The sequence below is a fragment of the Sus scrofa genome, chromosome 6 (genome assembly GCF_000003025.6).
Source record: "Sus scrofa isolate TJ Tabasco breed Duroc chromosome 6, Sscrofa11.1, whole genome shotgun sequence".
Classification (NCBI taxonomy): Eukaryota; Metazoa; Chordata; class Mammalia; order Artiodactyla; family Suidae; genus Sus; species Sus scrofa.
The window spans coordinates 95,737,289-95,798,318 of record NC_010448.4 but is presented as its reverse complement, the minus strand read 5'-3'; the positions used below and the strand labels follow the sequence as shown (position 1 = coordinate 95,798,318).

General features: G+C 47.4%; 1 protein-coding gene across 2 annotated transcripts; it reads right to left on the bottom strand.

Moving 5' to 3' along the window:
• On the bottom strand, positions 45,074-59,358 carry MFSD2A (major facilitator superfamily domain containing 2A). 2 transcript variants are annotated; one of them, XM_005656087.3, is made up of 14 exons: positions 59,075-59,358; positions 57,467-57,598; positions 55,879-56,003; positions 50,456-50,579; positions 50,242-50,320; positions 49,730-49,887; positions 48,917-49,007; positions 48,676-48,797; positions 48,385-48,468; positions 47,793-47,876; positions 47,582-47,694; positions 46,998-47,141; positions 46,732-46,908; positions 45,074-45,528 (listed from the first exon to the last, which is right to left on the bottom strand). In XM_005656087.3, exons 1-14 carry the CDS (start codon positions 59,159-59,161, stop codon positions 45,465-45,467), a joined length of 1,584 nt encoding a protein of 527 aa, XP_005656144.1. In that variant the 5' UTR covers positions 59,162-59,358; the 3' UTR covers positions 45,074-45,464. The 2 variants fall into 2 exon arrangements, with proteins under 2 accessions (XP_005656144.1, XP_003127876.2); XM_003127828.5 differs by having other exon boundaries at positions 59,069-59,355.

Sequence of the window (61,030 nt, the reverse complement as noted above, 5' to 3'; positions counted from 1 at the left end):
GACACCTGTAGAGTGATTGGATAAAAAGAGGATGGCAAACTGTCCACTGGATTTAGAAATATGGTGGCCATTGGTGATACTATCAACATCAATTTTGCAGAGTGGTAGCAGATAGAGATTAGCTAGGAGTGGATGACAAGTGGGAGGTGAGAAAATGGAGACAGCAGTGTGGGTCACTCTGGAAAATTCTGCTCTGAAAGGAGGCAGACGAAAGGGATTGGAAGGGGACATTCATTCATCCAGTTCTTACAGCTAAAGATTGTGGAGTCATGTTCAATTCTTCTTTTTCCCACATATCCTGCTTCCAATACATCAACAAAGCTTGCTGGCTCTAACTTCAAAATACATTCTGGGAATTCCCTTTGTGGCTCAGCGGTAACAAACCCAACTAGTATCCATGAGGATGTAGGTTCAATCCCTGGCCCTGCTCAGTTAGTTAAGGATTTAGTGTTGCCGTGAGCTGCGGTATAGGTTGCAGATGTGGCTTGGACTTGGCGTTGCTGTGGTGCGGGCTGGAGGCTACAGCTCTGATTTGACCCCTAGCCTGGAAACTTCCATGTGCTCGGTGCGGCCCTAAATAAAATGTGTATATGTGTATTCTGAATCTCCCCAATTACCATTTTTTCCACTGCTACCTACTCAAAACCACCATTCTCTCTTGCCTGGGCTATCTTAAGAGCCTCTTAATTTATCTCCTAACTGGCCTCTCCCTCACACCCCTTCCCTATATAGCAGATCTGTAAATTAAAGAGGCAAGTTGTTTCTCCCCCCGCCCCCCACATCACACATACCATAGTGGGAAAGGCACAGCAAAACCTCTATAGCCATCCCTCCTTCAAAAGGAGGAAAAGCAGGAGGTACACAACAAAGCCAGTTCCGAAAAGCTTGTTGGATTAGAGCTTAGCCCGACTGCCTGAGAGTCATTTTTGTTCACTGTGGTTTTTGGCCCCAGTGTCTGGGCTCTTGGTTCCACCCTGTGAATCAGCCTTCCTTTTCCAAAAGAAAATTGAGTTTGCAACTGAGTAGCCTTCTCAGTTGGCTATAAAAGGGATGCAAAATCCTCTTTTCATTTTGTTCTATGTGCCTGTTAGTCTGAGCTGACGATGCTTCTGCCAGAATAAGTCCCTTAAAGGTTTTGTGGGGTTTTTAATGCACCAATTTTTGACTCACTCCATTCAACAAAAGCCACGCCCACCACTCTGAGATAAGCTCTTTACCTTGGACTCCCCGAGACACTGATGTGGCCAAACATCCTTAAAATCTTTGGAGAAACTCCTTTTTTTTTTTTTTTGTCTTTTGTCCTTTTAGGGCCATACTCACAGCATATGGAGGTTCCCAGGCTAGGGGTCTACTCAGAGCTGTAGCCACCGGCCTATACCACAGCCACAGCAATGCCAGACCCGAGCTGCATCTGCCACCTACACAACAGCTCACAGCAATGCCAGATCCTTGACCCACTGAGCGAGGCCAGGGATCGAACCCGAAAACTCATGGGTCCTAGTTGGATTAATTTCCACTGCACCACAATGGGAACTCCTGGAGAAACTTTTATCTGACAAGGTTCTATGAGATTCCTCAGATCTCTTTGAAATCTAAACTCCTAACTTCATTTTTATTTATTTATTCATTTAATTTTTTTTTTTTTTTTTTTTTTTGCTTTTTAGGGCTGCACCTGAGGCATATGGAGGTTCCCAGGCTAGGGGTCGAATTGGAGCTACAGCTGCTGGCCTACAAAACAGCCACAGCAATGCCAGATCCCCGACCCACTGAGCGAAGCCAGGGATGGAACCCTATAACCTCATGGTTCCTAGTCAGATTCATTTCTGCTGCGCCACAATGGGAACTCCCCATTTTTACTTTTTTTAAATTAAAAAAAGTCATATGGACTGCACTTGTGTCATATGGAAATTCCTAGTCCAGGGGTCCAATCAGAGCTGCTGCTTTAGTCTAAGCCACAGCCACAGCAACACTGGATCTGAGCTGCATCTGTGACCTATGCTACAGTTTGTAGCAATACTGGAGGCTTAACCCACCGAGTGAAGCCAAGGATCAAACTTACATCCTCACAGAGACAATGTGGGTCCTTTACCTGTTGAGCCACAAAAAGAGCTCCCTTAACTTCATTTTTAGACAATATTTTCCTGAATGTTTTGGATTTTATTTTTGCCAAGAGACACTTCTAAATTTTAGAATCATTTACTGTGTGGAGAGGCTGACACTGAAAACCAGTTTCACATCCAAGCCCAGTAAGTCCTGGTTCTGGATATATAGAGAGGTTTTATTGAGATGTAGTTCACATACCATATAATTCAACCCATTTAAAACACATAGCTCAGGAGTTCCCGTGTGGCTCAGCGGAAACGAACCTGACTAATATCCATGAGGAGGTGGGTTCAACCCCTGGCCTTGCTCAGTGGGTTAAGGATCTGGTGTTGCCGCAAGCTATGGTGTATTGGATCTGACATTGCTGTAGTCGTGGCTGAGGTTGGTAGCTGAAGCTCCGATACAACCCTAGCCTGGGAACTTACATATGCCACGGGTTCGGCCCTAAAAAAGGGAAAGAAACCTTATAGCTCAATGTTTTTAGTATATTCACAGAGTTGTACAACCATTAGCACCATCAATTTTAGAATATCTTCATCCCCCAAAAGGAACCTGGTACCAATTTCTCCCAATCCTCATTGTGCAGCCCTAGCAAACGCTGGCCTGCTTTCTGTTTCTATAGATTTGCCTCTTCTGGGCATTTCATATAAATTGAATCGTACAAGAGGTTTATTTTTCAGTTTATCTCTCTCTTTTCACGTTTTATCACAGGCAGCACGTAGAAGGCAGGTAGCACCTTCAGTATTCTGCCTACAGATCTTCTTGGTTGGCTCCTTGATTTCAAGAGGGACATTGCTTATTTTCTGTATTCCTTCTTGTGACAGTGTTGCCCAAGTTTCTGGGAAAGGACCCCCCTTTCCTCCAGCTTTCAGTAACCTGTCCTTCTCTTTCCTTCGGGTCCCCCAGCAACCCCCCTCCAGGGCCTCTTATTTTCAGCTCAACTCTCACTGAGGCTCTTTAAAAACCTCAAGGCTCTTCCAGCCTCTCTGCTGGGCAGTTCCAAAGCCAATGTCACGTTTTAGGCATGTGCTATGGCAGCACCCATACCAAACTGTGTCCTTATCTGTCATTGCACAATGAATCCCTCCAAGTTAGACCTGAGTCCCCAGGAAAGCAGATGGGATGGAATCAGAAGTTCAAGGGTAAATGTCTGTAAAAGAGAAACATGAAAGAAGCAGGAGTTGACAGGGAGAAACTTCAGACTGTGGTGCAAGACTGGCACCAGTGAAAGGAGGAGTGGGAAGGAAGAGGCTTAGAGGGCAGTGAAGATACTTCTGAGGAAGCCTGGGCCAAGCTGATTTCCCTGAGGCAGTAATAGCACAGCTCTAGCATGGCCGCGGGCCTCAGTCATGGACTGGGGTTAATTCAGGGAGAATGTGCCCCGGCATGAATATTGGGGCAAATCCAGCAGTATGGCAGTTGGAAGCTGTCCCCTACCTACACAGTCCTCACAAGGTTCTCTCTCTTTTTTTTTTTCTTTCTGGCTTTGGCATGCAGTGGCTTGATGTGGGATCTCAGTTCCCAGACCAGGCCACAGTGGTGAAAGCACCAAATCCTAACCACTAGACCACAAGGGAACTCTATTTTTGAATGTAGATCTAAGAAGTCTTGTAGAGAGTCCGCCTCTTGCTGACATAGCCCTTTGCTTGCACGGCTCAGGAATCTACTCTTCCACACAGCTTTGGAGAGCAGCTCCTCCTCGATGGTTCTCCCAGGCCCCTCTTCCTGAGAGCAAATTTAGAAGAGGGACATTAATGGGGCAAACTGTAGCCCCATTGCTGCAGATGGTTGAGCTGTCTTTTTAAATAAATTAACTTATAGACTCTCATCGTATGTTGCAGGTATTAATCCCTTTCGATTTCATGCATTGCAAACATTTTTCCAAATTTTGGACTTTGTTATCTTTTCTTTTTTGAAAAAAAAAAAAAGGATTTTTACGAAGTCAAATAAACCCAAATTTCCTTGATTTCTTTACTTTTCTCATGTTAAAAGGTCTTTCTAGGAGTTCTTGCTGTGAAGCAATGGGATTGATGGGGTCTTTGCAGTGCCAAGATGCAGATTCGATCTCTGGCCTACCACGGCATAGGTCTCAACTGTGGCTTGGATCTGACTGCTGGCCTGGGAACCCCATAGACCATGGGGCTGCCAAAAAAAGTTTTTTTAAATTTTAAATTATATGTTTAGACTCCAAAATATATATATTTTTCTTTTTGTCCGCACCCGTGGCAAATGAAAGTTCCTGGGCCAGGGATTAAATCCAAGCTGCAGCTGCAACCTAGCCGCAGCTTAGACAAGACCAGATCCTTAACCCACTGTACCACAGTGGGAACTCCTAGATTCCAAAATATTACTAAAAATTCTTTTTCTTATTGTTAAGGTTTAATGTATCCGAAGTTGTTTCTGGATGTAATAAGTTCTGGAGTCCAACCTTATTTTCTTTCTGATGGATGGCTAATTATGCCAGTGGCATTTATTAAATAAACTATGCCTTCCTCAAGTTAAAATACCATTTTATTATTCCTAAAATTCCCATGTGCGCTGGGATGTCTGTCTGAACTCAGCCTATTTCTATGAAAACACATAGTTTTTATAACTGATTTTTTATTCTTTTTGTTTGATGATTAGAACACAGACACTACGGAGTTCCCTTCCTGGCTCAGTAGTAACAAACCCAATCAGTATCCCTAAGGACACGGGTTCAATCCCTGGACTTGCTCAGTGGGTTAAGGGTCTGGCATTGCCATTAGCTGTGGTGTAGGTCACAGACTTGGTTCAGATCCCACATTGCTGTGGCTGTGGCCAGCAGCTGTAGCTCCAATTCAACCCCTAGCCTGGAAATTTCCAGGCCCTAAAAAGCAGAAAGAAAAAAAAAAAGAACACAGACACTCTGAACAATTTGCATATATATTTTTTCTATTTCAAATGCTTACAAAGATTTTATTGTGGATTATAGTGCTAATGCAAGGTTTATAGCCTTCTGGAACTGAAAATCAGTTATATAAAACAATGACACAGAAGATGAAGACAAAGAGTATGTTTCATTATTCTTTCTTTCTTTCTTTTTTTTTGGTCTTTTTAGGGCTGCATCCTTGGCATATGGAGGTCCCCAGTCTAGGGGTCCAATCAGAGCTGTAGCCACCAGCCTACGCCACAGCCACAGCAATGCCAGATCTGAGCTGCATCTGCAACCTACACCGCAGCTCACAATGCCGGATCCTTAACCCACTGACAAGGCCAGGGATCGAACTTGATCCTCATTGATACTAGTTGGGTTCGTTAACCACTGACCTATGATGGGAACTCCAAGGGTATGTTTCATAATTCTTAATCTAAGTATTTAAAATTTCTGTAAGTTACATGGTTGTAATAATTTTCTGAACAATTGTGCAGTGACTTTCTAACTTAAAATTTGGAGTCAATTTTTTCATATAAAGAGGATATCAGTGACACAGTGGGTTAAGGATCTGTATTGTCACTGCTTTGGCTTGGGTCACAGCTTTGGCTCAGGTTCAGTCTCTGGGAACTTCCACATGCAGTGGGCATGGCCAAAAAAAAAAAGATAGGCCTTTCTCTACCTTGGTCTGAGATTCATTACACTATAGGAAATACTCAAGACTCTTAAAAGCTCTCACGTCTAGTAAAAAAAAAAGTCTTAAGAGGCTTTCTAGCATTCTTAGAAGCCACTTCACTTGCTTGAGAGGATCTATAAAACATGCACTTAAAAACTTTTTAACGTCTTAGCAAAGAGTCTTTTTTTTTTTTTTGTCTTTTAGGGCTGCACCCGTGGCATATGGAAGTTCCCAGGCTAGGGGTCCATTTGGAGCTCTAGCTGCCGGCCTACACCAGAGCCACAGCAACATGGGATCTGAGCTGCTCCTGCCACCTGCAGCACATCTCACAGCAATGCCAGATCCTCAACACACTGAACAAGGCCAGGGATTGAACCCGCGTCTCATGGATGTTAGTTGGGTTCGTTAACTGCTGAGCCATGATGGGAATGCCCGTAACAAAGAGTCTTACAAAGAGTTCCTGTTGTGGCACAGTGGAGATGGATCAGACTAGTAACCATGAGGTTTCAGGTTAGATCCCTAGCCTTGCTCAGTGGGTCAAGGATCCGGGGTTACCATGAGCTGTGGTGTAGGTCGAAGATGCTGCTTGGATCCTGCGTTGCTATGGCTCTGGCGCAGGCCGGCAGCTCTAGCTCCCATTCGACCCCTAGCCTGGGAACTTCCCTATGCTACAGGTGTGACATTAAAAAGCCAAAAAATAAAAACAAATTGGCACTTTGAACATTCTGCCTAGAAATCTCCTTAGCCGAATTCACCCATGTATTAAATATACTTTCTGTTTTGTGCTTTATGGCCAGGGATATTCTTCTGAACTTTTTTGCTACTACATAACAGGAATTGCCTTTTCTGTAGCCTCCAATGACAATTTCCTTACTCTCCTTCAAACCTTCCCTAGCAGTCGCCCTGAGGCCTTTCCAGCTGCCAAACACTCCCTGGTCCCAAGTCACTGCCACATATTTTAGGCTTTTGTTACAGCAGGATAACACTTCCGGTATCATTTTTGTTCCACTTATCTATTACTACATAACAAGCTACACTAAAATTTGTAGATTAAAACAATAATTTATTCTCTCTCGTGCTCACATGGGTTGCCTGGGCCCAGCTGGGCAGCCTCTCACATGATTACTGTCAGAGAGCGTCTGGGCCTGGAACCATCTGAAGGCTTGACTGGGCTGGATATTCAAGGTGGCTCACTCACCTAGCCAGAAACTAATGCTGAGCCTAGTTGGGGCTGTCAATCAGAGTGCCTACAGGTGACCTGTCTGTGTGGCTTGGGATTCTAATACCGTGGTATCTGGGTTCTGAGAGGGAGTGTCTGAAGACAAAACATTCTAAGAGATCTGGGTGGAAGCTGCCATATTTCCTATGGTCTAACCTTGGAAATGCCAGAATGATACTTTCTCTGCATTCTATTGATTAACAAGTCCATATTCTATTCCATTAATTAAGTGAATCATTAAGTCTAGTCCAGGGTCAAGGGGGAAAGATAACTTCACACCAACAAGGGAAGGAATTAATCACATTCATCTCTGGCGATTATCTGTAAAATCAACTTATTTTTCCCATTTCAAAAAAATTAAGTTTATATTTATAACTGTATTGAATGTATTAGTTTTAATAGACTGGACATTTCAAGTCTTCTCTTTTAAAAACAGATTTTATTCAGAGTTCTCATCGTGGCTCAGCAGTAACGAACCTGACTAGTGTCCATGAGGATGCAGGTTTGTTCCCTGGCCTTGCTCAGTTGTGGTACAGGTTGAAGACGAAGCTTGGATCAACGCACAGCATTGCTATGGCTGTGGCATAGGCTGGCAGCTGCAGCTCCAATTCGATCCCTAGCCTGGAAACTTCCATATGTATTGGGCATGGCCATTAAAAAAAAAAAAGAAAGATGTTTTTCTTTTTTCTTTTTTTCTCTTTTTTTTCTTTTTTGGCATATGGAGTTTTGGGACCAGGGATCAGATCCTAGCCGCAGCTGCAACCTAGTAACCCTGGATCCTTAACCCACTCTGGATGCCAGGTGACGATCAAACCTGAATCCCAGTGATGCAGAGACACTGCTGATCCTAGGAGATGTTTTTCTATTTGTTTAGATTTTGTTTTAAAACTCAGTTGTATTTAATTGGTGAGAGAAACTTCCTTTTTGGAACAAAAATGTAAAAGAGGAGTTCCTGCTGTGGTGCAGTTGCTTAAGGATCCAGCATTGCTGCAGCTGTGGTGTAGGCTAAAAAAAAAAAAAAAAAAAAGAATATAAAAGAAACAAAGCATTATGTATACTTGGAACATTCACCTGAGTTCCTTTATGAGGCTGTATTGTACATATTTATGATTATTATGTCTAAGAATTTTTAAAATTATAGAATAGGCTTATCAGTATCTTTGTGGGAATGAATTCACCATGAATGTAAATTAGGATGATGGCTATAGCAGTGGCTTTTTATTTTTTTATTTTTTTGGCTGCATCCACAGCATATGGAAATTCCTGGCACAGGAACTGAACTTATGCCACGATAGTGATAATGCTGATCTTTTTTTTTTTTTTTTTTTTTTTTTGCCTTTTTAGGGCTGCACCTGCAGCATATTGAACGTTTCCAGGCTAGGGGTTGAATTGGAGCTGCAGCTGCCAGCCTATGCCATGGCCATAGCAATGCTGTGCATTGATCTGAGCTTCGTCTTCAACCTGTACCACAACTCACAACAACGCTAGATCCTTAACCCACTGAGTGAGGCCAGGGATCGAACTTGCATCCTCATGGATACTAGTCGGGCATGTGACCTGCTCCACCACCATGGGAACTCCTGACAATGCTGAATCTTTAACTGCTAGGCCACCAGAGAAGTCCAGTAGTGGCTTAAAGTCAGAAAAACCCAGTGATTTCTGGATTTTCATTCATTCGTTAAGTTGATTGAACTGAGAAAAAACTCACTCTCCTCTATTGTACCTGACTCCCCTTTCCAGTCCATAAAATTAAGCCAAAGCCAGATTATTGGTTTTTAGGTGGGTACACTGTGAGGGCAAAATCTCTACCATAATTTGTATCATTTAATGAGTGATAAGTAATGGCACTTATCACTTATAATATAAGTAATGGCTCGGCACTCTGTACCTGTTATTTCACTTAAGATTAAATTATACCAACAGACCAAATAGAACAAAAGAGAGATCTCAGAAATAGACCTATGTATAAACATGGGAACTTAATATATGATAAAAGTATAGAACAAGTCAATATATATAAACATCTCATTCAGCTCAATACTAAAAAAAAACCTGGAGTTCCCTTCATGGCTCAGTGGTTAACAAATCTGACTAGGAACCATGAGGTTGCGGGTTCCATCCCTGGCCTTGCTCAATGGGTTAAGGATCCGGTGTTGCCGTGAGCTGTGGTGTAGTTTGCAGATGTGGCTCAGATCCCGCGTTGCTGTGGCTCTGGCATAGGCTGGCGGCTACAGTTCCAATTAGACCCCTAGCCTGTGAAACTCCACATGCTGCAGGTGCAGCCCTAGAAAATACTAATAGAAAAAAAACACCCTATCAAAAAAAATGGGCAGAATATCTACATAGGCATTTCTGCAAAGAAAGACATACAGATGGCAAAAAGGCACATGAAAAGATGCTCAGCATTACTACTTATTAGAGAAATGCAAATTAAAACTACAATGAGGTTATCACTTTATACCAGTCAGAATGGCCATCATTAGTAAGTCTACAAATAAATGCTGGAGACAGTGTGGAGAAAAGGGAACCTTGCTACACTGTTCATGGGAATGTAAATTGGTACAACCACTATGGAGAACAGTATGGAGGTTCCTTAAAAAACTAAAAATAGAGCTACCATATGATCGTGCAATTCCACTCATAGGCATATATATCTGGAGAAAACCGCAATTCAAAAAGATACATGCACCCCATCCCCATTGTGCATAGCAGCACTCTTTACAATAGCCAAGAAATGGAAGCAACCTAAGTGTCCATTGACCGATGAAGGGATAAAGAAGATGTGGCATATATATAAACAATAGAATATAACTCAGCCATAAAAAAGAATGAAATAATGCCATTTACAGCAACATGGATGAACCTAGAGATTATCATACTCAGTGAAGCAAGCCAGACAAAGACAAATATCATATAATATTTCTTATATGCGTACAGCATTTTTTTTTTTTTGTCTTTTTAGGGCCACACCCATGGCATATGGAAGTTCCCAGGCTAGGGGTTGAATCGGAGCTGCAGCTGTTGGCCTGCACCATAGCCGCAGCAATGTTGGATCCAAGCCACTTCTGTGACCTATACCACAGCTCAGGGAAACACCAGATCCTTTTATTTTTTTATTTTTTATTTTTATTTTTTTGCTTTTTAGGGCTACTCCCTCTGTATACGGAGGTTCCCAGGCTAGGGGTCGAACTGAACCTGCAGCTGCTGGCCTACACCACAGCCCCAGCAACACCAGATCTGAGCCGTGTCTGCGACCTACACCACAGCTCATGGCAACCTGGATCCTTAACCCACTGAGCAAGGCCAGGGATCAAACCCGCAAACCTCATGGTTCATAGTCGGATTTGTTCCTCTGTGCCATGACAGGAACTCTCACCAGATCTTTTTTTTGTTGTTGTTGTTTTTTGTCTTTTTGCCTTTTCTAGGGCCGCTTCCTGTAGGGCCCTAGAAAAGTCAAAAGACAAAATAAATAAAAATAAAAAAATAAAGGGAGTTCCCATTGTGGCTCAGCAGTAATGAATCTGACTAGTATTGATGAGGATGCAGGTTCCATCCCTGGCCTTGCTTAGTGGGTTGTTGCCGTGAGCTGTGGTATAGGTTGTAGATGTGGCTCTGATCCGGTGTTGCTGTGGCTGTGGTATAGGCCAGCAGCTGTAGCTCCGATACAACTCCTAGCCTGGGAACCTCCATATGCCATGGGTTCCACCCTAAAAAGCAAAACCAAACCAACCAAACAAACAAAGAGCACTAGAGAATACAAGAATCTTAGGTGTAAGAAATATCTACTACTATTGGAGTTCCCGTCGTGGCACAGTGGTTAACGAATCCGACTAGGAACCATGAGGTTGCTGGTTCGATCCCTGCCCTTGCTCAGTGGGTTAACGATCCGGCGTTGCCGTGAGCTGTGGTGTAGGTTGCAGACGCGGCTCGGATCCCGTGTTGCTGTGGCTCTGGCGTAGGCTGGTGGCTACAGCTCTGATTCAACCCCTAGCCTGGGAACTGCCGCGGGAGCGGCCCAAGAAATAGCAACAATAACAACAACAAAAAGACAAAAGACAAAAAAAAAAAAAAAAGAAATATCTACTACTCTAGGGCAATGCCTACAGAAGAGTATTCCTTGCCCTCCAGGCTGAGGCTCAGAATGGGTTCATGAGGGAGTGTCCTCTTCACTGGATGGTGAAGTTGAATCAGTGAAATTTGCTGGAAATCTCACTGAGAGGGTGCTGGGGAAGCTGCTGAATACCGAGCACTGTAGGCTACTGCGTGATATAGGAATCAGGTGCTGGACAAACTATGGGCTGCAAGCCCAGTGCCACTAAAATGCATACTGCAAGAGCCTGGAGAGGAGAAAACAGGAAAAATCTCTTTTCCCTCCAGTGTTACTCTAGCATTATGCCACAAATATTTAAAGGGATCATCTTAATTTTTGCTGAGCAGGCAATGAAGGATAGATCTTGAATTGTGAATCTGCACAATTGAAAACTGGCACAAAGGCTAACTGGATTGTTTCATAGATAGTGTTTGATAAATTGGCTCACTCTATGGAGAAAAGTACTAGGCCTCGATCTAATATATACAAAGGTGAGTTCCAAATGGGTTTAAGCCTAAACATAAAAGGTAAAATTACTAATTTAACAGGAAAAATGTAGGAAGATATTTTCGTAACCTAGAGGCGAAATAGAAATTGTTTTTAAACTTCAAAAAAGTGTAATGAGGTTAAAACAAACAAACAAACAAACAAACAAAAAAAGGAGTTCCCATCGTGGCGCAGTGGTTAACAAATCCGACTAGGAACCATGAGGTTGTGGGTTTGGTCCCTGCCCTTGCTCAGTGGGTTAAGGATCTGGCGTTGCCGTGAGCTGTGGTGTGGGTTGCAGACGCGGCTCGGATCCCGCGTTGCTGTGGCTCTTGCATAGGCTGGCGGCTACAGTTCTGATTCAACCCCTGGCCTGGGAAGTTCCATATGCCGAGGGAGCGGCCCAAGAAATAGCAAAAAGACAAAAAAAAAAAAAAAAAAAAAAAAGTCAATGGATTTGATTGTATTAAATCAAGTTTTTCCTTTTTTTTTTTTTTTTTTTTTGTCTTTTTAGGGCCCCACCTGAGGCATATGGAGGTTCCCAGGCTAGGCCCAAGACTAGCACCACAGCCACAACAACACAGGATCTGACCCACATCTGTGACCTATACCAGAGCTCACGGCAACACCGGATCCTTAACCCACTGGGCAGGGGCGGGGGCCAGGGATTGAACCTGTGTCCTCATGAATATTGGTTGGGTTCATTTACCGCTGAGCCATGACAGAAACTCCAAGTTGTTGTTGTTGTTGTTTTTTCTTTTTCGGTTCAGTAAAGGAAAAGATAAGTGCCACGTCTAATTCCAGTAAGAGACATTAACTAGAGCAGGATGTGGCACACTCTGTAAAGGACCAACAGTGAAGATTTAAGCTGGCCTTGTGGTCCTGATGGTTTTTGACACAATTATTCAACTCTATTGTAGTAGGAAAGCAGCCTTAGAAAAAGAAGTGAATGGGCATAGTTCCCATAGGGACAGAGCTGAAACAAATCTGACTACGAACCATGAGGTTTCGGGTTCGATCCATGGCCTTGCTTGGTGGGTCAAAGATCCAGCGTTGTCATGAGCTATGGTGTAGGCCGCAGTCAAAGCTCGGATCCTGTGCTGCTGTGGCTCCGGTATAGTCCAGCAGCCGTGGATATGATTCGACCCCTAGCCTGGGAACTTCCATATACTGCAGGTGCAAAAAAAAAAAAAGGGGGGGGAAATGGATATGAGTAGGCAATACACAAAAGAGGGAACAGAAAGGTAGTAAGCATATGAAGATATGAAGAGATGTTTAATTTATACTTAGAAAAAAGGAAATTAACCATGAGATATTGTCTAATCAAACAGCAAAAATTACAGAGATAATGAGTTTTTTGGGGGAAATTGGAACTCTTCATGGTGGGAATAAAGACTGGTGCAGCCATTCTTTTTCTTTTTTTTTTTTTTTAACATGATTTATTATTTATTTATTTATTTATTTGTCCCTTTAGGGCTATACTCGAGGCATGTAGCGGTTCCCAGGCTAGGGGTCTAATCGGAGCTCTTGCTGCCAGCCTACGCCAGAGCCACAGCAACGCCAGATCCGAGCCGAGTCTGAGATCTACACCACACAGCTCAGGCAACACTGGATCCTTAACCCTGAGCGATGCCAGGGATCAAACCTGCAACCTCATGGTTCCTAGTCGGATTTGTTTCTGATGCGCCACGACGGGAACTCTGTCATTCTTGAGTGCAATGTGGTGGCACATAGTCCAATAGTGTGTATGTATACCTAATGCCCCAGCAAGATTCTTCTGAGTCTATAACTCAATGAAATTCCCACAGAAGCCAATGAGGGGTCATGAGATAGAAGTTCACCCCAGCATTATTGGTGGTATAGAGAGTAGGGACGATCTGAGTTTCTGTCACTTGGAAAGTAATTATGTAAAATGTAGTAAATGCATTCCATGGAGTATGACATAAGGTAGCTGGGAGAGATGGATTAGATGTACATGTAACGGCATGGATGGAGCTTGATCTTAAAAACAGTACCGGGGGGGGGGGGGGGGGGGGGGGGGGGGGGGGGGGGGGGGGGGGGGGGGGGGGGTAGCTCGATTAATACAACCATATGTCAAAAAAAAAAAAAAAAAAAAAAAAAAAAAAAAAAAAAAAAAGTGCTGATTTTAAAAAGTCAAAATAAGTTATAAACACAAACCACTTATGCAAATTAAAATTCATGGTCTACAAGCGATATACTTTTTGCGAGAACACAAACACAAAGGTATGTATTAAACATGCTGCAGTGGATTGTTTATGGGGTGTGAAAGGAAGTGAATTATGGAGTGAAAGGGAATACAAGTATATATGAGAAGTACATGAACCAATGATTAAAATAGCAGATAAAACAGCAGATAAAAATCCAAAGAATATACAATTTTTTTTCAAGTAGCCAGGAATGTAACTCTATAGGACGATGAACCTCAGCAGAGCTGTTTACCCCCTCATTCAATTCTCACTCAGGATTAGCCATCCACACAGGCTAGCCTGGGAGACGCTAGCACAGATTAGCTGGATAGCAAATGAGTCAGCATGAAAACCATCTGATTAACAGTGCGTAATGCCTGCTTGAAGCTATCAAGGTTTGAAGTGTGTGTTCTAAATTCTGAATGTATATGGTTTACAACTAGGTGTAGTTATATCTGAATCAGCCTGCCCATACATAATATCTAATTGCATAGTATTATTCAAATTTTCAATTTAAAAGAGTTGTTATATATTTATATATGCATATAAAGAAAGTTGCAGGACTTTGCTCTCAAATGTTGACAGTAGGGGTAGGTGCGGCAGAGGCTGGTCAAGTCAACAAATCTCTTTCCTCTTCCCCCGGGCACTCATTTGCTTACAGTCCTCAGCCTCCCTTGCGGGAGAGGTATGGCCAGGTGCCTGGAATCTGGCCAATGGAATTGTGGACAATTCTCCATGCTCTTTCTCCTTTTGTGGCAGATTTGGAAGCTCTGTATTCAAGATGAGACACAAGATGAAAGGAGCCTGGGTCCCTGAATCATTATCTAGGGGAGTACAGTTTATTGATAGGCGATGAAATCCTATTTTGGAATTCCAAAGTGAAAAATAAACTTTTTTTTTTTTTTTTTTGTCTTTTCTAGAGCCATCCCCGTGGCACATGGACGTTCCCAGGCTAGGGGTCGAATCGGAGCTGTAGCCACTGGCCTATGCCAGAGCCACAGCAATGCGGGATCTGAGGCACGTCTGCAACCTACACCACAGCTCATGGCAACACTGGAACCTTAACCCACTGAGCAAGGCCAGGGATCAAACTCGCAACCTCATGGTTCCTAGTCGGATTCGTTAACCACTGCCCCACAAAGGGAACTCAGAAAAATAAACTTTTATTAGGCACTTGAGATGTCAGGACTTGTTAAATTGCTAACATACATTAGCTCATAAATTAGGATTTAGGGAGTTCCTGTCGTGGTGCAGTGAAAATGAATCTGACTAGGAACAATGAGGTTGCAGGTTCAATCCCTGGCCTTGCTCAGTGGGTTAAGGATCTGGCGTTGCTGTCAGCTGTGGTATGGGTCGCAGATTCGGCTTGGATCTGGCGTTGCTGTGGCTGTGGTGTAGGCCATGGCTCCGATTAGACCCCTAGCCTGGGAACCTCCACATGCTGGGGCTGCAGCCCTAAAAAGACAAAAAGACAAAAAAAAAAAAAAAAAATTAGGATTTAGGAGACTTTGACTTCCTACATTATGCATTTAGGTATTGCATTATCGCATTTGGTAAAGTTTTATACTGTATTTGTAGTTAGCCTGGTGTAAATATAGATGTTTTAAAATTAATATTTCATACTTTATAGTCCTTCTTATTCTCTGAGTAATTCCTTCTTGCTTAATATTTTGGTAGAAAATGCAAAGTTGGATGATGTTACCAAAAGGCTGATTGTCCAAGTTCTGTAGGTATAAAAGTCAGCTTGTTATCCTTTCTGGTTTTTTTATTGAGATATAATTCACATACTATAAATTCACCCATATAAGTGTACAATCCAGTTGTTTTAGTAGGTTTTTGAGGTTTTGTAATCATTATTGCAAACTTTACCACTATCTAATTCCAGAACATTTTTATCACCCCAAAAAGAAGACCCATGACCCAGTAGCAATCATCATCCATGTCTCCCACCCAGCATCTGACAACCATTAAACTGCTTTATATCTCTATGAATTTATTTATTCTGAGCATTTCCTGTAAATGGAATCATACAACATAGTGGCCTTTTGCATCTGGCTTCTTTCACTAAGCAGAATGTTTTCCAGGTTTATGCATGTCGCAGCATATATCAGGGCTTCATTTTTTTTTATGGTGAATATTATGTCATCAATGGATAGGCCACATTTTGCTTATTAATTCATCAGTTGATGGACATTTGGGTTGTTTCCAGTTTTTGGCTATCATGACTAGGGCTTCTATGAACATTCGTGTACAATTTTGGTCCTAAACACACTTCACTAAGCAGGGATCGAACCCACACCTCTTCAACAATTCCAAGTCCTTAACCTTCTGTGCCACAGCAGGAACTCCTCCTTTCTGTTCTAATGTGTGTGTGTGGTGGTCATGTTGTGATAATTACTTTGCTATAGTGACAAGTTATTTATGAATTAAATGTTAAAGAAAATATAAAACATGGAAAAGTTGATCTTAGGAGCTCCTGCTATGGACCAGTGGGTTAAGAATCTTGCATTGCCACTGTAGCATAGGTGACAGCTGCAGCTCAGATTTGATCCCTGGCCCAGGAACTTCCATATGCCATGGGTACAGCCAAAAAGAAATTTGTTTTGTTTTGTTTTTGTTTTTTAGGCCACGCTCTTGGCATGTGGAGGTTCCCAGGCTAGGGGTCCAATTGGAGCTACAGCTGCTGGCCTACATCACAGCCACAGCAATGCAGGATCTGAGCTGTGTCTTCGACCTACACCACAGCTCACAGAACACCAGATCCTTAACCCATTGAGTGAGGCCAGGGATTGAACCTGCATCCTCATGGATATTAGTTGGGCTCATTACCACTGAGCCACAATGGGAACTTCACAATTCTAGGGCTGGAAAATCTAAGATCAAGGTGCCAGCCAATTCAGTTTCTGGTGAAGCCTCTTCCTGGCTTGTAGGTAAGCACCTTCTTGCTATATCTTTACATGGCCTTTCCTCAGTGTATGTGTGTGGAGAGAGAGAGAGTAAGAGTTCACAGGTAACTCTTCTTATAAAGATACTAAACCTATCAGGAACCCACCTTCATCATCTCATTTTAATTACTTCTTTACAGATTCCATCACCAAATATAGCCATGCTGAATTGAGGGCTTCAACATATGAATGTGGGGAGGACACAAATATTCAGTGTATCGGATTTCCCACTGTGGCTCCGCTGGTTAAGAACTGGACTAGTATCCTTGAGGATGAGGGCTTGATCCCTGGCCTCACTCAGTGGATTAAGAATCAGGCATTGCTGCGAGCTGTGGCGTAGGTCACAGATGCAGCTTGGATCTGGTGTGTCTGTGGCTGTGGCATAGGCCGGCAGCTGCAGCTCTGATTCTACCCCTAGCCTGGGAACTTCCGCGAGCTGTAAGTGCAGTCCTAAAAAGGTTAAAAAACAAACAAACAAACAACAGTGTATCCATTGATTTCCTAGGAACCTCCTGAGAATCAAAGTCTTGATCCTCATCCACTATTTGATTCATACACATACAAACGCATCTGATGGAGTGGTTCAGGTCTAACTGATTACAGGGAAGTTCAACTGTGCACTTGAGGGAAAATTCAAGAGAAGGAAGAGACTGTACGCAACTGACACAAAAAGCAAAATCCAGCAACAGAGATTTTGAGAGGGAGGTAACAGGTCACTGTACTACACAACACCAAGGGCACCTTTCAAATCATAATCTATATGAATGGCACTCCCAGGAGTTTTTCCTAATGCAAAACCTCTAAGGCCATACCTTAGGTAGTGGTTCTGAATACAATGTATCAGCAAGTACTGGTTCCCTTCCTGAAAACTTTTCCAGTCCAGACACTATGGAGATATGCCTGGGGAGAAAAATTGCTATGTGTATGTGTTGAAAAAGCTGGATCACTAGCATATTATTTGGGGGTCCTCTTTGCTACAAAGCCCCTCCAACAGAATTTAGTGTTTTTGTTTCTGTGGGATGCTTATGAGTTTAATGCTGAGGAATCAATGACCAAATAAAATTCCTTGGCTACAAGCAGCAGAAATCATCTCTGGCTAACTTAAGTGGGGGATATCAACGACTCTATTGAAAGAAAATATGAAAATTCACAAAATCAAAAGCCAACCTAAACAGTTAAGTATCAAGAGAATCAGGAATCAGGGTAGTTCTGGATATGCGGGTAACAGAAACAAATAGAAAGTCCCTCCAGGATACTTGTCCGAGAATGAATCAATTTGAAGAGTTTCCTGTCTTCCTGCCTCCCACTAAAATATTCGTCCAGAGAAAGCACTTCCAAGTGTCTTCATAGGAATTGGATGCCATCTTCTGACTAGGGAAGAGTAGAGAATCATGATTGACAGCCCCACCAAGCCAGCTTACAGTGGGGGAGGCTTCTCCAAAAGAAGGAGCAAGAATGCTGATAGAGAAAAACAACAGATGTTCTCTGCATTCCAACCATGCGTTGCCAAGCAACGTCCTCCCACTTTTTTTCATACCACATACAATGTTTTAAATGCCTCTGCCTAACATAATGTAATTATTTCACATGCAGACAAAAAAAATACACTTAACTCCTTCCAAAAGGAGGCAACCCATGTCCAGTTATGGCATCCAGTTCTCCCCTGGTTCCATCATGATCCCCCTCCACATTTTGCAACTTGTGGACAACATGACAAATTTAACCATCACAATTTACACCACACACAAGTCCAGGGAAGGGAAAGGGAAATGGAAAGACAAGGATAATTACTGTTAAAATATAGCTGACTTTCTTCATGTTACTCTATGTAGGCTTGAGAAGGAAAAATACAGTCTTCTCCTGTGTTTCTCCTTTACTCTCACATCACTACCACACTCACAGAGTGTGTGACAGCAGATGTGCGGGGTTTATCCCCACAACAAGTGAGTCTCTGTGATGCTAGCTGGGTGTCTTACAATCCAACTCAATTTGGACACTATCTACCTGAAGGTGGCATCAAATCCCACAGATTAAGGGCTCAGTCCTACAAGCTCAAGTCCCTCCCCATTGACTTCAGCTACCAATTGCAAGTCTAAGTTGTCACCTGTGCTTCTGGTCAACTGGCTGTTAATTGGAGGTTCCCCTGACCTCATCAGGTTTGATTACTTTGCTAGAGTGGCTCACAGGACTTGGAAAACTGTTTGCTTACTGCTTACCAGTTTATTATAAAAAGTATGATAAAGGACGCAGATGAACCTCCAAATAGAAGAGGTGCATAGAGCAAGGCATGAGGGAGAGGCATAGAGCTCCCACACCCCATTAGGACATGCCGTTCTTCCCACACCTCCATATGGGAGCCGACCTGGCAGGACTCAGACCCTCATACTAATGGGATTTTTATGGAGGCTTCATCACACAGTCGTGATCAATGATTAAATCCCTTTCCAGTCCTTCTTTCCTCTCTAGAGGATAGAGGGTAGGGCTGAAATTTCCAAGCTTCTAATCATGGCTGGTCTTTCTTGTGACCAGCCCCCATCCGGGAATCCACTAAGAGTCACTTCATTAGAACAAAAGGCACTAATGGTAATGCTATCACCCAGGAAGTTCCAAGGAACTCTGTGTCAGGACCTGTGGTCAAAGACCAAATATTAGAACAAAAGATGTTCCTAGGGCTCTTATTAACTAGGAATTAGTTAATTCTGTGAAATTGGGAAATTTTAAGGGTTTAGGAGCTCTGTGCCAGGAACCAGGAGCAGAGAACAATGCATATTTTTTCTCTTATCTCACAAAGTTATACCTCAGTAAAAGAGAAAAAAATATCCATGACACAGCAAGGAGGGAAATAGAGGCAGAGGCAACCATCCTCGCTTAACACAACTGGTTATGGTATTTATGACTTCTCTCCTATCCCATCAATCCAGATTGTCTTGGCATTGGCCAGTACCTCAGTTGGAGGTACTTTGCCAGGTGGGTTGTGGTAGACAGCCTTCAATGTAGCACCCAGTAGGAGTACCCTGGTGGCTCAGTGGGTTAAGGATCCGGCGTTTGCTACCATTGAGGCTCTGGTTACTGCTGTGGCATGGGTCTGATCCCTGGCCCAGGAACTTCCACATGCCATGGGCGTGGCCTGAAAAGAAAGGTAGCACCCAGAACGTCTCACCACTGGGTTCATTCCCTTGTGTAGTCCCCTCCCACACTGAATAGATTCTAAAATTTTTTGGGGGGGGGTGGGCTGTACCTGCACCATATGGAAATTCCCAGGCTAAAGGGTCGAATAGGAGCTACACCACAGCCACAGCAACATCAGATCAAAGTCGCCTCTTCAGCCTACACCACAGCTTTTGGCAATGCCAGATCCTTAAACCACTGAGCGAGGCCAGGGGTAGAACCTGCATCCTCATGGATACTAGTTGAGTTCATTACTGCTGAGCCACAACGGGAACTTCTGGCATATTTTAGATTATTGGAATTAAGTCCCCCCCTGCCGTGGTAGCTGCATCATCTGCTCTCATGCTTAGCATTCTGGTTTTCAGCTCTCTCTTTACTTTGGACCCTGGCGATTTCTTTCTTCTTACCAGTGAAGTTAAACATTTCCTTACACTTTTTTTTTTTCTTTTAATGGCTGCACCTGGAGCATATGTTAGTTCCCCAGGCCAGGGATTGAATCTGAACCACAGCTGCGACCTGTGCCGTAGCCATGGCGATGCTGGATCCTTTAACCCACTGCAATGGGCCAGGGATCAAACCCAAGCCTCTGCAGTGACCCGAGCTGCTGCAGTCAAATTCTAAACCCACTGCTTCACAGCAGGAACTCCTAGCCAGCATTTCTAAGTATTTATCATATGAACATTTTCAGGTTCTCTAGTGTTCCAGATCGCTGAAGTTGGAAGTTGCCATGTGTTTCCCTTTCCATTTCCTCAACTAGACTGCAAGCTCCACAGAGACAAAGAAGATGATTTGTTCATAATTATGTTCCCATAATTTAGCACTGCACCTGGTACATAATAGACATTTATTACATGTTTGTTAAATGAGCAAATGTAACCAGGGAAGGGATGGATGCCACAGTCGGACATGGTTGTCTCCTTTTGGAAGGAGTTGAGTGTGTTTTTGTTGGCAGGTGAGATTACTAATAATTAATTAAATAATTAATTAATGAGAAAGCACATAAAAGCCTTTCTCCCTTTAACAAAACTCTCTTTCAGAATTGTCCGTTGGTGATCATTAAACCTTGAAACTTGCCTTCTAGATATCAGTATTTGGGCTGCAAACATGGTTGTCATTTGAGTTTTACTTCTTATCCTGCCCCCCTCCCCCGACCTTGAATGTCTCTGGAGGAAGTGGAATTTGGTTATGTTGACCTAGGTATAACACTAGCAGGACATGAACTTCTCCGTATCCGGTAAAAGAAACAAAACTTATTTATATAGCTATATTATTTGCATTGGTATTTCTAGAGCTTGTTCTTTAATGGATGGATAGTTCAGGGGTTGACTTGAAAATGCACTGTAAACAATGGCTATGTTCCAGAGTCTGTGGAGTTTGACTTGATCAACTTCATGATTTATTTTATTATTATTATTATTTTTTTTTGCCACACCTTTGGCCTGCAGAAGGTTCCTGGGCCAGAGAGCAACAGCAGTGGCAATGCCAGGCTAGGGTTCTAAGGCTAGGGTTCCACCGGCCTACGCCACAGCCACAGCAACCGGGATCCGAGATGCGTCTGCAACCTATACCGCAGCTCACGGCAACGGCAACGCCGGATCGTCAACCCACTGAGCAAGGGCAGGGACCGAACCCGCAACCTCATGGTTCCTAGTCGGATTCGTTAACCACTGAGCCACGATGGGAACTCAGAGAATTCTTGATTCTTTTTTTCTACACTTGCCCCCATCTTCGCCTTCTCTGAAATTTTATTTAGTAATTCAGGCCAAAACCCTAGGAAGCAACAGTGAATCCTCTTGTCCTTCCCATCCTACAGCCCTCACTTCATGTCTAATCCATCAACCGTGCTGTTGACTCTCCTTTCAGAAGATATCCAGACTCTTACCTCTTCTCTGATATCCTGCTTACCAAGTCTAACCCCCATAATTTTTTGCTTAGCTTGGTGTAGAACCCTAAAGTCACCTGCCGGCTCATCCATGTCCCCACTCTCAGTTCTCTGCACCGCAGCCAGAGGGAACTTTCCAAAATATAAATTAGATCATATTAGATATATAGCCATGGGCCAATTTAAGAGGCAGCTGGAAAGAATATCCTCCTGTGTCATCTCTGGCTACATGGTAGGAAACCAGGGGCCGTCCCCAAAAATGGCGTGACGGTCCATTCTTTTTTTTTTTGGTGTTTTGTCCTTTTAAGGGCTGCACCGGCGGCATATGGAGGTCCCAGGCTAGGGGTCCAATCAGAGCTGTTGCTGCCGGTCTACTCTAGACGCCAAAGCCATAGCAATGCCAGATCCGAGCTGAGTCTGCGACCTACACCACAGCTCACGGCAACACCAGATCCTTAACCCACTGAGCGAGGCCAGGGATCCAACCTGCAACCTCACGGTTCCTAGTCGGATTCTTTTCCACTACACCCTGACGGGAACTCCCCTGAAGGTCCATTCTTAGCAAATTAAAAAAAAAAAAAAATTTAGTGAGTTCCCATAGTGGCTCAGAAGCAATGAGGACTTGGGTTCAATCCCTGAGTCCCTCGCTGAGTGGCTTAGGGATACAGCATTGCAGTGAGCTCTGGTGTGGGTCGCAGATGCGGCTCAGATCTGGCATTGCTGTAGCTGTGGTGTAGGCTGGCAGCTACAGCTCTGATGGAACCCCTAGCCTGGGAACTTCCATATGCTGCGGGTGCGGCCCTAAAAAGACAAAAAACAAAAAAAGTAAATTTTTAAAAAGGAGGGGGGCGTGTTGCTGCATGAGAACTTTACGGGAAGTTTTAAATTGCAGACCTTGGCCTGATCAGCTTGGCTCTCCTCCATACTTCACGGTGCAGCTAGTGCAAACAACCTCTGAGCAATCAGCATGAGAATGCTGGAAAAATAGTCATCATATCCTGATGTTTTCCAGATAGGTCCCTGCTGTCTTACTTGCTTCTCTCATTACAAAGCGGAACCCTTGATGAGCTAGTGAAAGTTTCGTTCCTCTGATGGCCCAGGATTGCTGCTCTGATGTTATGCCATCACTCGGCAGGAACAAATACGATGCATTTCGATCCTTCTCTATGATGTCTTCCAGAAGGACCAATGACCAAATATACAATGGGCAGAAAAAGGTTTTCTTTTTTTTTTTTTTTTTGTCTTTTTTGCTATTTCTTTGGGCCGCTTCCGTGGCGTATGGAGGTTCCCAGGCTAGGGGTCAAATCGGAGCTGTAGCCACTGGCCTACGCCAGAGCCACAGCAACACGGGATCCGAGCCGCGTCTGCAACCTACACCACAGCTCACGGCAATGCCGGATCGTTAACCCACTGAGCAAGGACAGGGACCGAACCCGCAACCTCATGGTTCCTAGTCGGATTTGTTAACCACTGCGCCACGACGGGAACTCCAGAAAAAGGTTTTCTGATGCAAGCCAAAATAGAGACACATTTATCATGAAGCTAATGAAACAAGAATTAGGAGCCCTTCCTTGCACAGACCCTTCCAAGGCCTGTATCTAATTTTGTATTCATACTTATGTATTTTTTTTCTTTACAAGGACCCTCCCTCTCCTCACCCCTTTTGCAACAAGTTACAACCCTCTTCCCAGGTTTTGTGATAGTTACCAGGAAAAAGAGATTCAGGATGTAGATGATACTGGCTAGGGAAAAAGAACAGCAAGAACTGTGTCCCTGGGACCTTCTATTTTGCTGCTACCCTGAGACAACTTGTGTCCCAATGATTCCAGGCCACTCAACATTCACACCCTTAATTCAGCCATCGCTTTTTTGGTCAAGCCGAAGAATCTTGGCAGATTGCCAGCTGTGTGGTCATCCATGAGACCCTTGAAATTATATGATCCTTGGAGTTCCTGTGGTGGCTCAGCGGAAACAAATCTGACTAGTATCCATGGGGACGCAGGTTTGATCCCTGGCCTTGCTCAGTCGGTTAAGGATCCATTGCTGCCAAGAGCTGAGGTGTAGGTCGAAGACACAGCTCGGGTCCTGCGTTGCTGTGGCTGTGGCTCAGGCCAGCAGTTACAGCTCCAATTTGACCCCTAGCCTGGGAACCTCCATGAGCTGCGGGTGCAGCCCTGGAAAAAACAAAACAAAACAAAAAGGTAATCCTAAATACTTTTATTACGATACTCTATGTCAGCTCGACCTTCTCTTCTCCACAGAACAGAGAGACCAGTTTGTCATAGGTAATTGCCTTTGGCCCTGCCTCTCTCCCATCTGAGATATGAACTGTGAGTCACTGAAGTCTGGGAAGGGTGTATATGAACTTCTTGGAACACAGCAGACTCTCTGACTCATTAGACTTAACCAGTGGTAATATCTTTTGCTTTGATCTCTACCCCAAACTGAGAACGATTAAATACTCTGGATTTGCATTGACTTCCATAGCTCCATCTTGAGGCCAAATTGCACAAAGTAACTTAACTTGGATCAGCACTTTCCAGGTGTAGCACCTGTCCCTTTCATCATCTCAAAAGCAGGACATCGACGTCTCACTGAGTTACATTTATAATGATATAATTGTTTTCTTCTTTGGCCACCCTGGGGGAATATGGAGTTCTCAGGCCAGGGATCAGATCCAAGCCGCAGTTTCGACCTACACTATAGCTACGGCAATGCTGGTTCCTTTAACAACCCTCTGTGTTGGCAGGGGATCCAACCTGTGTCCTGGTGCTGCAGAGACTGGCTAATCCCATTGCGCCACAATGGGAACTCCTAATTTTTTAATGTTTAAGAATCACCATTTTAGGAGTTCCCATCATAGCACAGTGGTTAACGAATCTGACTAGCAACCATAAGTTTTCGGGTTCGATCCCTGGCCTTGCTCAGTGGGTTAAGGATCCGGTGTTGGGTGAGCTGTGGTGTAGGTCTCAGATGAGGCTCGGATCCCGTGTTGCTGTGGCTCTGGTGTAGGCCAGCAGCTACAGCTCTGATTAGATCCCTAGCCTGGGAACCTCCATATGCTGCAGGTGCAGCCCTAGAAAAGACAAAAAAAGAAGACAGATTTCATTAAATACAAGACCCCCATTTGATGAATTTAGATAGCCATGTTGCAAATTCAGAGTTGGGCACAGCTGAACTGCTCTGCATAATAGAGGAAGACAAATTTATTTATTTATTTATTTTTGTCTTTTGTCCTTTTTAGGGCTGCTCCCTCGGCGTATGGAGGTTCCCAGGCTAGGGGTCCAAATGGAGCTGTTGCTGCTAGCCTACGCCACAGCCACAGTAAGGCCAGATCCAAGCCTTGTCTACAACCTATACCACAGCTCATGGCAACGCCGGATCCTTAACCCACTGAGCGAGACCAGGGATCGAACCCGCAACCTCATGGTTCCCTGTCAGATTAGTTTCTGCTGTGCCATGACGGGAACTCAGAGGAAGACAAATTTAGAGGTCAGAAGGCATCTAGAGGGAGGAATATATAGGAAAGGGAGGGAAATGGTAGCTAGCTCAATTCCGGGAGATTGGATTCACATGGGGTTAAACGTCAGTGAGAAACCCATAGAATGGCAGGATAACTAAAAGAATTTTAAGGGAGTTCCCATCATGGCTCAATGGTAATGAACCTGACTAGCATTCATAAGGATGCAGGTTCAATCCCTGGCCTCACTCAGTGGGTTAAGGATATGGCATTGTTGTGAGCTGTGGTGTAGGTCACAGATGTGGCTCGGATCTGGCATTGCTGTGGCTGTGGCATAGGCTGGCAGCTGCAGCTCTGATTCAACCTCTAGCCTGGGAACCTCCATATGCCACACTTGTGGCCCTAAAATGACCAAAAAAAAGAAAGAAAGAGTTTTAACATGGTAATTTTCCCTTTTGCAAAGTTTAAGTGTATATTACTTCTGCGTAAATACTTCGCTCCCCCCCGCACCCGCCTCCAATCTTATACCTAATACTCCAACCAATGCTTAGTATGAGTAATTTTTATAAAACTTAGAGAAAGAAATGGGGTCATAGAGGAATCAGGAATCTAGTGGGATAACCTGCAAAAGTAATCCCTAGGAATTCGCAGGATTCTTAAGGTGACTGTGGATTTCCTCCACAGGATTTGGGATGGAGGTTAGAGAAAATTTTACTTATTTACCTATTTTTTTATTTTGCTTTTTAGGACCACACCCATGGCATATGGAAGTTCCCAGGCTAGGAGTCCAATTGGAGCTGCAGCTGCTGGCCTAAGACACAGCCACAGCCACAGCCACGCAGGATCCGAGCCGTGTCTGAGACCTACACCACAGCTCACAGCAACGCTGGATCCTTAACCCACTGAGCGAGGCCAGGGATCGGACCCACAACCTCATGGTTCCTAGTTGGATTTGTTTCCACTGCGCCATGATGGGAACGCCTTTTTTTTTTTTTTTTTCTTTGATGGAGGTAATTTTAAGTAATCTCCAGGTGTAGGGAGCTAGGCTACTTATAAAACTTATGTACTTGTTCTCTCCTTTTCTCATCCTACTGGACATGAAACAGGAGGGAAGCGGGGGAGGGCACGACCTTTAAAAGAATGACACAGGGAGCTCCTGCTGTGGCACAGCAGGTTAAGGATCCCTCACCATCTCTGCAGCGGGCAAAGATTTGATCCCAGGCTGGGCTCAGTGAGTTACCGATCTGGCATTGCTGCAGCTGTGTCATAAATTGCGGCTGCAGCTTGGATTCCATCCCTGGCCCTGAAACTTCCATATGCCACAGGTGAGGCCAAAAAAAAAGAAAAAGAAAAAAAGACCATCCTTGAGGATATGACAAAGACTTGTTAGACCAACTAGGGCCAAGATGACAAATGACAGATGATTGACTTCCCATGGACCTTGAGCCTCTTTATATACCCAGTGTAAAGCATTAGCTAAATGACACACCTACCGGCACCAGGACAGTTCCCACCATAAAAGGACAAAAGTGGGTAGTGGCCCAATTCCTGGAAATCTCTGCCTCCTTCCCCAAAATGGTCAGAATAATCCTTCTGCTCATTAACCTATGAAATTACCCAGCCCATAAAAACTCACCATCCCATATTCCCAGGCCTCTTGCCTTCTGTGATAGCCTACACTGTCTCTCTCAATATATCTACTTCTTACCTATCTCTTTGCCTCTCCCTGAATTCCTTCTGCACTGAGACATAAGGAACTTGAACTTCAGTAAATCCTGAGACCAAGTGTGCAATTTTATTTGGGGGGAGGCGTTATTTTTAGGGCCTCACCCAAGGCATACAGAAGTTCCCAGGCTAGGGGTCGAATTGGAGCTGCAGCAGCTGGCCTACGCCACAGCCATAGCAACGCCAGATCTACACCACAGGATGTAGCAACACCAGACCGACCCTTCAACCCACTGAGCAAAGCCGAGGATCAAATCTGCATCCTCATGGATACTACTTGGATTCTTAACCTGCTGAGCCACAATAAGAACTCCACATGTGAATCATTTAAATTAAAAGTCAGTCGGTTTGGAGTTCTTGTGTGGCTCAATGGGGTTAAGGTTCCTGCATAGTCACTGCAGTGGCTTGGGTCACTGCGTTGGCCTGGGCTCAATCCCTGACCCGGGAATTTCCACATGCCAGGGGTGCAGCCAAAAAAAAAAAAAAAAAAAAGACAGCGGGTTCAGATTCCAATCTGAGTGGTGTGGTTTCAGGTGTGTCTCCAGATGCAGGAGAGCCCTGGGCATCACCCTTGTTCCATCGGGGTCCATCTTCTTAGCATATGTTCCTTGCAGCCCACTAGTCCACACTGAGCATAACCTCGGAGGCTATTTGGAGGCTATGCAGGGTGCAAGGTGCCCAGCTCATGCATCACTCCTCTGCACCCTGGCTCAGAGCTGCATCCGCTTATGGAGGGGGCACCCTTTCCTAACTTCCTCTAAGGGGCCCCATTAGATTAGATTAGAGATGGCCCTGTGGCCACCGACCGGGTTAGAACTGGAAGGGGCAACCTACAGCTCCCACACCTTGTCCCACGTAACATCTCTTTGCCTACCTTCCCCTGGAGGTGTACACAAGTCTCCAGTCTTGAGTTTCACTAATTGTTTCTGAGGTAGCTACCTCACTCCCTCTACCCCCAGAATTTGCCAGGCTGCCTCTCTCACAAGGGAGTAGGACTGCTATTTGCAATGCAGAACAGTTTTCTTTCTTTCTTTTGATCCTAGGCCTCCCAAACTGTGTTCACTTAGGCCTGCTGGGAATAATGAGCCAGCCTATTCAAGAGCAGGTAATTCTTAATGGCTTCTCCCTTTTCTACAAAGACACAAAGGCCCTGCCAAAGCTTTGAAACTAAACCCTTGTACTCCTCCCATCTGTGCTTGTGTGAGTTACATAAAAGAAGCCAGTAAAAGGGAGAAAGAAGAGGACAAAGAGGGTGGTTTTCTTTTTCTAGTTAAAATTGTTGGCATTTTCTGATTTTTCTGAAATGAGTACACAGAGATTCAGGGAGGTTATACAACTCGCCCAAGGTCACACAGCTTGTAAATGGTGACCTGGACGTTGATCCCATCCCAGGACTTCAGATTGCATGGAAGGCACTTTCCAGGATAACTGAGCTGTCCCTGGAAGATTAAGGCTGGCTGCCAAGTCCAGAGTTGAAAGACATTTTTCGATAAGGAGAGAGACATATAACTGTCCCTCAGCTGGTGAAAGAAGGACCTAAATATCTCTACAGTCAAGGGTGCAAACGTGGGATTTCCTGTTGTGGCTCAGCAGAAACGAACCTGACTGGTATCCATGAGGATATGGGTTCAATCCCTGGCCTTGCTCAGTGGGTTAAAGGATCCGGCATTGCCGTGAGCTGTGGTGTATGTCACAGACGAGGCTCACATCTGGCATTGCTGTAGCTGTAATGTAGGCCAGTAGCTGCAGCTCCAATTAGACCCCTGGCCTGGGAACTTCCATAAGCTGCAGGTGCGGCCCTAGAAAATAAAAGGTGCGAATGTGATGCCTCCAGGTGATTGGAGAGCAAACCCTTTCAACCATCTAGCTGGGCTAATAGGGTTTCTCTCTCTCTCTCTCAAGGAAATCTATAATTAGAATCAGGAGTGTCCAACTCAATCGGGGTAGGTCACTTGAACAGAGATGTATGCTTCAGGGTTGGCTGTCTTCTACCTGCCAGTGGAACAAAAAGCTGAGCAAAGATGTGCAGAGAGACATACAAGACAAAGAAATAGAAAAATTCCTAACGTCTTTGGGTTCCTAGATCCAGTGATTTCCTAGTTTATTTGAGGAGGCCAAAAAACTTGGGACAAAGGCCACTACATCACAGGGCAGTCATTTCTAAATTTTAAATTAATTGCCTTCTATCACATTTTCATATAATAAGAGGCGAAATAGCTTATGGATAAAAGCCCCAATAAGGATGCAGACTTCTTGGGGACTTGGGCAAGTTTAATATGTTTCCTCAAATGTAGGATAGAAATAGTACCTTTATTTATTTTTTTTTTTGTCTTTTTTTGTCTTTTCTGGGGCCTCACCCGAGGCATATGGAGGTTCCCAGGCTAGGAGTCTAATTGGAGCTGTAGTCACCCGCCTGCACCAGAGCTACAGCAACATGGGATCCCAGCCACATCTGCGACCCATACCACAGCTCACAGCAACGCCAGATCCTTAACCCCCTGAGCAAGGCCAGGGACTGAACCCGCAACCACATGATTCCTAGTCAGATTCACTAACCATTGAGCCACGACGGGAACTCCATAGAAATAGTACCTTTATTACATGATTTTTTTTTTTTTATCTCCGTACGCAAGGCATAGGAAAGTTCCCGGGCCCGGGATCAAATCCGAGCTGGAGCTTCGACCTTCTCTGCAGCTGTGGCAACGCTGGATCCTTTAACCCATGGCAAGGGCCAGTGATGAAACCCCATGTCTCTTCAGTGAACTGAGCCAATGCAGCGGGATTCTTGACCGACTGTGTCACAGCGGGAACTCCTCTTACATGATTTTTATGATGATTCAATGAGTGGATATATGAAAAGTCCTCAGAATAACGATTGGAACATAGAAAGTGGTATGTAACGGTTAGCTATTATTCAAATTGGGTTTCTTCTTTTTTTCTCCCATTTTATACCTGGGAAAAGTAAGGACACACACCCCCCCCCACTGCCCCCAAATGATGGGTTTTGCCCAAGGCTATGTAGAAATCACAGAGTTAGGCTGAACCCAGAACTAAAAAGTCTTCTCATCCTAAGTTCAAAGTTTTGTTCATCACCCTAAATGTCCGGCAACCAACCACCAGTTAAAGAGTTACCCTGGGAAATATATTAGAACCCAAGTCCTGAGGATGTTATGAAAGCTGTAAGGAACAGCTCCCTGGCTCTACTTCCTGGTTGGAGAACAGGCTGAGCCTCCTTGCTTGTACAGTTGAAGAAGAATAAGAGGGCTTGGTAATGATAATATAAGATTTCTGACAAGTATTTTGCAAAGAATGTTACTGCCAAAAATATGTCTGCTAATGTTTAGGAAATCAGAAAGTGCAAAAATCAAAAGGAATCAACACCAATAATCTCAGCTACCAGAGACACCAAAGGGGGTGATTTACAGAAGGAGGCCTGAAGCTGTACCCCAAACTCCATCTGCGGTCTGCAGAAGCTCTAAGCTGGGGAGTTCACGTTGCGGCTCAGCAGTAAGGAACCCGACTAGTATCCATGAGGACAAGGGTTTGATCCTGGGCCTTGCTCAGTGGTTGAGGATCTGGTATTGCTGTGGCTGTGGTGTAGGTTGGCAGCTACAGCTCTAATTTGACCCCTAGACTGGGAACTTGCATATGCCATGGGTGCAGCGCCAAAAAGACAAAAAAAAAAAAAAAAAAAAAAAAAGCCCTAAACCATTCACCACTGATATAGAGTCATGATGGCTCTCCTTTCCTCTGCTTTGCAAGACACAAGCTATAGCTGTGTGGTCAAGGCAGTCTGGAAAAGGTAGTCCTGAGGCCTCCAGCCTCAAAATGTAGAGGAAGTGAGAATGAATCATAAAAGGAAGTGAGAATGGTGCAGGCCAGCAACCTGGTATGGTCTATCCCTTTGGCTAGTCAGTAAAATTCATATCCTTTCTTCAGTCCATATTTACCTTTCAAACCGCAATAATGTTCCCCTTAATATGATGCAGCTACCCTTCAGATGAAAAAGGATGTTGTTATAAGCTGAACTGTATTCCGCTAAATTTTATATTAAAGTATAACACCCAGTACCTCAGAATGTGACTTTTTTTCTTTTTAGGGTCACTCTTGGCATATGGAAGTTCTCAGGCTAGGGGTTGAATCAGAGCTGAAGCTGCCAGCCTATGCCAGCCACAGCAAAACGTCATCCAAGCTGTGTCCATGTACGATGGATCCTTAACCCACTGAGCTAGGCCAGGGATCGAACCTGCATCCTCTTGGATATTAGTCTGGTTTGTTACTGCTGCATCACAAGAAAAACTCCTCTAACTTGCATTCTAAAAATGATACCACTGTGTTCCTACCTGAACGAAATTCCCACCAGAGCCTCGATGGGTTAAGAATTCAACTGCAGCAGCTCGGGCCGCTGCGGAGGTGTGGGTTTGGTCCCAGGCCCAGTGCAGTGGGTTAAAGGACCTGGCATTAACGCAGCTGTTGGTATATTTAAATTCATGACACAGGAGATCACTTAAGCCAGTGAATCTCCAACAGCATAATCACCCAACTAAAGAAAATTTTGGAAAACTGCCAGAACTTTTTTTTTTTTTTTGGTCTTTTTGCTATTTCTTTGGGCCGCTCCCTCGGCATATGGAACTTCCCAGGCTAGGGGTCGAATCAGAGCTGTAGCCACTGGCCTACGCCAGAGCCACAGCAACGCGGGATCCGAGCCGCGTCTGCAACCTACACCACAGCTCATGGCAACCCCGGATCCTTAAGCCACTGAGCAAGGCCAGAGAGCAAACCCACAACCTCGTGGTTCCTAGTCGGAATCGTTAACCACTGTGCCACAACGGGAACTCCCCAGAACTTTTTTTTCAGGGGGTGAAGGTTGGTTGCGAGGGAGGCTATGTCACAGCGATTTGGGTGGGGAGCTCTACGAGGCTTTAGTGGGTGGGGCCAGGGCAATTCTGTGCAATAAAAATTGTCCCACATTCCACAGGATTTTCTTTCTTTTTTTCTCTTTTTGGGCCATGCTTGAGGCATGTGAAAGTTCATGGGCTGGGGATTGAACTCATGCCACATTCATTTGGTGAAAAATGTGTTTATTATTTATTTCAACCTAGAGCTTAAATCTGTTCTCTATATAAACACAGAATATTTGTGGTACAGCTTTTTTTCTTTTTACGGCCGCACCCACAGCATATGGAAGTTCCTAGGCTGCAGGTGCTGGCATACATTGCAGCCACAGTGATCACAGATCCACGTCTGTGACCTACACCACAGCTCATGGCAATGCCAGAGCCTTAACCCAGTGAGCAAGGCCAGGGATCAAACCTACATCCTCATGCATGCTAGTCAGGTTCTTAACCTGCTGAGCCACAACGGGAAGTCCGGGTACATTATTCATATACAGCAAATTTCCCAGGAAAGCCCCTTCCATGCAATTGGTGGAAGAGTTTGCTTTGTCTTGTTCAGGAACTCAACACGGCTTCTCTCTGCATTTGAGATGCTGGTCCAGGTCTCCTCAGTCAGTCTGCCATCTGCAGCTTTGGCTGACGCAGTGATTCTAGGAAAAGCTGTAAACGTCTGATGATTCCATTGGGGCTTCTGGTGAAGTTGCAACATTTTTACATATACAAATATACCACTTTTTTTTTTTTTTTTTTTTTGGTCTTTTTGCCATTTCTTGAGCCGCTCCCGCGGCATATGGAGGTTCCCAGGCTAGGGGTCGAATCGGAGCTGTAGCCACCGGCCTTCACCAGAGCCACAGCAACACGGGATCCGAGCTGCGTCTGCAACCTACACCACAGCTCATGGCAACCCCGGATCCTTAACCCACTGAGCAAGGCCAGAGATCAAACCCGCAACCTCGTGGTTCCTAGTCGGATTCGTTAACCACTGAGCCACGACGGGAACTCCAAATATACCACATTTTATATGTTAGTTTCCTCTTACTTCTCCTTATATTACAGAGAATTCATTATTTTGAAATTATGTTGGAGTTTTCTGGTGGTGTAGTGGGTTAAGGATCTGGCGTTGTTGCCATTGTGGCTCGGGTCACTTCTATGGCTCGAGTTCGATCCCTGGCCCAGGAACTTCCACATGCTGCAAATGCAGCCAAAAGAAGAGAAGAAATGATGTGTGAGATTGCTCCCTGTGTCCCTCCTGACCCAATCTACTCACTGCTCTTTGGCACCCTGCTCCCCGCCGCGAGAGGCTGATGTTTACAAATGGCATCTACCAACTCCCTTGTCCAGTGGCTTCCAGTTGGCTTCAGCCAAAGGGAGATAGCACCCCCTCATCTTGGTCCCGCAGGGATGGCAGACACACCCTCCAGGGCTTCCTCATTTCTTGTTGGTTGCCTTAATTTTGCCCACATCTTTGTCAATAATCCCTTCATAAAACTGGCCGCAATTGGACAGAGCTTGCACATGCCATCCATCCGTTTCCTGTCAGACCCCAAGTAATACAGTAGCTACATTATTTCTGAATTTTGTTTTCAGGACAGTAAAGGGCAAATTACAAAAGATTTGTTATAAAAAGAAAGTAAATCCAGAATGTGGAACATTCAACAGGACAACTGAGCTGATTTCTGTAATAAATCAATGGTATAAAAAATAAAGGGAGGAGGAAGACTGCAGGACATGAATAATGTTGAAAGGGTTCACTAATAAAATGTAATGCAGAGACCTGTTTGGATCCAAATTTGAACAATCCACTGTAATAAGATGTATCTGAGACATTAGGGAAAGTGTAATTATGGACTGGACATTAACTGATACCAAAGAACTATTTCAAACGTTGTTATGTTTGGTCATGGCATTGTGGTTTTGCAAGACAAAGGCCCATGTCTTTAAGAAATGCATACTTGGGAGTTCCCATCGCGGCACAGGGGAAGCAAGTCCAACTAGTGTCCTCGAGGATGTGGGTTTGACCCCTGACCTTGCTCAGTAGGTCAGAGATCTGGCATTGCTGTGAGCTGTGGTGCAGATCACAGACGTGGCTTGGATCCCGAGTTGCTATGGCTGTGGCGTAGGCTGGCAGCTGTCGCTCTGATTCAACCCCTAGCCTGGGAACTTCCATATGTCACAGGTTCAGTTCTAATTAAAAAAAAAAAAAAAAAAAAAGAAGAAGAAGGAAAGAAAGAAAGAAAAAGAAAAGAAATGCATACTGATCTTGGGAGTTCCGTTGTGGCTCAGATTAAGAGCCCAGTTAGCATCCATGAGGAGGCAAGTTTGATCCCTGGCCTCGCTGAGTGAGTTAAAGATCTGCAGCATAAGTTGTGGATGTGGCTCGGATCTGGCATTGCTGTGGCTGTGGTATAGGCTGGCAGCTGCAGCTCCAATTTGACCCCTAGCCTGGAACTTCCATGTGCACACCTGGAGCCATAAAAGAGAAAAAAGAAAAAAGAAAAAAGAAATGCATACTGAGCTTACTTGAATGACAAGAACAAAGAAAAAAAAAGGAATGCATACTAAAGGATGTAGGAATGAAATGACGTGGTGCAAAAAAAAAAGGTATAGATAAAGTAAACGGGAAGAAATATTGTTACACTGAATCCAGGTAATAGATATATTGCACCATTCTCCACCCTTTTGTTTATATGTTTGACATTCTTTATGATAAAGCATTTAGAAAAGAAATTAAATTAAAAGGGATCAATGGGGTGACAGGGTTGAGAACCACTAACCAAGGCAGGCAGTGTAGACAAGAGATGCGTCTGAGAATGGGCACTTCAGGTAGAGGTAGGGAAAATGGGAGGAAAGCCAGGGAGGGAAGAAAAGAACAAGGACAGAGGGTGTCCCTGTGAGGTCAGGTGGAGTTTCAAGGAGGAAGTGATCATTTGGGTGCAGATGGGGCAAATAAGGGAGAAACTGAGAACTGACCACAGGATTTAGCCACATGAAGGCCATGGGTGACCTTGACAAGAGCCAGTTTTGTGTAATGGTTGTGGCAAAGCCTGACTGCCTTAGAGTCCAGTCATCCCTCTTTGTAGAATTGCCCCTTTCTCCGCTCCCCATTACAGCACTGCCTGTGGGTAAAGCATGTGGATTGGAGGGGGTTCAAGAGAGAATGAGGGCACACAAAGGAGAGAGAGAGGATAAAGCCAATCTTTTGAGATGTTTTGCTGTAAAGAAATGAGATGGTACCTAGGAAAAGTGTGCTGTGAGAGGAGATCTCCCTTTGCTGCCGAAAGGGGGACCCCTCCCAGGGCTTGAGAATGGGTTCTTGCCTAACACTCGGGAATGAATTGTCAGAGGAGACACACATGCTAACAAAGCAGAAGACTTTGTTGGGGAGTTCCCGTTGTGGCTCGGTGGTATCGAACTCCACTAGAATCCACAAGGATGCAAGTTCAATCTCTGGCCTTGCTCAGTGAGTTAAGGATCTAGCATTGCTGTGACTGTGGTGTAGGCTGGCAGCTACAGTTCCGATTTGACTCCTAGCCTGGGAACTTCCATATGCTGCGGGTGCAGCCCTAAAAAGACAAAGAAAAAAAGACTTTGTTGGGAAGGAGTGCCCAGCTGGGGAGAAGCTGGGTGAGGGAACCAAGGATCCCGGGAAGTTGGTTGTCTCCTCCCTCCTATTGGCTCCTCCCAAATCCTCCCAGCTCATCTTCTGGGCAGCATGATGCTCCTTATCAGGGTCTCCTGTTGTGAGAAAACTCATGCCTGGCCAAGGTGGGAAGTTTCTGTCAATGGTTCTCTGATAGTTTGATTTAATTTTTAAGATAGGAGGAAAATAATGTGTTTATAAACTGTGAAGAATAAGTCATTAGAGAATGGGAAATGGGAGTTCCCGTTGTGGCTCAGTGGTTAATGAATCCGACTAGGAACCATGAGGTTGCAGGTTCGGTCCCTGGCTTTGCCCAGTAGGTTAAGGATCTGGGATTGCTGTGAGCTGTGGTGTGGGTTGCAGACGCAGCTCGGATCCCTCGTTGCTGTGGCTCTGGCGTAGGCCGGTGGCTACAGCTCCGATTGGACCCCTAACCTGGGAACCTCCATATGCCCCGGGAGCAGCCCTAGAAAAAGCAAAAAGACAAAAAAAAAAAAAAAAAAAAAAAGTTCCCAGGCCAGGGATTTAACCTGTACTACAGCAGGGACTGGAGCCACAGCAGTGACAATGCTGGATCCTGAATCCACTGAGCCATCAGAGAGCTCCAGTTGTTTTTTTTGTTTGTTTGTTATTGTTGTTGTTGTTTGCCCCTGCTCCCCTACTCAAGCACACTCCTTCTACAATTGTTTGATATCTCTCTCACACATCTTCCATTTCCCCTTCTCTCTCTCTTTCTCTTTTTTTTTTTTTTTGTCTTTTTGTCTTTTCTAGGGCCGCTCCTGCGGCATATGGAGGTTCCCAGACTAGGGGTTGAATCGGAGCTGTAGCTGCCAGCCTACACCACAGCCACAGCAATGCCAGATCTGAGCCTAATCTGCGACTTACACCATAGCTCACAGCAACGCCGGATCCTTAACCCACTGGGCAAGGCCAGGGATCGAACCCTCAACCTCATGGTTCCTAGTTGGATTCATTAACCACTTCGCCACGATGGGACCTCTCCTGGCCTGGGAACTTTTGCATCCCACAGTGTGCAGCCAAAAAAAAAAAAAAAGCAGGGGATGGGGTAGGGGGAAGTGGGGATGCTGGTGCTGAGGTTGATTCGGTGGTGAGAGAATGTAGAGGTTCTCTTCTGATTTTTTTTTAAGGACTGCACCTGCTGCATATGGAAGTTCGCAGGCTAGGGGTCGAATCGGAGCTGTAGCTCCGCCACAGCCACAGCAACACAGGATCCAAGCCGGGTCTGCTACATACACAGCAGCTCAAGGCAATGCTGGATTTTTTTTTTTTTTTTTTTCTTTTTAGGGCCACGCTCGCGGCACATGGAGGTTCCCAGGCTGGAGGTCTAATTGGAGCTGTAGCCGCTGGCCTACACTAGAGCCACAGCAACTCCAGATCCGAGCCAAGTCTGCGGCCTACACCACAGCTCACAGCAATGCCGGATCCTTGACCCACTGAGCAAGGCCAGGGATCGAACCCCCAACCTCATGGCTCCTAGTCGGATTCGTTTCTGCTGCGCCACAACGGGAACTCCAAATTGTAACTTTTTTTTTTTTTTCTTTTTAGGTGGATTTTTAACCCACTGAGTGGGGCCAGGGATTGAGCCTGCATCGCGTGGACACCAGTCAGGTTCGTTACCGCTGAGCCACAATAGAAACTCTTGATTGCTTTTCTAATGAAATAAGCCACAAGATTACCAATTGAGAGTGAGGACAGAGAGGAGGCTTTGGAGGTTTGAGAAGGCAGAGGGTGTGAAATAGTCAGCTAAGAGTAGGAGAACAAACAGGCTAGGGAAATGGCTCAAATATAGTGAAACTAGCCAGTATGGTTGTGTCTTCTTCTCAACCATGTTGAGCCTGAGATTTGGATTTGAGCAGGAGTGCATTCAGGCAAGACCTATAGAGGGGAAAGGGGGCAAGAAAGTAACGATAAAAATGAGACCATGGGAGTTCCCATCGTGGCGCAGTGGAAACGAATCCGACTTGGAACCACAAGGTTGCGGGTTTGATCCCTGGCCACCCTCAATGGGTTAAGGATCTGGCGTTGCCGTGAGCTGTGGTGTAGGTCGAAGACATGGCTTGGATCTGGTGTTGCTGTGGCTGTGGTGTAGGCTGGCAGCTACAGCTCCAATGGGACCCTTAGCCTGGGAAACTCCATATGCTGCGTTCGGGGCCCTAACAAGACAAAAGACAAAAAAAAAAAAAAAAAAAAGAAATAGCAGGGAGTGGAAATGCAGTGCCCTGGGAGTTAACAGACAGGACAAACCTGAGCTGGGGAACCAGCTCTGGAGTCTGGCCTTTGATGGGAGTGAAGGGGGAGGGAACCACACAGGATGAGAGCCTCCGCATTCTTCAGAAACTGACAATTTGGTGAGAAACAAAAATAACTCTGAGCGTGGGAGTGAGAACTAGATTCCGTCCTGCTTCTGTCTCTGGCTGGCTGTGTGACCTTGTGTGACTCTGTTGTCCTCTCTGAGCCTGGGGGCTACTCTGCCTGGGTGATTCCCCTGCCTTCCCCTGTACAGGCGTCCTCTGAGGCTGCATGGAGTTCTAAGCAGAAGGTACTGGATGCGGGTCTGCTGTGACTGCAGTGGGAGACAGAGAAACTCCAGGCCTCATTCTTCATCTCTGATGAACCATATTAAGGGCAGACAGCCCTGTTCCCTCCTTGCTTCTCTGACTGAGGTCACCCCAAGATATCCCAGACTCCCTCCAAGCTCTCCAGGACGCTGTGGCTCACCTTGGGATAGGGACCCAGTCCACCTACCCCAAGTCATTTTCAACAGGATCTCTTCCAGACAGAAGGTGATTTCCTGGATGGATGAGCAATCAGAACTCACTCAAGCCTGGGCTACTTTAGGGTTTGGGCGTCACCCCAGAAAACGGAAAACTGCTTTAGGCCGTAGCAATCCGGCACTTCCTTGATTGCCCTGGAGATGAGAGCCCCACCCTGCCCTGCACAGCTGCTCTGGAGACAAAGCGGGAGGCTCTGGATCTTGTCCAAACACCCAGTCCCAAGGCCTCCCTGGCTCTCTACCACCTGTCATTGCTGCCTCTTTCTTCCCCGTGCTCAGCCTCCCTTCTTGCGGTTACAAATAAATATTGGCAAGTAGGAAAATTGGCCAGCGCAGAATTTGCAATTAATGAGGATCAACTGTGTTGTCCTAGGGGATCCTGGAGGAACCTCTGACTCAGCCTGGAAGAGTCAGGGATGATCCCCAAGGGGATGAGACTTTGACTATGACCTGAGATAAAGAAAGATCTACACGGGGGTGGGGGAAGCGGGGGGAGGGGGGAACTTCCTGTGATCAAATAAATCATACAGTTTGTCAAAGAGTGATTTCTTTCCTATTCCTAGGTATTTTGTTGCTCTCATAAGTGTGACTTTCTCTTTCACCCTATCTTCTAACACAGCCCTGGACAATAGAACTTTCTGCAGGGATGAATATGTACTATAATTACATGACTATGGTAGCCACTAAGCCTGCATGGCTATTGAGAACCTAAAATGTGACCAGTAGGATTGAGATACTGAATTTTTTGTGTGTGTGTCCTTTTAGGGCTGAACCCACGGCATATGGAAGTTCCCAAGCCAGGGGTCCAGTCGGAGCTGCAGCTGCCGTCCTATACCACAGCCACAGCAACACTGGATCCCTAACCCACTGAGCAGGGCCGGGGATCAAACCTGTGTCTTCATGGATACTAGTCACGTTCGTCACCGCTGAGCTACAATGGAAACTCCTGAATTTTGTTTTATTTAATTTTAATTATTTTACCCTTCAATTCAAATAGCCACATCTGGCGGTGGTTATTATGTCAAACTATGCAGTTTAACTGTCTTCAGTTGGTATAGTTAAAGGGTATTGATTTTTGTATGTTAATTTTATTTTTATTTTATTTTTATTTTAGGGCCACACCCACAGCATAGGGAGGTTCCCAGGCTAGGGATCCAATTGGAGCTGCAGCTGCTAGCCTACAACACAGCCACAGCAAAGCCAGATCCAAGTCGCGTCTGTGACCTACACCACAGCTCACGGCAACACCGGATCTTTAACCCACTGAGTTAAGGGATCAAATCCACATCCTCATGGATCCTAGCTGGGTTTGTTACCACTGAGCCACAAGGGGAACTCCTGCATAATAATTTTATACTGCCTTTCCTTACTTTATTTTTAAATTTTTTTTAAATTGTTATTTCCCCCAACACCTTACTGACTTTTTTGGTCAATGGCAGTTTTTCAGTTGATTCACTTGGGTTCTCTTGGAATACAAACATATGCTTGACAAAGAAAGATAATTTTACTTACTCCTTTCCAATTTTTATTTCTTTTTTTATCTTATTGCATTGGCTCATATCACCAATGACAGGTTATACAGTAATAGTGGTGATAGTGTGTATCTTTTTTCCTGATCTAGTGGAATTTCTAAGTGTGATTTCTTCTTCTTTTATGTGAAAATGAGATAAACAGGTGACAAGTGAACTGTTCCCCAAGCTTGCTCCTCCTCCAGTGCTCCCTCTATTATCAATTGAAGCACTACTCTGTTTCCTAAATTAGAAATCGAGGCATCACCTTCATTTCTCCCTCCCTCTCCCTCTCTCACCCTTTCTCTGTCAATTATCCAGGCCCGTCAGCTGCCAAATCTGTCTTCTTCTATCCATTTCCACTGCCAGCACCTCTGGTACTTTTCATTACTCAGGAACATTGCAAGAGCAACCTCTTCATTAATCATCCTGCTTTCACTTCCACTTCCTTCCATCTTTCTCCACAAAGCAGATGATACAGTCTTTCTCAACTCTTGATCTATCATGTGGCTCCTCTGCTTAAACTTGTCAGTGGTTTGTGTCTGCTCTTAGGATAAAGACCAAAATGCTTCACACGGCTCAGGAAACCCTGGGCTATCTGCCTCGGCCTATGCCTTTTTAAACATGTAAATCACTTTTCTGTTTAAACCTCTTCAATGGCTCTTGGCTGCTTTCAAAATAAAATCAACAAAATAAAATTGAAACTCTCACTGTGGGTTGCAAGGCCTGTATACCTCTCCAAACCCATCTCACACCACCTGCCTTCTCCTTCACTACTCTGGCTGCCCTGTTTCCTTCTGGTACTTCAAATACGTTAGGCTCTTTCCTATCTTTTTTTTTTTTTTTAAGGGCTGAAAGCAAGACTTATGGAGGCTCCCAGGCTAGGGCCAAATTGGAGCTGCAGTCGAGGGCGTATGCCACAGCCACAGCAATGCGGGATCTGGATTCTGAACCTACTGTGCCATTACCTTGGAATTTTTTATGCTGTCTCTTCTATCTGCAGTGCTTTCCCCGAGCCTCTTCAAATGTCTGGCTGTGGAGTTCCCGTTGTGGCTCAGCAGAAATGAATCTGACTAGCATCCATGAGGATGCAGGTTTGATCCCTGGCCTTGCTCAGTGGGTTAAGGATCCAGCATTGCCGTGAACTGTGGTATGGGTCGCAGACTCAGCTCCGATCTGGTGTTGCTGTGGTTGTGTCGTAGGCCAGCAGCTATAGTTCTGATTCTACCCCTAGCTTGGGAACCTCCATATGCCATTGGTGCAGCCCCAAAAAGCAAAAAAAAAAAAAAAAAAAAAAAAAAAAAGTCTGGCTGTATCTCCTTCTCCATCACTTTCTCAGAATGTTCTTTCCTGAGCACCTGATTTACAATAACCTCCACACCCGTCAGTACCCTCTATAAAGCACCCTACTTATTTCTTTTACAGTGCTTATTGCAATCTGAAAATGTCTTATTTGCATGACCAGTTATTTGTCATTGGTCCTCACCAAGAATGTAAACTCTGTTTTGTTCACCACTCTGTCCTCAGAACCTAGTCCATGCATGACTCAGAGCAGAGTTGGTGCACTATAAATATTTTTTCCATCGGAGTTCCCATTGTGGTTCAGCGGTAACAAACCCAACTACTATCCATAAGGATGTGCGTTCGACCCCTGGCCTCACTCAGGGTTGCGATGGGTTAAGGATCCAGTGTTGCAGTGAGCTGTGGTGTGGGTCGCAGATGTGGCTCAGATCTGGTGTTTCTGTGGCTATGGCATAGGCTGGCAGATTCAGCTCCGATTGGACCTCTAACCTGGGCATTTCCATATGCCATGGGTGCAGCTCTAAAAAGCAATACATACATACACACACACACACACACACATACATGCATACATATTTGTTCCATAAATGTGTAGCCCAGGCCTACAGCCAGTCAATGACAGATCCTTCTTTGCAATATTAAAAGATGTTTCTCCTTTCTTCCAGCAGGTGGCGCCAAAGCCTCACCTGGTCCTTTGCAGGGATCAGGCGTGGTAACACGTGGTTGCCAGGGCTTGGGGCAGCTGGAGAGTAAAGTGGGAGAGGCAGAATTTGTTGTAATGTTGCCGGATCCAAACACTGAGGAAGCTGAGATGGCACATCCTCCAAAAGACAGGAAGCTATGAGCTTTCCAAAAGGCCTGGAGCAGCCAATGACTCAAGGGGTCTCTGGGATCCCAGTTTGCTTTCCCTCTTCCCCCACCTATCCCACCGCCTCTATCATCAACCCAAAAGTCAGCCAGGGGTCTTTGAGGAGGAGAGCAACTTTTTGTGCTCATGAAACTGGATAGAGGCAGGGATTTTTAATTCCAAATCCCCATTTTACAGTTGGGGGAAAGGGAGACAGGAAGCCTCATAGTGGATCAGTGGGAGTTGGGTCTGGCTTACAAAGCCCTCCGCGTTCTTAGTTCGTTCATTCAGCTCCAGTCCCCTACTCTTCCCTTCCATGCCTAGAGGGCTCTGGGCTCCATGTGGGCAATCATGAGATCATGACGAGGAAGGCACGGATTTCCCAGAGCTGCCGCAAAGATGCAGGGGGCAGGAGGAGCTTTTGAAAAGCCTGTGTGTGAGAAGGTGGCTATGCTCACCACTGTACTACCAATGCACAAGAGGCATGCTGGAGCAAGACACGCTGGCCCGGGGTCTGCCTGGGGCATCAGGGACCAGAGGTGTGTTCCTGGGCCAGGCAGGTAGCCTGCAAAAGGGGCTGGGAGAAGTCGGCAGGGGTCTTGGATTTCCTCCAAGACAATGAGGGCTCAATGAACGGGCTCTAAATAGGAGAGTTACTCGGTTATCTTGCATTGCTTGCAGAAGGAATCAAATCTGATTGAGGAGATCAAATCAGACAGAGGCCAGTAAGGACACTGGTATAATCATTTAGGTGAGAGAAGATAAGACCTGAGAAGTAATTGCAGGGAAGGAAAAGAAGCAAGCTTGGGTGGTTTAGGAAACTAAAAATAATCTTTCTCTTTTAAAGACCGGATTTGGTGGTTATTGATCAGAATGGAGGGAGAAGGGAGGTGTGAGTGGGCCTCTTGCGGAGATCATCTTGGGATTCTTGAATGCTCCAGCTATGGAGGTCAGACCAGAGCCCAGGGCTCCTGCTCTACTAAGGAAGACTCTGACCCTGAGGGCAGCTCCAAAAGCATCTGGACCTGGTGTGGCAGTGGCGAAAATGTTGGTTCACGTAATAGCCTAAAGCAGTGGTCAAGAGCACAGGTCCTAAGCCAGATAGCTTTGCTTCAAATATCAGCTAACTTTCTGTGGCTGAATTTTCTTATCTGCAAAATGGGAGTTAACTATGTACCTAACTCAGGGAAGTTATGAGGACTAATTAAATTGATATTTGTTAAGCATGTGTAATGGTGCCTGTTATTAACACTTATAAGTTTTTTCTTTTTGTTTTTTTTAGGCTTTTTGTTTTGTTTTGTTTTTAGGGCCACACCTGTGGCCCATGGAAGTTCCCAGGCTAGGGGTCAAATCGGAGCTACACCTGCCAGCCAACGCCACAGCCACAGCAACACAGGATCTGGGCTGAGTCTGCGACCTACACCAAAGCTCACAGCAACACCAGATCCTTAAGCCACTGAACGAGGCCAAGGATCGACCCTGCAACCTCATGGTTCCTAGTCGGATTTGTTTCTGCTGCTCCACAATGGGAACTCCAACACTTATAATTATAAAAGTGGTTGGGGGGTTCTCACTGTGGCTCAGTGGTAACAAAACTGACTAGTATCCATGAGAATGTAGGTTCAACCCCTGGCCTCGCTTGGTAGGTTAAGGATCTGGCATTGCTGTGGCTGTGGTGTAGGTCTAGCTGCAGCTCCGCTTGGACCCCTAGCCTGGGAACTTTCATATGACACAGGTACGGCCCTTAAAAAAAAAAAAAAAAAAAAAAAGAGCAGTTGGGCAGAACTTCATCTGAAATGTGGAGCCCTGGAGATCGGCTATGGCGCAACAGGATCAGCGGCATCTCTGCTGCCACCAGGATGCAGGTTCCATACCTGGCCAGGCACAGTGGGTTAAACGATCCAACATTGCCACAGCTATGGCATAAGTCACAACTGCAGCTTGGATCTGATCCCTGGGCTGGGAAATCTATATACTGCAGGGTGGCCAAAAAAAGGGGGCATGGGGAGCCAGATACCCAAAGTAAAAACCAAGGCTAGGAGTTCCTGTTGTGGCTCAGTGGTAGCAAACCCCGGACTAGTATCCACGAGGATATGGGTTCCATCCCTGGCCCCGCTCAGTGGGTTAAGGATCTGGTGTTGCTGTGAGCTGTGGTGTAGGTCACAGACTCGGACTCGGAGCCTGCATTGCTGTGGCTCTGGTGTAGACTGGTGGCTATAGCTCTATTTAATCCCTAGCCTGGGAACTTCCATGTCCTGTGGGTGTGGCCCTAAAAAGCAAAAAACAAACAAACAAAAAACAAAAACTAAGCATAACTCATCTAAACATGTCCCTTTTCCATACCTCATTTATCCAGCTATATAATATAATGTAGAGGTTGGACTGGCAGCCTCTGATCCTGCCAAGGTTGCCTTCCTGAATTTTGGAGCTTGGCCTAAGTGTATGAAACCTTAGAACTTGCTAGGGCAAGCTCTTACCAGCTTGTGAGAGCCAATTATTGCAAATTTAGTAATTTTGCAGGACAGCACAACCGTTGGTAACTGGAAAGTGGGTGGAGTGTTTACACCATGGAAATAGGTGAATGCTACAAGCAAGGCCTTCCTACCACCCTGCTCCCTGCCACCAGTGGTGAGACCCCCTCCCCTCAACCCACACACACTCCCAGCTGGGCACATTCTTGCCTTCCAATGCTGTCATTCTCAGTGGTGGAGAAAGAATCCCAGGCCTCTGGGGACCCCAGAGGGCCCCAGTCATGGAGTCTGCCCTAGCACAGCCAGCCCCATTGCTCAGGCACGCACAGGGCGGGAAGCACAGCACACAGGCCTGGGCAGAGCCAACTGGTTGTTCTCACACGCAGGGGAGCAGTGGGTGGTGGCTAAGGCATCGGAGTCTCATAGACCTGGGATGTTATTCCAGTGAGGTCATTCTTGGCTGCGTGAGCTTAGCCACATCCCTTCTCAACACACGGGGGGCTCAGTTTCCTCATCTTTAAAATGGGGATGATCCTGACTCAGCCCGATGGTTTCTGGGATTTAAGTGAGAACACCAGCAAAGTGAGCAGAAAGCTTTCACACGGGGCCTGGCACACGCAGGTGTTTAGTAAAGCTTAGCTGATGTTATCACCCCCTCCACATACATTCTTGCACCCCGGGGCACCTGCAGCTGTCCTCCCTCTCAATCTGAGTCTTGGTACAGAACGGCTCAGTGAGTAGCCAAGGACAAAGACAGAAACAGGCAGCTTTCTAGCTTTTATGAAAATTAATAACATTAATAGCTCACAGACATATATACATAAACATACATTGCTATGTACACAGTCATTAAGTTATTAATTAGTCTCTGTATAAAAGGTTTCTACATTTAGTGTTCCGGGCTAGGCCCGATCAGTCCTTGGCATATTCACAGTAGCAGCCCCTGGGCTCAGCCCCATGGGCAGGTGGCCCTATGAAGAGCATGCCCCCATTGTGGGCACAGGTGTCCTGGGTCACTTTCTTGTGAGTCTTTGGTTCCCTTCCTGGCATCTGGAGACCAGCTGGTCAGTGAGCAGGCAAGTAGGCCGGGACTCCTCGTGCGGCCTGGTAACCCAGACCCTGGGCGTGGTGGCTTCAGGTCACCCAGCAGGCCCTAGAGGATGCTGGCCAGTTCTGTAGAGTCTGTTTCAGAGCAGCCTGAGCTGCTGGCCTCTTCCCTGCAAGAACCAGAGGAGACGGGTTGGAAAAAGCATCCCCTCCCACCAGCTTGTTCCCTGAGGGATCCCCGGCTCTGTGGTCTCAGCCAATAGGCATCTAATCCTAATCACAGCACACAGTTTGTTCACGCCCACTCTCAGCCCAGAAACTGCTTGTAGGATTGTTTGCTGTTCTTGCTGCCCACAGGGAACCCAAGTCCCAGCACTACACCCAGGCCTGGGTGGGCTGATGGGCTGGCACCACTTACTCCACCCTGCCCTCTGGTCTGCACACCTGAGGTCCTGCATGCCAGAAGAGCAGTGAGTCAAAACCAAGGGGAGTTCCTGTCGTGGCGCAGGGGAAACGAATCTGACTAGGAACCATGAGGTTGTGGGTTCAATCCCTGACCTTGCTCAGTGGGTTAAGGATCCGGTGTTGCCATGAGCTGTGGTGTAGGTCACAGATGTGGCTTGGATAGGGCATTGCTATGGCTCTGGTGCTATGGCTCTGGTGCACAGCTCCGATTAGACCCCTAGCCTGGGAACCTCCATATGCTGCAGGTGAGGCCCTAAAAAGACAAAAAGACAAAAAAAAACAAAAAAAGATAACACCAAGGGCTCAAACCTCAGCTCTGCCACTTATCACTCTTCCTGGTACAGCCGATTTACAGTGTGGTGCCAATTCCTGCTGTGCAGCCAAGTGACCCAGGCATTCACATACATACCTTCTTTTTTTCATGTTATCTTGAGTAAGGATAATTTTGTAAGTGATCAATTCACAGTGATTTTTTTTTTTTTTTTTTTTTTTTTTTTTTTTATGGCCACACTTGCAGCATATGGAAGTTCCCGGGCTAGGGGCTGAATCGGAGCAGCAGCTACTGGCCTATGCCACAGCTACAGCCAGGGGAACACCAGATCTTTAACCCCCTGAGCGAAGCCAGGGACGAAACCCGCATCCTCATGAACGCTATGTCGGGTTCTTAATCTGCTGAGTCACAACGGGAACTCGCCATACCTACTTGTTGAATGAAAACAAATGTAAAACCATTCAGCACAGACAGGCAGTTCAGTGTGCCAGAAATGTCAACGGCCACTGCAGGGGGAGAGGGCAGAGGAGGAGCTGTCGAGGGCGGGAAATCTGGGCTTGGCCCCAGGAAGCACTAGTCAAGGGCTTCGACGGGATGATGTCCCCTCTGCACCTCCCTGTCCCCGCGTCTCTCTTACCTCAGAGCCTGCAGGGCCTTCTTGTTCTGCCGCCGCTTCTCCTCATCAATGGGGTACAGCTTGAAGAGCAACAGGCCCAGCAGGATGAGGACTATGGGAGCCATGGTCACCAGCATCTTCAGCGTGAACTTGACCCGTGCCGGCTGGGAGCAGCCTCGGGTCTGGTACCCAGTGAAGCTGTGGGACCCAGGGGTAGGGAAGTGGTGAGGATGAGGCACCTGGGACCTAGCCATGCCCAGCACTGCCCAGACCCCCACACCACTCACTCCAGGCTGAGGGTGGAGATGCCCAGGGAGACTCCAGAGGCAAACTTGGTAAAGAAGACGTAGAAGGAGAAGAAGATGGGCTCCGTCCCGTGGATGTGGGGCTGCTTCAGGTGGAAGTCGTCAATGACGTCGGGGAGCATGGACCTGTACAGAGAGGCGGCAGCCATGAGGACCCTCCCGCCTGGCAACCCTAGGCCCCTGCCAGCCCACGTGGTGCTTGTCAAAAGCAGCGGTCCTCTGGGAGTTTGCAGTCCCACAGCACACACAGTTGAGTGAGAAGGTGGTAACTTCGTGTGAATTAAAAAAAAAAAAAAAGGCCCCTTCCTCCAAGATGAAGTAGCCCCAAGTCTAATTGTTCAGCTGGGCAAGTAGAGGACAGGCTCAACTTGAGCCCCCATTTCCCACCCTGACGAGGTCCTCTTGTGCAGTGCACAACCTGTACCACTGTCCTGGGAAGCCCTGCCCCAACCTGGACCCATCTGCAGGAAAAGAAGCCCCCACAGGATTCTCCCTAAGGAGCTTCAGAATGGGGGTGAGGATGGGGGGAGGCTGGGAAGCATACCCAGGCTGGCCCATATACTTACCAGGGTAGTAAGAAAGCAGCTGCTACGCTGATGCCGGCTGCTACTGCTACCACGTATGTGACGATCAGGTTACTTTCCATGAGGGCCACCAAGATGAGAAATGGCACTGCTGACTAGGGGTAGCAGGTGTAGAAAGATGAGTCAGCTGGGAGGCTCCCATCAGTAGTAACCCCCACGTCAGCCCAGGCCCCTTCCCTTTAGCTCGACTCACTGAGATCCCGATGTACACAGCCATCTTCTTGCCAAACCGGGTTAGGAACCACTGCCAGATGGGAATGGTGATTGTGGCTGAGAGCTGTGGATGGGCAAAGGGGGTGAGGGAAGCCGGTGAGAGCCATGGAATCCCTCCTGCCCTTGCCGGGACTCTAAAGGGGCTCCCAGCCCTGCTCAAGAGCAGCCAGATGACGTCACCTGGACCCTGAGCATATTGACAGCCTCTCCAGGGAGCTGAGTCCCAGTCTGATCTCCCACCTCCTCTCAACGTGGAGCTCCATGCCTTTGCTTTTGCTGTGCTCTCTACTTGAACAACTAACCCCAAGCTCTCCCCCGCTAGTGCTATTGAGATGTAATTGACATGTGACATGGGACTAGTTTAAGGTGTACAACATATAGATTTGATTTATGGACCCAAACTCTTCCCTTTACAGTCCTACCTAAGCAATTGTTGGTCAGATCCAAATGTTCTGAGAAGCCTCCCTCATCCCTCATGGCCTTGGGTCAGTCTGGGAAATGCCCTCCGCCTATCCAAAGAACCCATCTGGAAGCCCAAGCCATTTCACCCACCCTCGGGGCCCCACACGCACCATGATGGCCAGGAGCAGATTCTGGAATTCATTGCGAAAGCCCAAGGTGTATGTGCAGAACAGGGCGAAGTTCCCCTCCACCAGCTGGGGGGACAGGGAAGGCAAGGCAAGAAAAGAGGTGATGCTGGGGTTGAGGCTCCCCAAGACATGTCCCATGCTCTAGGGACCTCTGCTCATCCCTCCCTCCCCCAGTTCACTGGTCCCTCAGGCTTCATCACATCCCGAATGGGTGGCCTACCCCGCCCTCACCTCACACCCCCATCAGGCTGAGCACATCAGGGCACCACTCACCATGAAAGCCAAGGAGGTAAAGAGGAAGCCGGCAATAAGCTTGATGTAGGGGCCATGGCTCATGACCAGCCGGAGGCCCGGAAAGAAGGACATCGGCTTGGTCTGCTGAGTCTCGTATGGTTCTGGGGGACAGAGGGGACAGATGAGGCAGGAGCAGAGGCCCCTCCCAGAGCCTGAGGCCCAGGCAAAGGGACAAACCCACTCCAAGCCAGGGCCTGCACCCCTCACCAGGACCCCTCACCTCTCTGCTCCCGCACGCCCAGGATCAGGATGATGGCACAGATGACATAGATGGAGGCAATGACCCCTGCCGCCAGCAGGTATGCATTTTGCTACAGAGGGTGAAGGTAACATAGAGGAAAAGTCAGTCTGATCTCATCCCGGCCTCCAGCAGCTCTACTTAATGACCTTGGACCAGTCCCTTCTGCAGGGGCCTCCCTGTCTTCATCTGTGAAATGGGAATCAGCCTGGGTCTGCTGCTGCTTCCCAAGGCTGGGCAAAGTCTGGATGAACAAAAGGCTAAGAAGACCAGGCTGTGGAGGCCAAGAGCCTCCAATTCGAATCCCCCCAAATCTAGTTTTTGCAACTCACTAACTCGATTACCCTGAACAAATTATTTCGCCTCTCTTGTGCTTCAGTTCCTTATCTGCAAAGAAGGCTTTTTTTTTTTTTTTTTTTTCAGGGCCACACGTGCAGCATATGGAAGTTCTCAGGCTAGGGGTCGAATCAGAGCTGCAGCTGCTGGCCTAAGCCACAGCCACAGCATCACCAGATCCGAGCCGCGTCTGTGACCTACACCACAGCTCACAGCAATCCTGGATCCTTAACCCACTGAGCAAGGCCAGGGATCGAACCCGCATTCCCATGGATACTGGTCGGGTTTGTTAGCAATGAGCCACAACAGGAACTCCCAAAGGGGCATCTTAAAGTAAGACTTATTTATCAAATGCTCAACATTTACAAACACTAGTCATTGTTACTGTTTTCAGGATTGACTGCAAACCACCCCATCTTTCCTCATCTTCCCTGGATCCCAGCCATGCTAGGGCCTCACCGTTTCTTTGAGCGAGGTGGCACTCTGTGTGAGATTGACACCTTCCGAGGCTACTGTAGAAGCATTAACATCCTGGATACAAGGCGTATCTGCTTGGCCCACGATCTGCCCCTGGATGGCCGTGCCCAGCACTGTCCCTAATACCTCCACGGTCATCCCTGAGTGGGAAAAAGAAAAAGGAAGTCCTTGAGAGGGGCTGTGTGGCTTGGGGGCCCCTAGGGAGGAATATCAGATGGACTGAAGCCCAGGTCTAACCCCAGGTGATGGGAGCGGCGTCAGGTAGACGAGCGGGGCCTCAATTCACAGCCTCGCTGTGTGACCTCTGCCTCGTCCCTGCATCTCTCTGGGTCTTACCAGAGCAATAATGGGACCAGGTGATTTTTAGGATGGTTTCTCAGCTCCTCTCAAGAGCAGAGAGTTGGGCGCCCAAGGGAAGAAATGTGGTAGGAGGATCAGGGAGTGGGGGACCCCGGGTCCCTGGTGGGTGGGTTCAGTGCCCTGGGGAAACTTACGATACGCAGTGGCAGAATCCCGCTCGCTCTGCTCCGTGCTGATGAACATGGTGAGAGCTGAGTAGGGAACGTGGAAACACTGGCATGGAAGAGAGGCCCTCGGCCAGTCAGATGATGGACAGACAAATGTGGCTTCGGGCACCAACCCGGAGGCCCCAGGGACTGCCCCTCCCCACAGCCCTCCGAGACACCCAGGGGACGTGCCCACACTCACCGTGACCAGTGTCTCAAAGAGGCAGTAGAAAAGCAAGTACCACAGGGCCTGGCCCTGCTTGAAGTCAGGCACGAACCAGATGAGGAAGTAGGCGATGATGGCCAGGGGTGTGGAGAAGATGATCCTGAGGGGTGGGGAGAGGGAGGGTCTGAGTGGGGGGGGGGATGCCAGAATCCCAGGATCTGGACCCAGCCTGGACGGCTTGGCAGCCCCACAGGGTGCCTGCCAGGAAGGACACATTCCTCCTCCTGGATCCACCCCTGACTCGGGGTCGGGGAAGGGACTGATGGCCAAGCCAGGAAGGGCAGACAGAGAGGGCCCCCAGCCCACAATCCCGAGGATGGAGCATGCGGTCAGACCCGAGTCTTGCCTGCATCTCTCCAGGGGTGAAGACTCCAAAGATAGAGGCTTCCTATGGGCTGGGGGCCGGGGGGCGCTGAGAATGGAGGCCAAGGCCTCAGATGGTGGGGCAGGGGAGGAGGACAGAGGAGGAGGAGCAACCCCAGGGCTGGGCTTCTCATGCAGACGCATGGGTGGGGAGATCAATTCCCGGTGAAGGTGTTCCTTCTGGAGAAGCCACCAGGGAGACGTGGGCCTAGTGAAATGAAATAACTAGGGGGGCAAATGTCTACCTCCCCACATGTGAGGCCCACACCATCCTAGTAGGATCTCAGGATGGTCTAACTTCATGGTATCAGTATAGAAAGGCAGCAGAGAACTGTGGTTAAAAGAAAGGCCTTTGAGGAGTTCCCTGATGGCTTGGTGGGTTAAGGATCCAGTGCTGTCACCTCTGTGACTCAGGTCACTGCTGTGGTGCGGGTTTGATCCCTGGCCGGGGAACTTCCACATGCCGAAAAAGAAAGAAAGAAAGACCTTTGCAGCCACACTTCAGGGATCCAGTTCTGGTTCTACCAATATAAATAACTTGGTCTTAGGCAAGTTTTCTTTTTTCTTTTTTCTTTTTTTTGGCTGCACCCAAAGCATGAAGTTCCTGGGCCAGGGATGGAAGCTGAGCCACAGCAGTGTCCTGAACCACTTGCAGTGACAATGCCAGATACTTAACTCACTGAGCCACAAGGAAATGCCATTGGGCAAGTTATTTAACTTCTCTGAGGCTCATTTTCTCAAACTGCAAAATGAAAATAATAATAGACCCTACCTTACCTTCAACAATTACTCAAATATTCAAGGGCCAGCCCTGTGCTGAGCACTATTCAAGTAATTCGAGATGTATCAGTGAGCAAAACTGGACAAGAAATTGCCCTTGTGGAATGTACTTTCTAGTTGGCAAACAAAATATTACACATAATTATATCATTATGTTATATACATAATCCAACCTTAAAAAAGAATGAAATTCTGACACAAGCTATGGCATTAACCTTGAAGACATTATGCTAAATGAAATAAGCCAGACACAAAAGGACAAATATAGGATGATCCCACTTAGATGAGTCAAGTTCCCAGACAGAAAGTAGTTAGTCGGTTGCCAGGGCCTGGGAAGGATGGAGGTATGGTGAGTTAGTGGGGGTTTTCTGTTTGTTTTGGGGGTTTTTTGGTTTGTTGGTTTCTGTCTTTTTAGGGCTGCATCCACGGCATGTGGAGGTTCCCAGACTAGGGGTCAAAATGGAGCTACAGCTGCCTGCATACACCACAGCCACAGCAACACCAAATTTGAGCCATGTCTTCGACTTACACCACTGCTCATGGCAACGCCAGATCCTTAACCCACTGAGTGAGGCCAGGGATCGAATCTGCATCCTCATGGATACTAGTTGGGTTCGTTACTGTTGAACTACTTTGGGAACTCCTGGGAGTTACTGTTTAATGGGATTTTCTGTTTGAGCGATGACAAAATTTTGAAAATAGATAATGATGATGGTTGTACAGTTTCAGTTTGCAAAAACATTGTGGGGGATGGTTGCACAACAATGTGACTATAATTAATGCTCCTGAATCATATACTTGAAAATGCTTAAAATGGTAAATTTAAAAAATTTTAGGGAGTTCCCTCTGTGGAGCAGTTGGTTAAGAATTTAAGAATCTGGAATCCCCATTTTGGCTCAGTGGGTTAAGAACCAGATTAGTATCCATGAGGATGCTGGTTCAGTCCCTGGCCCTGCTTAGTTGGTTAAGGATCCAGCATTGCTGTGAGCCTCGGCATAGGTCGCAGATGCAGCTCGGATTTGGCGTTGCTGTGGTTGCAGTGCAGGCCAGCAGCTGCAGCTCCAATTCGACCCCTAGACTGGGAACTTCCATATGCCACGGGTATGGCCCTAAAAAAACCAAAAAAAAAAAAAAAGAATTTAAGAATCTGACCCAGTGTCTCAGGTCTGGCAGAGACGAGGATTCTCTCCCCTCCCCAGCACAGTGGGGTAAAGGACTCAGCATCGCTGCAGCTATAGAGTAGGTCGCAGCCGTAGCTTGGGTTCAATCCCTGGCCCAGGAATTTCTATATGCCAAAGATGTGGCCATAAAAAAAAAAAGAAAAAAATTTAAAGAGTGTACTTTACCACACACCAAAAAAATCTATATAACATATTAGACGGTGATTAAATATCATGGAAAAAAGAATAAAACAGGCTAAAGGAGATGAGGAGTATGGGGGTGCAATTCACAACCAAGTGGCCATGGAGCCTTCATTGAGAAAGTGACATCTGTGTCAAGGCTCGAATGAGAGAAGGAAGCTGGCCTTGCAGAGGTTGCAGGGCAATGGTGCTTACTTAGGTGGGACATGTGCCTGGCCGGTCTGGGGAACAGCAAGCAGACCAGGAGGCTAGAGTGAAGTGAGCATGGGAGATGGAATTAGGAGATGAAGTTGGAGAGGAAATGGAATACGAGGCCCTGTAGGGCCCCATAAGCTATTACGAGGACTTTGGCTCTATTTCATAGGGCTGAAGAAGCTGGGTTCTTTGTTTGGCCAGGCATACAATGGCTTGAGGTGGGATCTCAGTTCCCAGACCAGGGATTGAACCTGGGACATAGGGGTGAAAGTGCCAAATCCTAACCACAGCACCACCAGGGAACTCCCAGGTGGAAGTATCTTGAGACTTAAGTGGATATTAAAAAGATAGAACAGTGCTTGGGAGACAGCAGGCATCCGCTGTGATTTTCCCACCAACAAAGCTCAGCGGGAGAGTTCTGGGCTGGGAATCAGACTTCAGGTCCAGCCCTGCTGCATCTCCCATGTAACCCTGATGACACCCTGCTCACTGGGTGGCCTTGGGAATTCTAGCAAAGTGTTTGTCAAAGTCTTCCTGGTCTGAAAAGGAGGATTTTGTTTTTCAGAATGTTTGTTTGTTTGTTTGTTTTTTTATTTACGTCTTTTTAGGGCTTCACCCACGGCATATGGAAGTTCCCAGGTTAGGGGTCAAATCAGAGCTGTAGCCACGGGCCCACAATACAGATCCAAGCCCCATCTGTGACCTATACCATAGCTCATGGCAACACCAGATCCTTAACCCACTGAGTGAGGCCAGGGATCGAACCTGCTTCCTCACGGATACTAGTCAGATTTGTTTCCACTGGGCCACGATGGGACATGGAAAAGGAAGATTTAAATGCTGGCTAAGGACAGAGGCTGGTCTGAGGCCTGGGAGGTGAGGGAGCCCCAAGGCTTCCTACACTGAAAGGACAAGGAGTGCTGGGTCCCAGGTCTTAACTGCTATGGACAGAGAGGAGAGTCACATACACTGCAATGCGGCCCCTCAGCCAGATGGGGTGGGATTCAACAGGCGTGACCACCCAGACACGTGAGGACACCTACAGAGACACATCTAAATCAGAAAGCAGCCTGAAGGGCCCTCAGCTACCTCATCACATGGGCTTCCACACCTGCCAGATGAGAGGCCTCAGATCCTACTTCCCACAGGGACGGCCTCTCCCTCCCTGCCCTACACCACCCCTCCCAAATCCTGGGAGAACAAGGCTCCTGGGCAGCCTTCACTCCATCCTCTCCCTCCTAGGCTGCCAAGCAGCTGCAATGAGGAAGCAAATGTGACTGAGAGTAACCCGGGCTGCTGCTGTGTCTTGGGCTGGCCAGGGCGGCTGCCTGCCATTGGCTGTGCCTCATGAGGAGATGTGGCAGCAGAGCCCCGCCCCCTGCCGGCTGCCAGGGAGGCGGGTACAAGGCCCGGGCTCTTGGGCTGGCTCCCTGGAAGCCCCCACAGCCTGTCCAGGTAAGGCAGGCTCTCCTGCCCCCTGGCCCCAAAGCTTGGATCAAAGGCCCCAACCTGGGCCTTGGCCAGGGACTGGCGGGATTTCGGTGGGAGGGGGGCCTCGTGGGAAAGGAAGCTGGAGGGGTGGGCAGGGACTGCGGGAAGAGCTTTGAAGGCCTTAAAGGCCGGAGACCAGGTATGGGCGCCCCTGGGGCAGGAAGGCGCCCATTTGAGCCTGGATGGGCTGGAGATGAAAGGGGCATGGCCTTCCCCCAGCCACCAAGCAGGATGTCCTGGAGGGAACCAGAGCTTGGCCCTTGTGCCTGCCTTTGCTGTCTGATCTGTGGCACCACCTCCCCCAACCCTGCCTCACAGCCTGAGGCTGCAGAGGGTAGGCTTTGTATCAAGAAAAGAGGTAGTTCACACGGTCCAAGAGCAGAGAATGCCGTCCCATTCTTGGTTTGATTGTTCACTCTGCATAGGTACCAAATTATCTATTACTTAATATGTGCCTGGCACTGTTCTCAGTATGTCACATATTAAAAAACTTAATCCTGGAGTTCCTCTTGTGGCTCAGAGGGTTAAGAACCCAACATAGTGTCAATGAGGATGCAGGTTTGGTCCCCGGCCATGCTTAGTGGGTTAAGGATCCAGCCTTGCTGTGAGCTTTGGTGTAAGGTTGCAGATGCGGCTCAGATCGTGGCTGTGGCATAGGCCGGAAACTGCAGCTCTGATTCGACCCCTAGCTTGGGATCTTCCATATGCCTTGGGTGGGGTGGTAAAAAGAAAAAAAAATATCAATCCTCACCACAATCCTAGGAGCTATCCATACATAATTAGTGTCCTCATTTTGCAGATGAAGAAACTTGAGGCTCAGAGATATGAACTGTCTTGCCCAAGGTGGTACAGCTCGAAGTGGTGAGGTTGGTGTTCAGGCCGAGGCAGGCTGGCTCTAGTGTTACCTCTTGACCACTATGAGAAGTGGTGGCGTGGGACAAGTTAGAATTCCAGCCTCGTGGAAGGGAAAAGACCTCAGGGAGTAAGTAATGGGACCTGGGCCAAGGGAAGCCACTCAGTCCAGTCCAGCCTGGGCACAAACTGGCAGGAGTTTCCAGTGCCCATGCCAGTGGCAGCTAAGGCCTCAGCTGGGGGTTTTGTATCCTTTCGTCTCCTCACCACCCCCTCCCCCAACCTGTGACAATCCAGATAGAAGGACCAGGGGGCAGTAGACATGCAGGAAGACTGCTACCACGATCTTCTACTCACCAGGGCATGAGGCGGCCCAGGCGGGTCCAGGAGGATTTGCTAATGCAGAAGCCCACCAGGGGGTCTGTGATGGCATCCCAAGCTCGGCCCACAAATAGGATGATGGAGGCGGAGAAAGGATCCACCTGGGATGGGGTGGGGGGAACAAGCAAAGTTGACGGCCTCATCCTTCTAGCTACCTCAGCCCTCACTGGTGGGCAAGAGCAGGGCTCTCTCCCCCTTCAGCCAGGCCCCTGGGACCATGTACTGCTCCCACCCTGTTCTTAAGCATCATCACTCGCTTGGTAATCATGACAATATCAGCTCTTCAATGGCAGTAGAACTACGTGTCTCCTTAGAAACTTTCCCAGATCTGCCCCCCTTATGTCTGCTCCACTGCCCATGAAAACGCTCTTATCAATGAGAATGAATCCAGACTCCATTTCCTGGTCTCCCTCTCCCAACTGCAAGCCCCCAGCCACGGGATATCGGAAATAGCATTTGTTGGGTCACCCCAGGGGGCCACCATTTCCCCATCTGTATAATGGGGGATATGATCCCTATCTAACAGGGTCAAACTCTACCTTGGATGTGGAAAAAGGAATCAATGGAAAACATTTTGAAAAAAATAGGCTGTCACCATCACTACCCATTTCAAGCTACCCCCCTCTTCCCCAACCACATAGACTTAAATAGACAGTTTCTCTGGACTCTTCCTCATCCATCAAGGCTATTACTATCACTCCGGAAAGCTGGAGAGGCTGCTCCCACATCACAGCTTCCCCAGCCTCACTTTTCCAACCCTAATCTTCATGACAATAGTTTTACTTTTTGACAGTAAGCTCCTCATATTTGTACCCCACTTAAGGCTCGGCCCATGCATGGGACTTGCTGGAAAACTAGCTGCTTAAATGAAGTTATCTGTCCTTTCTGGGACTCAGTGTTCCCCCACCTATAAATGAATACAACTAAGACGGCTCGCTTGCAAAGTCAGGTGCTACATACAAAAGACAGCCAGTGAAGACTCCTGAGAGCCATGACTGTTCGGCCTCCCACTCTCCTAACAGACAAGGTGCATTCTCAGGATGCCAGGCAGCTGGCCAAGGTTTCGCAAAGCATAGTGGAGCCCTGCTTTACTCGGAGTACCTCTCCTGGTCAAAGACCCTGCGTAGTAGGGTACCCAGGACTTGAGGGTCCCTCTGCCTACTAACATGCCCCTGCTCCTCAGGTGAAGGTGGGATGCGTGTTGTCCACAGGCCCGGCAACATCCACCAACCCCGGAGCCAAGCCAGCTGACAGCTGGGGACATGGTGTGCCAGTCTCTTCTAAGAAAAACGTCACAGCAGGCTCCATTCTTTCACACTACCGCCGCTGCTGCCTACCCCTCCAGGATCTGTTGCTCTTGCCAGGCAAGAAGGAGTTGCCTGACCTTGCCAGCTAAGACTCGTGGGGCAGAGAGACTCCTCTTCTAGATACTCCTCAAAGCCTTATTTCTCATGGGATTCCCAGGTCCATTTCACAGATGGGGGAAATGACCCTACCCGGGGAGTCCATAGTCTTTTCCCCCCTCGGGATGATGGCAGAGTCCTGAGGGGCTCAGCCCACTTACCTGAGCTACATCCAACAGGTAGATCTGCAGGAAGAACCCCAGGGCACATCCCGTCACCTGGTAGGGGGCCCCCCCAACTGCATAGCAAAGCTTGTTGCAAACGGACAACTGTTTTTGCTTCTTCGGCTCCTTCTGGCAAGAGGAGAAAAGAATGAAAAGAGAATCCATGAATGAAAAGAGATCCACAATCCTGTCCACATCCTACTAGTTTCCAGAGGCAGGACCATCCCTTCAGCCAACTCTGCCAGGAGGAACCAAGTCTGCCTTGCCCTGTTCCCACCCAGGGAGATCCCACTTCCCAGAAGAAAAGAAAGGTATTCTCTGTTCTTAGGAATCTTGAAAAGGGGAACCCATACTGGAAGTACCCCTAAGCCACCCTCAACCCTGGATCCTTATCAGCCCATCATCCCTTAACTTCCCTCCCAAGGCCTCAGACATGTTTCTTTCCCAGTTGGAGGGGGAGCATGCTGCTCCAGCAGCGGACCTGTCCCCACCCGGCACCAACTGCCGCAACCTGAAAATCCTCTTGCTGCCAAGAGCTGGCTAAACCCAACTCTGGCTCCCGCCCTGATTCAGAGGCCAGAACCCACCTGCCTAGTGGGTGAGGGCTCTAGAGATCTATAAGGGCCCAGCCCAGCTGGCTGTAGGCACAGCTGTTCCTTCCATCTGTCCCAGAGCCTCCCTGGCCCCTGGAGGCAGCCAGACCTTCAAGCAAACCCAGGAGCTGTCCTACCCTCCTTCCCTCTCCCTGTCCCCCACCCCCCACCCCCCTCACCCCGTTCCCAAGGGATCTTGGAGAGGGGAGGAAAGGCCTCTAGGTGCAGGGCTGGGCCCTGTCTGGGTGGGGCACTAGGGAAGTTAAGGTTGCCCTGGGAAAAAAGAGATTACTCATACATGTAGCAGCATAATTGCTTACCCAAGCTCCTTCCAAGGACTGGTTAATAAAATGAAAAGGAAAAAGCAGTCACCTCCCAGGCAGGTATCTATTGCCTGGGATCCCTCCCTGGGGCCTCCTAATGCCATACAGTCCTTCATTTTGTCCACAGAACTAGAATTGGGGCCGAAGGTCAAGTCACGCAAAGCGCCGCGCGGGACCAACACCCACACTCACACAAACGACTGCGGAATGCGGCTCCTTTAAGAGCGGAGCCCTGGTTCTTATGAATGAACTTGAGCGGCCCTCTCAAGCGGAGTTGAGAAGCACTCGTAGGATGTGGGGGCGGGGAAGAGGGGGCTGAGAGATGGGAAACCAAGGGGGATTTCTCAGATCTCTGAGGTCTCTCTGGCTTCCAGTGTAGCAAACTTAAGCTACTCGTCACAGAGGTAGGCAAACTGACTAGGCAGAGCCCGGCACACGTGGAGCAGCCGGCGCGGCCGCTCCTCAGACTTAGCCAGAGCAGGGGTGGTTAAAAAGAGGGCCGCCGCCTGCAAACCTTCTCCATCACTCCCTGCCCCCGCCCCCCACCCCGGGCATCCTAGGGCCCCTTCCTGCCTCTGGGTCCTCCTGTTCCTGGCTGGCCCAAGGTGTCCCAGAACCAGGTTTATTCCTCTACTCCCCCATATCAGCCTGCCCCGCCACCCCACCCGGTGCCGGGCCCTCACCTTCACCTGGACCGGACGTTCACCCGCTTGGAGGATGCCGGTGGGCAGCAGCCCCGCCGCGGAGCCGCTCTCGGCGCCCTCTCCTTTAGCCATAATCCGCGGGCCACGCCGCCCGGGACCGGGAGGCCGGGATGCTCCTCTGCTCCGCGATGTTCCTTCCTCTGCTCCGCGGGCCTCCGCTCCTCCCGGGCTCTCGTTGTAGTCGTAGCCGGCTCCGGCGCCGCCGCCGCCACGGTTGCCGCGCGATAGTACACCCGGCAGGCGGCTAGGCGAAGCTCACACTCCCCTGCACGCCCCCTCGCTCTTCTTAAAGGTTGGGCCCCCGCCCTCTGCAATTCAGCCAATCCCAGAATTCTGCTTCTCCGCCGGCGGCCAATCCTCGAGCTCGCCGGGCGCCAGCCTGCCCATACCGCCCCGCAGCTTGTGCCGCTGAGCCACGTTCTCCAGTTGGGAACCCGCATCCGGCTGCGCGTGCTTTTCGCAACCCCTCCCGCCCCCCAACGAGAGAAGGCCGGGAGACCCACCTGATCTGCCCGAGATCCCCCCAAGAGAGTTCTCCCAGAGTGAGATCTACACCCCATGATGTCTGACCCTCAGGCCTAGGAAAGACAGAGGCTCAGAAAGCCCACTGCCCCCTTTAGAATCTGGAGTCAGGTCAAGTTTCCCTCTGGTCCAAACCGGGAGGATGTAGTTGGAACTTTTCTGACCTATACTTCTCTTTCCTCTCCGCGAACGGACCCTTCCCTCTTCCCGACACTGGCATTTTTAGGGGTCCTCGCGATGGGGTAGAAAGACCGGCTGCGCGGTCGCTGGCGCTGCCCGCAGGAAGCTTCCAAGTTGTGGGAGGAAATGAGGACCACAACCACCCGCACACAGTGATGATAACAGTGGTATTTTATGGAGAGCTTCCTTCATTCTTGACGTGATCCCATTCAGTGCTCATAACCACACTGTGAGGGTGGTACTATTATTATCCCTGTTTTACAGCCGAGAGAACGCAGAGAGATGAAAGAGCTGTTATGTGGCAGAGCCAAGCCTGGAAGGTTTTGCCCCATTTCAAGGCACAGACCCGCTCTATCCCTCTCAGGAAAAAAAAAAAAAAAAAAAAATGCAAACCCCCACGAGCATCCCCAATAAGAAAAGCCCTGGGGGAAGAGTTCGCATCGTGGCTCAGCAGTAACGGAACCGACTAGTATCTAAGTATGAGGACGCGGGTTCGATCCCTAGCGTCGATCAGTGAGTCAAGGATACAGCAGCGTTGCGGTGAGCTGTGGTGTAGGCCAGCAGCTACTGCTCTGATTTACCCCTAGCCTGGGAATTGGTATATGTTGTGGATGTGGCCCTAAAAAGACAAAAAAAAAAAAAAAAAAAAAAAAAAAAGAGAGAGAGAGAGAGGCAAAAAAGAAAGAAAAAGAAAAGCCCTGGGAGACACAAAGCTCTGTGTTGAAACAATCAAGGAAAGGCAAAAGGAGCACTGATTAAACTGGTCCTTGAAAGAAGATGAGAGGCCAGAGACAGAAGCCAGAAAACAGTCTTCTACCACCTCTGGGTCCCTTTTGCCACCATCACCTTCTACTTTCCAGACATTTAAAAGGCCCTGTTGGGGAGTTCCCATCGTGGCTCAGTGGTTAATGAATCCAAATAGAACCATGAGGTTTCGGGTTCGGTCCCTGGCCTCCATCAGTGGGTAAAGGATCCGGCATTGCTGTGAGCTGTGGTGTAGGTGGCAGACACGGCTTGGATCTGGAGTTGCTGTGGCTCTGGTGGAGGCCGGCGACAACAGCTCTGATTCAACCCCTAGCCTGGGAACCTCCATATGCTGTGGGTGAGGCCCTAGAAAAGACAAAAAAAATGAAAAAATAAAATAAAATAAATTAAATAAAATAAAATGCCCTGTGGAGGCCAGTTGGTACTGATTAATGAAGCAGTTTGTGGGATGCTCAAAGGCCACTCACTCCCGTT

What these genes read in the sequence shown, in the direction of transcription:
- MFSD2A (XM_003127828.5), bottom strand. Translation starts at nt 59,161, where the DNA reads ATGGCTAAAGGAGAGGGCGCCGAGAGCGGCTCCGCGGCGGGGCTGCTG. An exon ending in ACCTGTTGGATGTAGCTCAG is followed by an intron (nt 56,004 to 57,466) that starts GTAAGTGGGCTG and finishes ACCCCATCCCAG; the next exon opens with GTGGATCCTTTCTCCGCCTC. An exon ending in TTACCTCCTTGGCTTTCATG is followed by an intron (nt 48,469 to 48,675) that starts GTGAGTGGTGCC and finishes CTGTCCCCCCAG; the next exon opens with CTGGTGGAGGGGAACTTCGC.